The sequence below is a fragment of the Dendrobates tinctorius genome, unplaced genomic scaffold (assembly GCF_039654945.1).
Source record: "Dendrobates tinctorius isolate UK_male_01 unplaced genomic scaffold, ASM3965494v1 ptg000022l, whole genome shotgun sequence".
In the NCBI taxonomy this organism is placed as follows: domain Eukaryota; kingdom Metazoa; phylum Chordata; class Amphibia; order Anura; family Dendrobatidae; genus Dendrobates; species Dendrobates tinctorius.
In genome coordinates this window covers 59,706,148-59,778,236 of record NW_027361690.1, presented here as the reverse complement: position 1 = coordinate 59,778,236, position 72,089 = coordinate 59,706,148, and the positions used below count along the sequence as shown (strand labels likewise).

The window sequence follows — 72,089 nt, the reverse complement described above, 5'->3', positions numbered from 1 at the left end:
ACTGGGCATGCTCACGAAACGATCTCCCAGTGGAGATCGGGAGTCACGTGCTCATGTCCTTCTCCTGATCTGATTGGTCCATCTCAGAGATCTGGAAGATTCCGGAAGCGCACGGCTATAAAAGGCCCGTTCGGCCATGCGCTAGTATGGAATCTACATGTTACCAGTGTGAATGATGACTCATTAAGACTCCCCTCCCTCTTATATTTCGTGTGTGGATAGGGACTTAGTATTAGAGTCAGCGCCAGTCAGTGGCACGCTACAGGCCACAGTGCATATCACTGACTAGCGTCCGACAGTGAGCCTCTTCCGGGCACTGTCATATAGCGGCTGAGTCAGTCGCCACGCTGTAATCAGCAGCATCTGTGGGTGTCCGCGGTAGCGACACCGCACACACGGTAGGTCTAGACGGACCCTGACCCTCTGCTTTGGGTTCAGCTCCTATGACCATATACCGTGCGTGCAGTTCTCTGAGACCTGTGAGTCCAACAGGCTCAGTATTTACGTTTATGTTCTAAGCGCCTATGTGGAGATAACAGAGTACGCTCTGTGCACACTGGGTGACGTTCAACCCGTGTGTAATATACTGCCATATTGTGCGTCTGCCATTATCTAGCAGCAGTGTAACATCTACTGCACGGTGGACCCCGGGTGGCGAACACACTTATTATTATTTATTTATTAGTGCGTTCCGCTGTCCTTAACACCCCCTATGATAAAGGCTGGGGCAGCACAGGTGAACTATGCTAATGAGAACAACCACCCACTCACCTAAATAATGGAGGGGTTGGCTGCCTAGTAGAAAAACATGCACACAGATAAGGATTGCAAAGGATGCTAGTCACGCAGGTAAATGTGATGCAAAGTGTCTGGATAACAGCCTATTGATCACGCCCATAGTAATAGCAGGCGGGCAGTCCAAGACTGTATATGCACCACATAGAAAACCAACATAAAGGGGCCTAGCAGCATCCTGCAAAAAATGCAAGCCTTATCTGTGTGCATTTTTTCTACTAGGCAGCCAACCTTTAACCCAGCTGTTATGCCACTCCCCAGTTGCGAAAATTTGAGCTTCTGAGATTTTTAAATTTTGACGGGCATAAGACAAGGATGTCCATTGTCGTCTTGCCTCTTTGATCTGGTCATTGAACCCTCAGAGAGTCAAGAAGTTTCACTGGGTTTAAATGAGAAGAAATAGAGAGTGAGTAAGTCTCTATACAGATGATAGTCTGCATTTTTCAGCTAATGTCACTTCTTGAATCAGTCCAAGAATGTCAATCATAATAAACTTCGGAAGGTTGTCAGGTTTATCAATTAATTGGAATAAATCTGTCTTGATGCTAGTTGATCCTCTGCACCATTCTCCAATAGTGGAACAATCTCAGTTACAAATTGTAGACAAGTTTAAATACTTGGAAATAACAATCAGTACCAAGCCTCAAGAATATGTAAAGCTAAAAGTAGACCCTTTGTTAGATAAATTTAGAACTAGGGTTAATGCATTGTCTAAACTCCAGCTATGGGTGATAGGTAGAGTAAATCTTATCTAAATGATGCTTATGCCACAATCGTTATATGTTATACATAATGCTCATTGTTGGATTCCTTACCCCATACAGTGTAAAGGGAATTAATATGGCATAAACAGGATGCATGAATAAAACTACAAACTCTCCAACATAATAAGGATGAGGGAGGATTGGCCATTCCTGATCCATGGCTGTATTTTAGTGCATCCCAATTACAACTCCATAGATGGGGAAGTAGGGATGATATGGGCAAGTCAGGTTCTCTTATTTTACAGAGTATAAAATGGGCCTCAACTCTGTCTTCTGGAGTCTGGAATTTCTCCCAGAGGGAATCGTCTTATTCCAATATTGGTGTTAGTGTATAAAGTGTGGCACAGTGGAAAGAAACATATGGGTATTAAGGGAGTCACCCAATACACACGTTTATGACATAATCCCAATTTGGGTGAAGTATCAGAGTTAAATCAAAGTTTCCTGATTTTCCTGATCTACCCTTCAAGGACAGGAAACCTTCAAGATAAAAATGGCGGCGCCTTTCTCCGCATAAGTGGCTTCCTGTCCTTGATGGGGGAACCTACAGTCATCAGCAGCAGGATGCAGGCCGGTCAGTTGTGGCAGGGCACCATCTCTGCTTCGGCCTGCCCCAGAGGTACTGGAAGCGCCATGGGAGGGCCCAATGGTGTCTCACCCATGAGTGGGCGGGTGTCTGCGCACTATCACCGCATGGTCAGCCGGCAGTTCTGCATCCTGACACAGTCACAGACAGTGGCCGGAAACTGGAAGTCGCGCTCTTGTAAAATAGCAACTTAGTAATTAACCCATATCCTATCCTAACATTCCCTAACATGTTGATCCAGAGGAAGGCAAAAAAAACCCCATGTGGCAATCAGTAAGCTTTACATTGGGGAAAAAAATGACTTCCCAACTCCACATATGGCAATCAGACTAGCTCCATGGATCAACGCAATATCAAGGAAACTAGTGTATATAACCTGTAATATTATACTCATCAAGAAAACCATCCAGTCCCCTCTTAAATTTTATTAGGGAATCACTCATTACAACATCATATGGCAGAGAGTTCCATAGTCTCACTGCTCTTACAGTAAAGAATCTGCATCTGTGAGTATGCTTAAATCTTCTTTCCTCCAGAAGTAGAGGATGCCTCCTTGTCCCCGTCACAGGTCTAAAGGCCATGTTACACTAAGCGAGATCGCTAGCGATATCGCTAAAGCGACATCGATTTTATGACGCAGCAGCGACATCGCTGACTATGTCGCTGCGTGTGACATGTAGTGGCGACGTGGCCGCCGCTGTGATGTCGCTGATCGTGCACGAACGTTCATGACCGTATTTTGATCGTTGGCGTCCCGCTGGTGAGCCTGAATCGTAGTGTTTGACCCCTTTTATGAACGACGAGCGATCTCGTTGGCGACTCATATGTCAGCGGCGCAGGCGGGACTAAGTTTCATTTGTAATAACGCCCCTCAGCACCGATTGGTGGCCACAACATCACCCCAGCAATAAATGAAAACGTCACAGTGAGTCCCCATCTATTGTTCCAGCGCGCTTGGATTACACCTACATTCTGGTGCTAGTCCTTTGTGCGTGCTGAGGATAGTATCGTGTGAGGCTGGTTTTGGATTCTGTCGGAGTCACAACTGCGCTTCATCTTTGGCATTTCTACCATCTGGATTTGTGGATTTCCTTAGCAAGGTAGATATTTTTTATTTGTTTTTTTCCCTTTTTTACACTATTTGAATCTTATTACACTTTGTTATATCTACTGTTTTTTCTTTTAGCAGTGCACACCCCATCTATTTTTTGATTTTTGTTGCTTTGTGAGTAAATCAATTTGTAATATTTGATACTCTATAACATTTTTTTAAAAACTTTCTAAATAACTTTTCTCTTCCTTTTACCGGGCAGGTTGCACAAAATGTACATGTCCACCGCGGAGCGTGTGATTGTGGCAGCAGCTTTACTGATGGAGGGAGATCGACAAGAAGAGGCGCGGGCGGAACAGAGGCGCTCCAAACGAAAGCGTTGCATGTGGACCAGAGAATGGCTTGAGCAGCGGTCCAAAATCACCCACATGCATCTAGTGATGGAGTTACAGGAGAAGAATCCGCAGGATTTCCGCAATTATCTACGGATGTCGGTGGATTCATTTAAGGTCCTACTGGAATGTGTGAGGCCACTCATTGAACGGCAGGATACACGGATGCGTGCAGCTGTTTCGGCAGAGGAACGTTTGGCTGTCACGCTGCGATTCCTGGCAACCAGACGTTCAATGAAAGACTTGCAATTTTCAGCAGCTGTTTCCCGATCACTCCTCAGCGTGTTAATCCCAGAGACATGCAACGCCATCGTCCAGAGTATATGGAGCTACATGCCTTTTCCTAAATCCGCGGCGGAATGGAAAAAAATTGCATGTGATTTTGAACGTATTTGGCAGTTCCCTAACTGTGGTGGTGCCTTGGATGGCAAACATGTGCGCATCACGCAACCAGCCAACAGCGGAAGTTATTTCTATAACTACAAGGGCTACTTCAGCGTGATCCTCATGGCCCTTGTGAACGCCAATTATGAATTTTTAAACGTTGATGTTGGCATGAACGGCAGGGTTTCGGACGGAGGCGTTTTGGAGCACACTATTTTTGGTGAGCGCTTGAATAACTCTGAACTGCACTTGCCAACCAACATGGACACCACCGCCAATCTTAACTTTGTGTTTGTGGGCGATGAAGCCTTCCCCCTTCATGCGCATCTTTTGAAGCCGTACCCACAAAAGACTTTGACGGAGGAAAGGCGTATTTTTAATTACAGACTGTCAAGGGCACGCCGCTTGTTGAGAATGCGTTCGGCATCATGGCCAACCGCTTCAGGGTTTTCCACACTGGTTTCCACTGGTGTTGGCCTGTTGCGTGCTGCACAATTTTTTAAGACAACACGATGCTGCAGCATACAGTCCGCCAGGCTTCATGGACTAAGACAGCAATGGTGACGTGGTGCTCGGAGAATGGCATGAGAATGATCCTGCTATTGCAGGACTTCGACCTGTCAATTTTGGCAGGACCAAGGACGATGCAAAGGCCAGCCGAGATAAGTACTGCCAATACTTCAATGGGCCTGGTGCTGTGAGTTGGCAGCATCAGATATAGTTATGTAAAAGATTGCTTGGTTATCCTGTTTAAAAGTTTGTGTTAATAAAAAAAAAAAAACTTTCCAATTTTGTGTTGTGTTTATTCGTAGGTGTGATGGGGAGGGGGTATTAATATCGAGAAGGCAAAAAACAAGAGGGTTGAGATGGGGAGGGGCAGTACTGGGGATAACTCCAAATGAGGAGTGTGATGGTGAGGGGGGAGTTATGGGGGGAGGGCAAGAGAAGTGGTGTGATTGTAGTGGTGTGAGCAAAGGGCAGAAGGAAAAGCGAGGTTAAGCCCACACATATGCATCTCAGGTGCGTTCTCAAAGAGGGACAACAATGATGCATCTGCGTACCCGTGCGCCGTGACGTCATGCCGCACGTGTGGGCGGCGTTAATGCGGCCTAGAGAAAAACATTCAAAACAATATGGCTTCCAGGCATTCTGTACCCTGGGGAGAGCCTGAGGTTCGATTCTTGATACAGGAAGTCGACGCGAGGGACTATAATTGCACCACACACGTCCGGCCCATGCTTCATAAGAAGAGGGTGTTGAAAAAAATTAAAAGAGGCCTCATGCACAGGTTTGGCGTCGAGCGCAGTATGACGCAGATACGGAAAAAACTCGCAGATCTGCACTACCGGTCCAGCCAGCGCATAGCAAACATCCGGTCCGACAACCAAAGTGTAGAGGGTGAGTGTTTTTGACAGGATATGAGAAAAATTTCTTTTAAGTTGTATGTTGTCTATTAACGTGTGCGTTACCGCTTCACATCTCAGATTGCACGTTCAGCATTTGGTAACTGTTCAATTGTTAACAGTTTGCAAAATGCCATGTGGTTATGCTGGGACATAGCAATGTGCTGAAGTGAAAGTGAAAGTTAAATGAAGTTTGAATATTATTTTCCTTTTTTTGTTGTTGTTGTTACTTTAAAATAAACATGAACTTGCACTGTGGAGGATAACATAAATTATTGTTATTATTCAAGTGTTGTTATTCAAATACCGGTGACGATGTAACATCTCGCAGAACAATATTTTTTTTTGGTTTCAATTAAAGACAGCATTTAACATGCAGATATCTATGGATTGTTTTCCCTATCTGTAGAACCACCATTTCCATCAAGCCCGCCATCGCAGTTTGATCAGCATCTACGGTGGATCAAGAAGGGTCACCACCTACCCCTTTGCCCGCTTCAAGCGCATCTCCAGCATCACTCCAGGATATTGATGTGGGATCTCCATCCGGTAAGTAAAGACATTTATTTTTGAAAAGAAAATAACAAAAAAAAGGGGTTCTTAAACTATTGTCTTTGGAAAGGGTGAAGGGTTGCCGTGAAATATTTTCCTTTTTTTTTTCTCATAGCCGTTGGTGCCAGTGCTTCGGGGTGGGCTATTAGCCCCTCACCAGAAAGAACTGTTCTGCCCCAATACCGTAAGGATAAAAACAAAAGCCATGTACCTTTTGTTTCTAGTGTCTCTATAGTTGCCAGGTTAACATTTGCCTTTTCATCTACAGAAATACCCACAGCACAGGCACTGCTGGCATCTCACCGGCGGATGAGAGCAGCTATAGCTGTCACTCTGGCAGCCATGGACGTACACGGAGTGATGCTGGAGAGGTTCTTGGCGGGTGTACAAGAGGGTGGCAGTAGCCAGTAATTTTTTTTTTTTTTTTTTGTTTTATTTATGTTTTTTTGTAAAACCCCCTTGTTTCTGATGTTGTAAAAGATGTAAAAAAACATAGTATCAAAATATATCAGAAATTAAAATTTTTATATTTTCTGATTATATACGTGGCTGTATATTACTTTTAGTAAAAGATGTTCATGTGCACAGCCATCTTTTAAGTGTTGTTAACCACAATGTTCTAATAACAAATAAAGGCAAGAAAACGACACCACAATTCATGTATAATATAACATTTTTATTTAAAAAAAACTTTAACAATTTGAAAAATAAAAAATATATAAATATATATACAAAACAAAATTTATATGAAAAAAAGTGCACAACTACAATTGTAAAAAATATGGATCTTTTTCATTAACACGGTGCCTAGGCGGAGTTAAATAAAAAGGTGCAGGAACATGGCCTTGGTTCGGCGGATGCTCCCTCCACATTGTAGGCTCTGGAGTCTCAGGATTCTGCGGCCAAGCGCTCTGGGGGTACTGACGTCTGTCCATGAAAGCTGTTGTGTCTGTAAGTTTCCCCATTGCGGCTTCACTCAAAACTTGTAGCATAAGCCTTTCTGCATGGAGATGCTGAACTGGGTCTAGTGTGGGCAGTTTTTCATTTGCATAGAACGCAAAGCCGGTCAGGTTCTGAGGTGTAGTTAAAACTTTTTTTGCCAGTTCAATAAATTGTGGTGTCTCCGAGGTGGGGGCCTTCCTTTTGCGCCCGGAAAATGTCAGTTGCCTCAGCACAGAGGCGGATGGTGCAGATGGGGATGGTGTCTCTACTGTTTCCTCCTCTTGCGCCGTAGTTGCGAAGCTGTGTTGCTCTGGCGTGATTATGGGTGTAGAAATGCCAGCCTGTTCTGTGTCCTGTGGGAACAGAAAATACATGTTACATCACAAGCAAAAGAAATATACCTTCACAGTGTAACAGCCAAATACAGCTACAAGTTTGATAAAGGGGGTTATATCAATGGTCATTATATGTCCTTCAACGGTATGTCAAATAGGTAGGCCTCTAACTTAAAGCTAGATCAATTATAATTACGTTACGGGATAGCGTCTGCTATTGTGTCAATGTTTCCTTAATTATTCATAAATTCTAATCCTAATGGCCACGTACATTACTATGAGTTGTACAATTAAGGTACTTACATCACCGACAGGGGAGTCATGCTGGATCACTGGGTCTGGTGCCAAGATACATGCCATTTTTCTCGATACTTCTTGGTCCCTTGTGAAAGAGAGAAGTTCGAAGTACCAAAGTTTCGGCACATAAACATCTTCCGACCCCGCTCCTGACTTGCTTGAATTCTCAACTTTGTTCACTTCTTTTCGGTACACTGTGCGGATGGCCTGAATCCTTTTTTTAACCGATGCTTCATCCGCTGGCTCATTGGGGTAATGTTGTTTTGAAAGGTCGAGGAGTTTTTGGTAGGCCTCCTTCTTTTTAAGTTGGTTACTAGTGTTGAGCATTCCGATACCGCAAGTATCGGGTATCGGCCGATACTTGCTGTATCGGAATTCCGATACCGACTTCCGATATTTTTTCAATATCGGAATTCGGCATCGGAATCGGAAGTTCAGTTGATTGACGGCCTGACGTCATCATGATGCGCGGTGTGTGCGCATCATGATGCGCCGTCATTTCGGGCCTTCCGGGGGTCTCTGCCGGCCTGCCGGGGGGCTGTGCCGGCCTGCCGGGGGGCTGTGCCGGCCTGCTGGGGGGCTGTGTGGACTGCCCGGGGTCTGTACCGGCCTGCCGGGGGGCTGTGCCGGCCTGCCGGTGGTCTGTGCACCCTGTGGGGGTCTGTACCGGCCTGCCGGGGGGCTGTGCCGGCCTGCCGGGGGGCTGTGCTGATGTCCGGGGGTCTGTGCAAGCATCGTCCGATGGGACTACAAGTCCCATCGGGCGATGCCTGCTACCATGACAGTGATTGACACATTAGCCAATGATGGGACAGTAGTAGTCCCATCATCCGGCTAATGTGTTAAATGTTAAAAAAAAAAAAAAAAATACTACATACATACTACATGCTACATACATACTACATATATACTACATACATACTACATACATGCTACATACATACTACATGCATGCTACATACATACTACATATATACTACATACATACTACATACATACCGCATGCTACATACATACTACATACATACTACATACATACTACATGCATGCTACATATATACTACATGCTACATACATACCACATACATACTACATGCATGCTACATATATACTACATGCTACATACATACCACATACATACTACATACATGCTACATATATACTACATACATACCACATACATACTACATACATGCTACATACATACTACATACATACTACATGCATGCTACATACATACTACATACATACTACATGCATGCTACATACATGCTACATACATACTACATGCTACATACATACTACATATATACTACATACATACTACATATATACTACATACATACCACATATATACTACATACATACTACATGCATGCTACATACATACTACATGCTACATACATACCACATACATACTACATACATGCTACATATATACTACATGCATGCTACATACATACTACATATATACTACATGCATGCTACATACATACTGCATGCTACATGCATGCTACATACATACTACATACATACTACATGCATGCTACATACATACTACATGCTACATACATACCACATACATACTACATACATGCTACATATATACTACATGCATGCTACATACATACTACATATATACTACATGCATGCTACATACATACTACATGCATGCTACATACATACTACATACATACTACATGCTACATACATACCACATATATACTACATACATACAATACATTCATACAATACATACATAGACATACAGTACATATAACATAGAGTAACATACTTACCAATACTTGTCACATTGTTCCCCGAAGCCATTGTCTTTCCGGAATAAATATTAACATAACAAACCACAAAAATACTCACCCACGATCCGAAGCAGTCCACGAGTGTGTCCCACGACGATCTTGGGTAGAGAACGGCAGCATCAGATGATGCTGCCGTTCTCTACGGGCTGCAGGAATCCAATGACGGAAGGTAGGTATCCTTCCGCACTGTATTCCTCCGCCACTTAAAAAAAAAAAAAGTCCCTAGTCTCACTTTATGCCATTGCTGTGTGGGAAATTCCCACACAGCAATGGCATAAAGTGAGACTAGGGACTTTTTTTTTTTTTAAGTGGCGGAGGAATACAGTGCGGAAGGATACCTACCTTCCGTCATTGGATTCCTGCAGCCCGTAGAGAACGGCAGCAACAGCTGATGCTGCAGTTCTCTACCCAAGATCGTCGTGGGACACACTCGTGGACTGCTTCGGATCGTGGGTGAGTATTTTTGTGGTTTGTTATGTTAATATTTATTCCGTAGACGACAATGGCTTCGGGGAACAATGTGACAAGTATTGGTAAGTATGTTACTCTATGTTATATGTACTGTATGTCTATGTATGTATTGTATGAATGTATTGTATGTATGTAGTATATATGTGGTATGTATGTAGCATGTAGTATGTATGTAGTATGTATGTAGCATGCATGTAGCATGTAGTATGTATGTAGCATGCATGTAGTATATATGTAGTATGTATGTAGCATGCATGTAGTATATATGTAGCATGTATGTAGTATGTATGTGGTATGTATGTAGCATGTAGTATGTATGTAGCATGCATGTAGTATGTATGTAGCATGCATGTAGCATGCATGTAGTATGTATGTAGTATATATGTAGTATATATGTAGCATGCATGTAGTATATATGTAGCATGTATGTGGTATGTATGTAGCATGTAGTATGTATGTAGCATGCATGTAGTATGTATGTAGCATGTATGTAGTATATATGTAGTATGTATGTAGTATGTATGTAGCATGTAGTATGTATGTAGCATGCATGTAGTATATATGTAGTATGTATGTAGCATGCATGTAGTATATATGTAGTATGTATGTGGTATGTATGTAGCATGTAGTATGTATGTAGCATGCATGTAGTATATATGTAGTATGTATGTAGCATGTAGTATGCAGTATGTATGTAGCATGCATGTAGTATATATGTAGTATGTATGTTGCATGTAGTATGAATGTAGCATGTATGTAGTATGTAGTATGAATGTAGCATGTATGTAGTATGCATGTAGTATGTATGTAGCATGCATGTAGTATATATGTAGTATGTATGTAGCATGTAGTATGTAGTATGTATGTAGCATGCATGTAGTATATATGTAGTATGTATGTTGCATGTAGTATGAATGTAGCATGTATGTAGTATGTAGTATGAATGTAGCATGTATGTAGTATGTAGTATGAATGTAGCATGTATGTAGTATGCATGTTGTATGTATGTAGCATGTAGTATGTATGTAGCATGCATGTAGTATATATGTAGTATGTATGTAGCATGTAGTATGTAGTATGTATGTAGCATGCATGTAGTATATATGTAGTATGTATGTTGCATGTAGTATGAATGTAGCATGTATGTAGTATGTAGTATGAATGTAGCATGTATGTAGTATGTAGTATGAATGTAGCATGTATGTAGTATGCATGTTGTATGTATGTAGCATGTAATTTTTTTTTTTTTTTTTTTTTACATTTAACACATTAGCCGGATGATGGGACTACTACTGTCCCATCATTGGCTAATGTGTCAATCACTGTCATGGTAGCAGGCATCGCCCGATGGGACTTGTAGTCCCATCGGACGATGCCTGCACAGACCCCCGGAGCCTGCACAGACCACCGGCAGGCCGGCACAGCCCCCCGGCAGGCCGGCACAGCCCCCCGGAGCCTGCACAGTCCCCCGGCAGGCCGGCACAGCCCCCCGGAGCCTGCACAGCCCCCCGGCAGGCCGGCACAGCCCCCCGGCAGGCCGGCACAGCCCCCCGGAGCCTGCACAGACCACCGGCAGGCCGGCACAGACCACCGGAGCCTGCACAGACCCCCTGGCAGGCCGGCACAGCCCCCCGAAAGGCCCGTACAGACCCCAGAGAGGCTGTACAAGGGCAGGAAAGGGTTTTTCTTATTCCGATACCGGAAGTCCCATAGACTTGAATGGGACTTCCGGTATCGGAATCGGCGATACCGATACTTTTTTTAAAGATCGGCCGATACCATCCGATACGATACTTTGAAGTATCGGATGGTATCGCTCAACTCTATTGGTTACTATAATCAGCCGACTTTATTCTCCATAAGCATGGCATCGTGCGGTACATCTCTATGAAGTCCCGTAGGAATTCGTGATTATCAGCCATCTGTAATAATGAAAGGATAACGTTAAAATGGCACAATACTACAAGAAACATTTGTTTTCTTAAAAATTATGATAAATTAAAATGCGTACATTACCAACAACTTATAACACAGCTAGGATCATAAAATGGCAGAGGTGGGCACGGCTGAAACTAAAATGGCTGCCTGCCCCACAAAAAAAAAAATTTAGATGGCCAACAACAGTTTGCACAGCTGCATAAAATGGCAGTGGTGGGCGCGGCAGAAACAAAATTTGCTGCACCAAAAAATCACAGAGATAGACGACAAGTGTTAACAAAGTTGGCAAGAAATTGCAATGGTGGGCGCGGCAGAAATAACATGGCTGGCCCAAAAAAAAAATTCCAGAGATGGCCAACAACACAGTAATGGTGGGCGCGGCAGAAAAAAAATGTCCGAGATAGATATGTGATAGCGGAGGGCGGTGGAAGGAAAACTACCAAGGCTGCTGTTTATTAAACAGATATAAATATAAATATTAAATATAATATGTAATTCAAAAATTTTTATGACACAAAAAAATGTTAAAATAATAAAATAATAAAAATAAGTGCCTACCTTACAAGACTGTATGGAGATCCTGATGGAATCAATGAATCGAGGGCAAACGCAGCAGCGCCACACTATGGATCTCAGGTCCTGAATCACTGAAGGCTGGCAGGACGCAATAAAGTAACCACAGCGCTCGAGAACAATGAAAGAGAGCGCTATTGCGTCGTCCTTTATTACTCGGTCGTCCAATCACAAAGCGAGAGCTGTGACATCAACAGTCATGCCATACCGTGCCATATTGTGATGACCAATCTGGGTTGAGGGGAGTGGAAAATGATGCGCTCAATCACGCCTATCTAGATCGGGGTCTTTTAACAATACATGCTGTGTGACAGGTCCCAACGACCGCCGAGGTCGTTATACAGATCGCTGATCGCTGATGTGTCATTTATGAGATCTTCCTGTTTGGAAGCTAACTAACGATCATATATGTTCTAGCGATCTCTCCCAGGTCGTGTCGTTGTCGTGATCGCTGGTGCGATCGTTTAGTGTGACAGTACCTTAAGAGTAAAAAGATCATTAGAAAGGTCTTTGTACTGTCCCCGCATATATTTATACATTGTAATAAGATCACCCCTAAGCCTTCGTTTTTCCAAACTAAATAACCCCAAGTGTAATAACCTTGGTCGCTCTTCTCTGCACCCGCTCCAGTTCAGCTATGTCTTTCTTATACACCAGAAACCAGAACTGTACACAGTATTCTAAGTGTGGTACAAGTGACTTGTACAGAGGTAAAATTATGCTCTCCTCATGAGCATCTATGCCTCTTTTAATGCATCCCATCATTTTTTTTTGCCTTTGCAGCAGCTGCCTGACACTGGCCACTAAATGTGAGTTTGTCGTCCACTCATACACCCAGGTCTTTTTCAGTGACAGTTTTGCCCAGTGTTTTACAATTAAGCACAAAAATTATACATCTTGTTTGTTCTACCCAAGTGCATGACCTTACATTTTTCCCCATTAAAGCTCATTTGCCATTTATCAGCCCAAGCATTTAGTTCACATAAATCCCCCTATAGTATAAAACTGTCCTCCTCTGTATTGATCACCCTGCAGAGTTTAGTGTCATCTGCAAATATTGAAATTCTACTCTCTATGCCCCCTACAAGGTCATTAATAAATATGTTAAAAAGAAGCGGACCCAAAACTGACCCCTGTGGTACCCCACTGCTAACCGTGATCCAGTCTGAGTCTGCTCCATTAATAACTACACTTTGTTTCCTATCCCTGAGCCAGTTCTTAACTCACTTACACCTATTTCCCCTATCCCCATTGTTCTCATTTTATGTATCAACCTTTTGTGTGGCACAATATCAAAAGCTTTTGAAAAGTCCATGTACACCACGTCCACTGCATTCCCTTGGTCCAGTCCGGAACTTACCTCTTCATAAAAGCTTAGAAGATTAGTCTGACAGGAACGGTCCCTCATAAACCCATGTTGATATTGGGTCATGAGGTTATTCTTCATCAGATACTCCATTATAGCATTTCTTAGAAAACCCTCCAGGATTTTACCCACACTTGAGGTTAAACTTACTGGCCTATAATTTCCAAGTTGAGTTTTTGTCCCCTTTTTGAATATTGGCAACACATTTGCTATACGCCAGTCCTGTGGTACAGACCCTGTTATTATGGAATCTCTAAAGATTAAAAATAATGGTCTATCTTTGACTGCACTTAATTCCTGCAGTACACGGGGGTGTATCCCATCCAGGCTGGGGATTTGTCAATTTTAGTGATTTTTAGATGCTGCCGTACTTCCTGCTTGGTTAAGCAGGTGACATTTAATGGAGAATTTTTTATCACTGATCATGTTATCCGTCATGGGATTTTCTTGTGTAAATACTGTTGAAAAAAAGTCATTTACCATATTGACTTTTTCCTCATCCTCATCCACCATTTCACCCAGACTATTTTTAAGGGGACCAACACTAATAGTTTTTTACTATTTATGTAGTTAAAGAATATTTTGGGATTATTTTTACTTTCTCTGGCAATGAGTCTCTCTGTCTCAATCTTTGCTGTCTTGATTTCCTTTTTACAGAATTTATTTAATATTCTTTATTTATTTAATGCCTCATCACTACCTACTTGCTTTAATTCTCTAAATGCTTTATTTTTGTCACTTATTGCGCCCTTTACAGCTCTATTTAGCCATAGTGGTTTCCTCCTATTTCTAGCATGTTTATTCCCATACGGTATATATTGTGCACAGGTCCTATTCAGGATGCTAATAAACGTCTCCCATTTTCTTTGTGTATTTTTATGTCTCAGGATATCGTCCCAGTTAATTGCACCAAGATCATCTCTCATCTGTTGGAAATTTGCTTTCCTGAAGTTTAGTGTCCTAGATACCCCTCTTCTACACATCTTATTAAAGGATACATGAAAACTTATTATTTTGTGATCACTATTACCCAAGTGACCCTCAACACGTATATTCAATATGCGGTCTGGCCTGTTGATTAATATTCGGTCTAGCAGTGCCCCCCCTCTTGTTGGGTCCTGAACCAGTTGTGAAAGGTAATTGTCTCTCATAGTTGTCAAAAACCTATTACCTTTGCTGGAACTGCAGGTTTCGGTTCCCCAATGTATTTCAGGGTAGTTGAAGTCCCCCATAATAATGACTTCTCCTTGAGTGGCAGCTTCATCTATTTGCTTTACGAGTATATTTTCTGTTGCTTCCATTATTTTTGAAGACTTACAACAAACCCCTATCAGTAATTTATTATTTTTTCACTCTCCCCTTATCTCCACCCACAGGGACTCTACATTTTCATTAGATTCACATATATTATCACGCAGGATGGGTTTTAAGGATGATTTTACATATAAACACACCCCCCCACCTCGCTTATTTGTACGGTCATTTCTGAAAAGAATATAGCCCTGTATATTAACTGCCCAGTCATGGCTCTTGTCCAGCCATGTCTCAGATATCCCCACCATCTCATAATTATGTTCCAACAAAATTAGTTCTAATTCCTCCATTTTGTTGGTGCGGCTTCTGGCATTAGTACAGTTTTGGCCAAAAGTATTGACACCCCTGCAATTCTGTCAGATAATACTCAGTTTCTTCCTGAAAATGATTGCAAACACAAATTCTTTGGTATTATTATCTTCATTTAATTTGTCATAAATGAAAAAACACAAAAGAGAATGAAGCAAAAAGCAAAACATTGATCATTTCACACAAAACTCCAAAAATGGGCCAGACAAAAGTATTGGCACCCTCAGCCTAATACTTGGTTGCACAACCTTTAGCCAAAATAACTGCGACCAACCACTTCCGGTAACCATCAATGAGTTTCTTACAATGCTCTGCTGGAATTTTAGACCATTCTTCTTTGGCAAACTGCTCCAGGTCCCTGATATTTGAAGGGTGCCTTCTCCAAACTGCCATTTTTAGATCTCTCCACAGGTGTTCTATGGGATTCATTGCTGGCCACCTAACAAGTCTCCAGTGCTTTCTCTCAAACCATTTTCTAGTGCTTTTTGTAGTGTGTTTTGGGTCATTGTCCTGCTGGAAGACCCATGACCTCTGAGGGAGACCCAGCTTTCTCACACTGGGCCCTACATTATGCTGCAAAATGTGTTGGTAGTCTTCAGACTTCATAATGCCATGCACACGGTCAAGTAGTCCAGTGCCAGAGGCAGCAAAACAACCCCAAAACATCAGGGAACCTCCGCCATGTTTGACTGTAGGGACCGTGTTCTTTTCTTTGAATGCCTCTATTTTTCTCCTGTAAACTCTATGTTGATGTCTTTGCCCAAAAAGCTCTACTTTTGTCTCATCTGACCAGAGAACATTCTTCCCAAATGTTTTAGGCTTTTTCAGGTAAGTTTTGGCAAACTCCAGCCTGGCTTTTTTATGTCTCGGGGTAAGAAGTGGGGTCTTCCTGGGTCTACTACCATACAGTCCCTTTTCATTCAGACGCCGACGGATAGTACGGGTTGACACTGTTGTACCCTTGGACTGCAGGGCAGCTTGAACTTGTTTGGATGTTAGTCGAGGTTCTTTATCCAACATCCGCACAATCTTGCGTTGAAATCTCTTGTCAATTTTTCTTTTCTGTCCACATCTAAGGAGGTTAGCCACAGTGCCATGGGCTTTAAACTTCTTGATGACACTGCGCACGGTAAACACAGGAACATTCTGGTCTTTGGAGATGGACTTGTAGCCTTGAGATTGCTCATGCTTCCTCACAATTTGGTTTCTCAAGTGCTCAGACAGTTCTTTGGTCTTCTTTCTTTTCTCCATGCTCAATGTGGTACACACAAGGACACAGGACAGAGGTTGAGTCAACCTTAATCCATGTCAACTGGCTGCAAGTGTGATTTAGTTATTGCCAACACCTGTTAGGTGCCACAGGTAAGTTACAGGTGCTGTTAATTACACAAATTAGAGAAGCATCACATGATTTTTCGAACAGTGCCAATACTTTTGTCCATCCTCTTTTTTGTGTTTGGTGTGGAATTATATCCAATTTGGCTTTAGGACAATTCTTTTGGTGTTTTTTCTTTTAAGACAAATGAAATGAAGATAATAATACCAAAGAATTTGTGTTTGCAACCATTTTCAGGAAGAAACTGAGTATTATCTGACAGAATTGCAGGGGTGTCAATACTTTTGGCCACAACTGTATACATGCACTTTATATATCTCTCTGTACCTCTATTCTTTCTGAAATCATTAACTGTTCTAACCCCACCCCCCATGCCACCCCCACCCCCAATTTCATTATTTGTGCCCTGGTCTCTTTCTGCACTGTTTTCCCCTCCTATAAAATGAATACCCTCCCCCCAAGTTCCTAGTTTAAACACTCCTTCAACCTTCTAGACATTTTCTCGCCCAGCACAGCTGCACCTTCCCCATTGAGGTGCAGCCCGTCCCTAGCGTAGAACATGTAGCCAACTGAGAAGTCGGTCCAGTTCTCCAGGAACCCAAACTCCTCATTCCTACACCAATTCTTGAGCCACTTATTAACCTCCCTAATCTCCCTTTGCCTCTCTGGCATGGCATGTAGTACAGGCAGTATTTCAGAAAATACCACTTGGAGGTCCTTGCTGTAAGCTTGCAGCCTAATTCCCTGAAATCATCTTTATGGACCTTACACCTACCTCAATCTTTGTCATTTGTGCCAATGTGCAACATGAATGCTGGGTCCTCACTAGCCCCTCCCAGTAATCTGTCAACCCGATCAGCGATGTGTCGGACTCTAGCGCCAGGTAGGCAGCACACCGTTCAACTATCCCTGTCTTTGTGACAGATTGCCCTATCTGTTCCTCTAATAATTGAGTCCCCCACTACCAGAACCTGTCTGGCCTGCCCTGCTCTCCTATTTCCCCTTTTACTGGAGCAGACACTCCTCTGGATTTCAGAGGACATACCTTGCCACAGCAGTGCTACCCCTGTACTGACACTCTGAAGACGCGGCTGGGAACTTTCACCCGGAACACTTCCAGGGGTGGGTACCGGAAGCTGCAGGAGACCCTGGCCAGCAGATCCCCTACAGGCACAGTGCTTAGGGGTGGATCGCTGGCCAGGCAGGGGCACTAATGCAGCTATCGAGGCACAGCAGCCCTCTCCACAGCGCCACCAGGTCCAGAGATTCTTGGACAAGTTGGCGTAGCTCTATCAGGATGGAAGTTTCCGCTGTCTGTAAAGGAGACCTTGCATATGATTTCCTGCCTCCTGTTCTGGTGCCATTTAATTTCCTCTGAGTGGTCAGTGAGCTATGAGAATGCCATTTTAGTAATGCAGATCTCTCTCTCTCCCGCTCTCTCCTTTTCTGTCTGCTAGGAGACTCCTAGAAAGTGTACAGAGAAATTGAAGGTGCTTCGCTTTGGCAGAACATTTATTTAAAATTGGAAGGATGACATGCAAATTCGTGAAGCATTCCACCTATGAATGCGAAATTGCTGAGTCTCATTAGTAAAGAATGGGAGAAGCCGGATAGAAAAGGCCCCCGCTCTCCTCCTCCAAAAGGAAGTACCCTCCCTTTGAGGACTTGGGGTTGTTGAAAGACCCTCTTAATAGGATGGTCGACTCCTTCCTTAAAACAGTATGGGAGTCATCGGCAGGAGCGGTGAGACCAGCCATCATGACAACCTGCACAGCCTGATCTGTTATGAATGAGTCACCGTAGGAGGCAAAAACAGAAATACTAGCTAAGTCCAGAAAACCAGAGAAGTTGGCAGCTATCGGATTGCAGACCCCTGAACCTAACAACAACAACTAGCAGTAGCCATGGGGGGTTCCTACGGTGCCCTAGACCCCTCGATCACAGCCGGAGAACTACATAGCCTAAAGACAGAAAGGGAAATCTAAACTGCCCCAGAGCAGAGCCCAAAGCAATAGGCAGCCCCCAACATATAATGACGGTGAAGCAAGATGAAAAAACACTCACACAGATAGAAAGATAGGCTGAGCAAATTATGGGGCCCAAGCTAACTAAATAGGACAGTATAGAAAAGCTGCTGTCTGCAATCCACCAAAACCCTCTCAAAACAAGAGCCAACAGACTGATAGGGAAAAAAGCCCTGAAGACACTAGGCTTCAAAAAGACTATATCAGTACTCAGGTATTTTCTGAAGACAGAGCAAAAAGGAATTCAGCTCACCCAGCAGGGAAAGGCAGAAATCCAGAAAAACAAGGAAAAACAAAACCAAAACACAAATGCAAAAAGCAGAGCAGAAAACTTAGCTTTTGAGGAGCAGGAATCAGACTGGTCTCCTAGAATCCCTCACAGAAATCACCCGCAAGGCAGAAGGGCGTCGGCTGCCTTATATCCAGTCAGCAATTCCTGTCACCCAGTCATCATCATTCTGCTCAGGTGCTTTGTAATCAGCCTCACTACCTTCCTTCACCAGAAGAGGGAGTTCATCAGACCTCAATGGTGAAGGGGAAAATGAACTCACAACAATGATCTGTCCACGCTCCTAGTAATCAGGGAAGAAGTGGCGTTTTTGGCAGATGCTTTGGCTGACTCATCCAGACTGTCCGTAAGATCTGCAACATTATCTCACACAGGCAGGGGAGCAGTCTGCCTAAAAAAATTGCCCAGGGGTTGTTCAGGCAAAAGGGAAGCTATACTCTCTCCCCTGTGAAGCTCTACTTATACAGCTCAGATTGAATGACATCTTAGAAAAAGCAGCTGATAAGAAGAAAGGGTTCCCGAAACCTCCCTTCTCGTTCTTCAGGCAGTTCTTTTGGGGGTAAATGATGCAACTGAGAGAACATCCACAGAACATAGGACCAAAAAAGAGCAAGGGTTTTTCTTTGGTGCTGCTTTCTGAAGTGATAGGAAGTGCCTCCAAGGAAAAAATGAAAAAAATGCCCAGATGGGAGGAAGGCTCTGTCTCTTCCTTGGAGAAAATTTCATCCAACATGGTTGAAGCTGGAGTTCGGGAGACATTCTCCAAACAGGTTCGTTATGATGGCCCCACAAGGGTCTGACTCGGAGCAAAAAGCATTAGAAGCAGGGGTATTGAGCCTCTTAAAGAAAAATGTTCTGCAGGATTTACCAGCAGGAGAAGAAGGTGTAAGCTTCTATTCTCCCGTTTCTAATAAATAAGCCGTACATCTCATACAGAAAGATTTTTAACCTAAAGGGTCTGAACAAGTTCTTGAAGATTCCAAAAATTCAAGATGGAATCAATAAAGTTGCAATTTAACTGCTCTTTCCGGGTTGCTATATGGCCATCCTAGACTTGAAGGATGCATATTACATGTAGCGTTCCAGAAATGTCTGAGTTGCGGTACCAGTACAAGGCCCTTCTCTTTGGCCTGGCAGTGGCCCTGCGTGTATTCATGAAGTTATTAGCGGAGGTTACGGCACATCTCAGGGAATTACACAGACTGGTCATCCCTTACCTGGATGACTTCCTTATAGCAGGCCATTCTTTTACTCGCTGCCGCAATCAAGTGAGAGACAAAACCACTATCTTAGAAGGCTGAGGGTGATGTTTGAACCTAGAAAAATCAAGGTTGGACCCACAAAGGACAAAAATCTTTCTCGGACTCTTGCTCGACTCTTGCCAGCAAGAGTGTCGCCTACCAGAGCAAAAGAAAGAAAAGTTGCTCAGTCTTCTTTACAAATCAGTACGTGATCCAGTAATATCACTCAGAAGTAGTGCTGAGCATTCTGATACTGCAAATAACGGGTATCGGCCGATATTCGCTGTATCAGAATTCCAATACCGAGTACCGATATTTTTACAATATCGAATACCGGAATCGGAAGTTCCTATAATGCAATGAGCCAGTGTTGTGGCTGTGATTGGCTGCTGAAATGATGTCATCATGATGCGCGGTCTGTGCGGGCCTGCTGGGGGTCTGTGCGGGCTGCCGGGGGTCTGTACAGGCCTGCCAGGGGTCTGTGCGAGCTGCCGGAGGTCTGTGTGGGCCTGCCAGGGGTCTGTGCGGGCCTGCCGGGGGTCTGTGCTGGCTGTCGGGGGTCTGTGTGGGCTGCCGGGGTTCTGTGCGGGCCTGCCGGGGGTTGTGTGTGTGTGTGTGCAGGCATCGTCCGATGGGCTATGCCTGCTACAATGACAGTGATTGACACATTAGCCAATGATGGGATGGTAGTAGTCCCATCATCCGGCTAATGTGTTGAATGTAAAAAAAACAAAAAACATACTACATACATACTACATACATAAAACATATATACAACATTCATACAACATACATACTTCATATATACTACATTCATACAACATACATACATACAACATGTATACTACATTCATACAACATACATACATGCATACTACATACATACTACATATATACTACATTCACACAACATACATACATACATACTACATACATGCTACATATATACTACATTCATACAACATACATACATACATACATACATACTACATACTACATACATACTTCATATATACTACATTCATACAACATACATACATACATACTACATACTACATACATGCTACATATATACTACATTCATACAGCATACATGCATACTACATACATACTACATATATACAACATTCATACAACATACATACATACATACTACATATATACTACATTCATACAACATACATACATACATTCTATATACATACTACATATATACTACATTCATACTACATACATACTACATACATACTACATATATACTACATTCATACATACATACTACATACAACATACATACTACATACTGCATACAATACATTCATACATTAATACTACATACATGCTACATATATACTACATTCATACAGCATACATACATACTGCACACATACTACATATATACTACATTCATACAACATACATACATACTACATATATACTACATTCATACAACATACATACATACATTCTATATACATACTACATATATACTACATTCATACAACATACATACATACAACATGTACTGTATACTACATTCATACAACATACATACATGCATACTACATACATACTACATATATACTACATTCACACAACATACATACATACTACATACATGCTACATATATACTACATTCATAAAACATACATACTCACCATCACTTGTCACTTTGATCCCTGAAGCCAGTGTCATCTCACTGTAAAAAATATTAAAATAACAAACAACCGATATACTCTGTGATCCGCAGAAAACCATGAGTGTCCCACAACGATCTCCTGCAGTGCATCACTGAGAGGTTACTATAGTTCACTGGTCTCACTTTATGGCAAAAGCTGCGTGGGAACTTTCTCACACAGCAATGCCAAAAGTGAGACTAGGGACTATTTTTTTACAGTGGCGGAGGAATACAGTGTGGGAGGATACCTTCTTCCCGTCATTGTATTACTGGGGCCCCTAGAGAGCGGTGGCATCAGCTGATGCTGCTGTTCTCCACGGGAGATCGTCGTGGAACACTCGTGGATTTCTGTGGATCAGGAAGTATATCAGTTGTTTGTTATTTTAATATTTTTTACAGATGACACTGGCTTCGGGGATCAAAGTGGCAAGTGATGGTGAGTATGTACTCTATTCTATATGTACTGTATGTCTGTATGTATGTATTGTATGAGTTTATGAATGTATTGTATGTAGTATGTATGTTATATGTCTGTAGCATGTTTTACGTATGTTGTATGTATGTAGTATGTATGTAGTATGTACTATGTATGTATGCAGGTTGTATGAATGTAGTATATATATAGTATGTATGTAGTATGTATGTTGTATGTCTGTAGCATGTTTTATGCATGTTGTATGTATGTAGTATGTACTATGTATGTATGTATGTTGTATGAATGTAGTATATATGTAGTATGTATGTAGTATGTAGTATGTATGTATGTTGTATGAATGTAGTTTATATGTAGTATGTATGTAGTATGTATGTGGTATGTAGTATGTATGTATGTTGTATGAATGTAGTATGTATGTAGTATGCATGTATGTTGTATGAATGTAGTATATATGAAGTATGTATGCAGTATGTATGTTGTATGAATGTAGTATGTATGTGGTATGTATGTATGTTGTATGAATGTAGTATATATTAAGTATGTATGTAGTAGGTAGTATGTATGTATGTTGTATGAATGTAGTATATATGTAGTATGTTTGTAGTATGTATGTATGTTTTTTTTTCTCTTTTTACATTCAACACTTTAGCCGGATGATGAGACTACTACTGTCCCATCATTGGCTAATTTGTCAATCACTGTCATTGTAGCAGGCATCGCCCGATGGGACTTGTAGTCCCATCGGTCGATGCCTGCACACACACACAACCCCAGGCAGGCCCGCACAGACCCCCAGCAGGCCCGTACAGACCCCCGGCAGGCCCGTACAGACCCCCAGCAAGCGCGCACAGACCCCCGAGAGGCCCATACAGACCCCGCCTGCACACACAGACACACACAGTGTCTGCGCACGCACCGCCCACACTCTTCCCCCCTCCCAAACTGGATGTGCAAGTAAAGAAAGGGTTTTTTTTAATGCCGATTTTTCTGTCCCATTAACTTGCATGGGTTTCCGGTATCAGAATAGGCGATACCCGATACTTTTTGGGTGTCGGTCCGATCCAATCCGATCCGATCTTTCCCAACATCGGAAAGTATCGCTCAACACTACTCAGAAGAGCTATGTCCCTCCTGGCCTCCCTGACCTCATGTATCCCTGCAATAAAGTAGGCTCAAATCCACTCAAGAGTTCATCTTGGAAAGCCAACATTCCTTGCAGGGGTATCTCATAGAAACATAGAATCGTAGAGTTGGAAGGGACCTCCTGGACCATCTAGTCCAACCCCCTTCTCAAAGCAGGATTCGCTAATCATCCCAGACATATGTCTGTCCAGCCTCTGTTTGAAGACTTCCATTGAAGGAGAACTCACCACTTCTTGTGGCAATCTGTTCCACTCATTGATCACTCTAACTGTTAAAAAGTTTTTTGAATATCTAATCTATGTCTCCTCCCATTCAGTTTCATCCCATTGCTTCTAGTCTTTCCTTGTGCAAATTAGAATAAAGATGATCCTTCTACAATGTGACAGCCCTTAAAATATTTGTAGACAGCTATTAAGTCTCCTCTCAGTCTTCTCTATTGCAAGCTAAACATTCCCAAATCATGCAACCTTTCCTCATAAGACAGGGTTTGCAGACCGGTCACCATTCTGGTCGCTCTTTTCTGAACTTGCTCCAGTTTGTTGATGTCTTTTTTAAAATGTGGTGCCCAAAACTGGACACAGTATTCCAGATGAGGTCTGACCAAAGAGGAGTAGAGGGCAATAATGACTTCACGTGATCTAGACAGTATGCTTCTGTTAATACATCCTAGAATTGCATTTGCCTTTTTTGCTGCTGCATCACACTGTTGATTCATATTCAGTCTGTGATCTATTAGTATACCAAAGTCTTTTTCACATGTGCTGTTGCTTAGCCCTATTCCTCCCATTCTGTATATGCTTTCTGGATTTTTATTGCCCAGATGTAGTACTTTGCATTTTCCCTGTTAAAAACCATTCTGTTAGTTGCTGCCCACTACGCCAGTTTATTTATATCTTTTTGAATCCTCTCTCTCTTCTCTAGTATTAGCTATCCCTTCTAGCTTTGTGTCATCAGCAAATGTAATCAGTTTACCCTCAATTCCTTCATCTAAATCATTGATAGAGATGTTGAAAAATACAGGGCTCAGGACAGAGCCCTGTGGTACCCCACTTGAGACATTCTTCCAACTTTATGTGCAGCCATTTACGACCACTCTTTGGGTCTGACCACTAAGCCAGTTATGAATCCACCTAACAGTTGCCTTTTCCATTCCATATCTAGTCATTTTTTCAGTAAGGATTGTGTGAGATACTTTGTCAAATGCTTTGCTGAAGTCAAGATATACTATATCTACAGCATTTCCCTGATCCACCCAATCAGTGATTCCATCATAGAAGGAAATTAAGTTAGTCTGACATGACTTATTAGTTACAAACCCATGCTGACTTTGTTTAATCACTTCATTCTTATCCAGGTACTTACATACATGTTGTTTAATAATTTGTTCAAAGATCTTTCCTGGTATAGAAGTCAGACTCACCGGCCTATAGTTGCCTGGGTTCACCTTCTTCCCCTTTTTGAAGATAGGAACAACATCTACTCTTCTCCTGTCTTCTGGGACTTCTCCTGTTCTCCAAGAATTTTCAAAGATTATCGAGAGGGGTTCAAAAATTTATTCTGCTTTCTCCTTCAGTATCTTCAGCTTGCACAGGCAACCTGTAGTAAATGCCTACAATGGTGTCCTTTCCATTGTTCTGTCCTTGTATTCTTACCCAAACGGTTTCCACATAACTCCCGGTCTCTGAAGCTTCAATCTCTGCGCAGGGTACACTGACTCTACTTCGGGAAGTTATACATTTGCTCTGCTGGTAGTTGCAGATAAAGTTCCTTTGGGAGGGGAGTTTCCTCAAGTCATCAGGGTAATTACCACAGATGCCAGTCCCAGGGGGTCGGGAGCACAGCTGGATGATCATTTGGTTCAGAGAATGTGGTAAGCAGTAGAGAAGGAAGCCTCCTCAAATATGTGGGAACTTCTGGCGGTAGAGGATGTGTTGCAGAGTCTCCTACCATTCCTGAGGCCATCATGTGAAAATATTGTCAGACAACCAAGTTACTGTTCTGTACCTAAATCGTCAGGGGTGTACACAGTCCCAATACCTAATGTATGTTACCAAATGGATTTTCAGCATACAAGGGTGGCAACAATTCAATGTATCAACCACAAGGAAGCGAACCACTTAAATAAATTTAAAAAATCTGGAAGAAGCAGTAGGGCGAAACGGGCGTCGGGGTGCAGGGCTCAGCAATGGGACACTATTTATCGGCACCTTTTCAGGTAAAAACATCATTTATGCCCCTTGTTTCTTGTCTGGGACATTGCTTCTAATATAAAACGCTGTGGCACTATTGGTGACAGTATCGGTTCCGTCCACACAATTTTACATGGACAATGTTTTATAAACGATTTGCTGGCAGAGCGCTCTATTAAGGAGTTGGATTTTTTCTGCCCTGGTAATTTTGTATTAAGCAATTTTTACTATTGTTTTGTTGAGCTATTTGGGCATTAATAGTGGAGTTCTGTTTAGCAGTATTTTTTGTGCAGTGAGGAACAAGATTGTTTCTGTCCCTATAATTATATTCAGACAAATTTATACAAACAATCTGCCTTAAAATGCTGTAGTCTATTATAAAGTATAAGCTTTAGTGCTAGCTTAATTTTACAGTAATTTCTTGGCATTTTTTGAGTAATTGGGCAAGATTATATTAAATATATATTTTCAGTGTGCCGTTTACAGTAATAATGTATGATGCTTTTTTTGCACATAAGAAAGTTACAAATTAATTAGGATTATATCTGTGATTAAATATATAACTATTTTTTGTGTCTTGCTGCTGCCCTGTTTTTGGGTTTATTTTCTATGGATTCATGTATATGTGGTCATTTTAATACTTGTTACATTTTTCAATAAAAAATATTTTTTTTTAAATTTATTTAAGTGGTTCACTTCCTTGTGGTTGATACATTGATTTGTTGACACCCTTGCTTGTTGAAATATTTAGTTTGAAGTGCAATTTGGTAATATTTGGACGCGTTGTGTATATACAAATGGATTTTCAGCCTTGCGCAGTGAAACATCCTTTCACTATCTGCACTTTACATCAGGGGAAAAGACAATATAACAGCAGACTTTTTTGAGCCGCAGACCACTTTTGCAGGGCGAATGGTCCCTCAAACTGGCAATGTTCAGCAGTTTTGTGGACATGTGGAGGTGGCCGGAAATTGATCTTTTCAGCACTCGTCAGTACAGCAAAGTGGATAAGTTCTGCTCCCTGAACCCCAGTGAAAATCCTCAGGCAGTAGACACCTTTCGGATAAAATGGGAAGTCACCCTAGGCCTATGCCTTCCACCCTGTCTAATGCCAGCAGTTCTCCGGAAGATCAGACAGGACGGGGCAAGAGTAGTGCTCATAGCCCCCTTTTAGCCTAAGAGGTCCTGGTTCTTTTGGCTCAGGAACATGTCAGTCATGGAACCGTGAGTCCTTTCAGAGAAGTCGGACCTTCTAGCTCAAGGGCCCATGTTCCATCCTTAGGTGACTGGGCTGTACTTAGCAGCCTGTAACTTGAGAGGTCAGTGATAGAGGACAAGGGGTTTTCTGCCAACCTGTTCTCCACCTTGCTTGCTAGTAGGAAGTCAGGGCGGTTAGTACCTTTAAAGTTCAGGTATTAGCCTTAGGGGCTCTGTATAATTACAACCTTGCTGGTAATCGGTGGGTGGTCATGTTAATTAAGACATGCACTAGAACCAGACCAGATCCTCCATGGGACTTGAACCCGGCCTTAAATGCTTTAACAGAACCCCCCTTTTGAACCTTTTTACTGAAGGATCCATAAAGCTGGTTACATTAAATCTATACTTTTAGTGGCCCTTACATCAGCATGGAGAGTAAGCGATTTACAGGCCCTATTAGCAGATCATTCCTTTGCCATGTTAATGGACGATAGGGCAGTTTAAAACCAAACCCTGCTTATCTGCCTAAAGTAGTATCTAGGTTCTATAGGTCACGAGATATCACATCTGTCCTAACCTAAAGAATGATAGGGAAAGGAAATTCCATACCCTAGATGTCAGGAGATGTCTTCTTAACTGTTTGTTGGCAACAAAACCTTGGAGGAAGGATAGGACTCTTTATCTCTTTCAAGGATTCTAGGAAAGACTGGATCTTTTCTGCCTCTTCTGATCTCACGTTTGGGAACAGGGTTCTACAGGCTGTGGTCCCTCCCTAATATAATAATTCTCTGTAATTCTCTCATTGGTGCTGTCATGGGCGATAGGAAAACACTTATATTACTTACCGGTAATTTTTTTATGAAACACATGACAGCACCCTTATATTCTGTCCCGTTACTAAGCCATCACCTACTGGTCGGTGGATTATTGTATATAGTTTACCACCTAAGGTGGGATTAAGGATAACTGGTATAATTTGTATAAATGTATATACGTGTGTGTACACAACTCAGAGGTCCTCTCATGCTCTATAATCCACTGATGTGGAGAGAGGCGCTGCCTTTTTTATCTTGATGTTTTCTGTCCTTGAAGGGCGGATCCCCTCTCTCATTGGTGCTGTCATGTGTTTCTTAAAAACACATTACCGGTAAGTAATATATGTGTATTGCTTCTACAGGTCATACAAAGTTTCTTCTCTACTATGTATAAGGGCCTATTGTCATGCCAACTGGATGATCACCCTATGACTGTTGAAGTCAAATAGGAGGCGAATGTAGGCCCCATATCAGTGCAGCAATGGAGAGAGATTCTAGACTTGAAACTGTTCCCAAATTATCTCCCTGGGAGACCCAAAGGCTCTCTCAAGAATATTTAATTAACAGAGTATACAAAACTCCAAGCTTTTCATGCAAGATAGGGCATTTTTCATGATCGCGATATCATATCTATGGGGTTGATGAGGCATATTTGATGAATATCATGTAGTTATGTAGACAGATAGGTCCATTTTAGAATGAGGTTATCTCCTTGATATAAAGAGCATATGAAATTAAATTGTTAACAGATCCCTTTATATGTACAGTATATTGAGATTATTAGAAGATGAAGTGGATCCCGACTTTCCGCTATTCATAAGTATCTCTTGTATCTTAGTTCAAGCGTGTAAACTTTTTGCAATTCATTGGTTAGACACACAACTTGCATCTAGGGGACAACAACAATGAAGGATAAATAGAATAATGTGGCTGGAAAGAGGACTATATCATAAACTTAACTCTATTCACAAATGTGAAAAGATATGGAGTCCTTGGTTGGATACTCCAGGGCTGCCAACAAATCTAATTAGAGATAGAATATTTATTATGCTGTCATTTATTTGTTAGTCCTATTTTATCCTTCTTCTCATCCTTCTACCAGTGTTACATAGTAAAATAGTAACATAGTTTGCAAGATCGAAAAAAGACATTTGTTCATCCAGTTCAGCCTATATTCCATTATGATAAATCACCAGATCTACGCCCTTCTAAAACACCCAATAACTGTAAGATACAATATTGTTATGCTCCAGGAAGACATCCAGGCCTCTCTTGAACCACTCAACTGAATTCGCCATCATCACCTCCTCAGGCAAGTAATTCCAGATTCTCACTGCCCTAACAGTAAAGAATCCTCTTCTATGTTGGTGGAAAAACCTTTTCTCCTCCAGACACAGAGAATGCCTCCTTGTGACCGTCACATTCCTTGGTATAAACAGATCCTCTGAGAGATATTTGTATCTCTCACCTAACTAAAATATTTAACCTCTCTCTCTCTCCTGGTATCTTTCCCTCCTTATTTAAGCATGCCATCATACATCCACTACTTAAAAAACCATCCCTCGACCAAAACTGTGCCGCTAACTATTGACCTGTCTCTAATCTTCCCTTCATCTCTAAACTCCTGGAACGCCTGGTCCAGTCCCGTCTGATCCACTATCTCTCAGATAACTCTCTTCTCGACCCTCTCCAATCCGGTTTCCACCCTCTACACTCTACTGAAACTGCCCTCACTAAAGTCTCTAATGATCTACTGACAGCTAAATCTAACGGTCACTATTCCATGCTTATTCTCTTGGATCTCGCTGCAGCGTTTGACACGGTGGATCACCAGCTCATTCTCACTATTCTCTGCTCCATCGGCATGAAGTACACTGTTCTCTCCTGGTTTTCTTTCTATCTCTCTGACCGCTCCTTTACTGTATATTTTGCTGGCTTCTCCTCCTCTCATCTTCCCCTTACTGTTGGGGTTCCTCAAGGATCGATTTTAGGCCCCCTCCTCTTCTCTTTGTACACTACCCCTATTGGTCAAACAATCAGTAGATTTGGTTTCCAATACCATCTCTATGCTGATGACACCCAATTATATGCTTCCTCTCCTGACATCACGCCAGCCTTTTTAGAAAACACCAGTGATTGTCTAAACGCCGTGTCTAACATCATGTCCTCACTATATCTGAAACTGAACCTGTCCAAGACTGAATTCCTTGTGTTTCCTCCCTCTACTAATGTACCTATACCTGACATTGCCATTTCTGTGTGTGGTTCCACTATTACTCCCCAGCATCATACCCGCTGTCTTGGGGTCATACTTGACTCTGAGCTTTCATTCACTCCCCACATCCGATCACTGGCTCGCTCTTGTTATCTGCATCTCAAAAACATTTCTAGCATTCGACTTTTTATAACCTTTGACTCCACAAAAACTCTTACTGTTTCTCTTATTCATTCTCGTCTGAACTATTGGAACTCTCTTCTAATCGGTCTCCCTCTTTCCAATTTTTCCCCCCTCCAATCTGTCTTGAATTCTGCAGCCAGGATCATATTCCTCGCCAGTCGTTACACCGATGCCTCTACCTTGTGCCAGTCATTACACTGGCTACCCATCCAATCCAGAATCCAGTACAAACTTATTACCCTCACCCACAAAGCACTCCATGGCTCAGCACCACCCTACAGCTCCTCCCTCGTTTCAATCTACCACCCTACCCGTGCCCTCCGTTCTGCTGATGACCTGAGGTTAGCATCCTCAATAATCAAAACCTCCCACTCCTGTCTCCAAGACTATACACGTGCTGTGCCAATTTTTTGGAATGCACTTCCCAGATCAATACGAGTAGTCCCCAATCCCTACAATTTTAAGCGTGCCCTGAAAACGCATTTTTTCAGACTGGCCTATCGCCTCAACACATTAACCTAACTATCCCTGTGTGGCACAGTCAAAAGTTTCCCGTAACCAGGTTCCCCATATCATGTTTCCCATATGCTTTATGAGTCTATCAGCATCTATTAGCCCACTGTGTCTGTACTGTTACACACTTAACATTATGGCTGATCCAAACAATCAGGGCAATTGTTACCACCCACCTTTCGTGTCTACCTCATAGATTGTAATCTTGCGAGCAGGACCCTCATTCCTCTTGGTATCTGTTATGATCTATGTGATTATTGTTATGCTGTAATGTCTATCGTCTGCACAAGTCCCCTCTGAAATGTAAACTGCTGCGGAATATGTCAGCGCTATAGAAATAAAATTTATTATTATTATTATATTATTGTATGGTCACCTTATATACTTATTGTGGAGGAAAGACCGGTTCCTCCCACGTCACCAATGTGACGTAACTACACAGGCACAGCTCTCCAGTGCCCCTTTGTCTCTCAGGTCAGTAAGGGAACTGCACCTAGAGCAAATGGCCGCTGGGGAGGATGTCCTGTTACCCGCTGGGTATTCTAAGATTCGTAATCGGCGTAAAAATGTTAGGTGTCGGGTTCCTGTCGCTGCACAGCAGGAATCCTGAGCCTTGCTTCCAGCGGTCTTCCATTCCTCTCCAGCCACAGAGGAGAATGCTCAGCAAACTCGTCGGTCCAGGCGCTCTGCCCAGACCAGCTCCGTGGGTTTGCATGCTGCTGCCACCTCTGGCACAGCTATGGCAATACATGCTGCCCAGCAGCGAAATTCTCCAGGGACTAAGTCCCCATGTCAGGCCACTGAGCATGCCCGTGAAGTGATCTCCCATTGGAGATCGAAGGTTACGTGCTCAGGTCCTGCTCCAGTTCGGATTGGCCCATCCGAGAAGCCAGGAAGGTCCCGGACGCTCGCGGCTACAAAAGGTTTGCATGGCCACTTGGCCATGCGCTAGGATAGACTGTATTTACAGACTATGTGGAGTGAGTGATGTATGCACGTATGAATGTCTCTGGTGAATGACTCATTAAGAAACCCCTACCCTTAGTACGCATGTGTTGTGCAGCCTAGCCTGCTAGCGCCCAGGCTTAGGTGTAGGTAGAAATATGCAGGTGGCTTCCTTCATTGGAGACTGCCCTTCCCATGGCTGTTCCTTCCCAGGGAAAGACCTGGCTAGTCATTGCTTGCATTGAGAAACATGTGATGGTGTCTCCGTGGCTTGTGTTTTGCATATTTTTATATATTTCCCATAAGCAATGGGGGCTTTGCTCTAGAATCACTGTGTTGAGGAACATGTGATGGTGTTTCCGCAGTGTTGGATGTTGATCTCCATGAGTTCATTCATCCTCATTTTTCACAGTCTTCTACTAGGCATTGCTCCTACTGGCCAGTTTCCTACTCCAAACTGATGAGGGGCAATACCCCGAAACAGCTGTCTGTGGATGGATACCATGTTTTGGCATAGGTGGTTTCCTTCATTAGAGATTGCCATTCCCGTGGTTGTTCCTTCCCGGGGAAAGACCTGGCTAGTCATTGCTTGCGTTGAGAAACATGTGATGGTGTCTCCGTGGCTTGTGTTTTGCATATTTTTACATATTTCCCATAAGGGATGGGGGCTTTGCTCTAGAATCACTGAGTTGAGAAACATGTGATGGTGTCTCCGCAGTGTTGGATGTTGATCTCCATGAGTTCATTCATCCTCATTTTAGGTGTAGGTAGGACAGAGGTTGAGTCAGGCATCAGTCCTCACTAGGGACTCGGCATGCCTCAGTGCACGTGCTCCACTTCATAGCCAGCGTCTATAGAGGCGCTCGTGGCAGCGACACCGCGTGCTCAGTGGGCCTAGAAGGACTCTCACCTCGTGTCCTTGGGGTAGAGTTCTGTGGCCGTACACTGTGCGCTCTTTTGGCCGGGCTCTGTGAGCTAAACAGGCTCTGGCATCTATGTTCAGCGGTTGTACGACTCTGTGCATTAACAGAGTTCGCACCTGTTCACATTGGGTGACGTAACTCACATGTGACTGTTTTTACGCCACTCTATTCTTCCGCTATTACCTAGCAGCAGTGTACCACCTCTGCACGGTGGACCCTGGGCTGCGAACGCATCTACTATTGTTTTATAATTTGGTGCGTTCCGCCAGCCCTAACAAAAAGCATCAGCCCAAGATTAATTTTATGGTTTAATTGCCTTAAGGGAGCACTAGATAATTACAGAAATGTACAGTAAGCTATACACTGAAATTACAGTGGATTTGCAGAGTAAAATATAACAATAATGGTACAAGACTTAGAAATATTAAGCTGGAGGTCAATTTACCAGGTTGTAGGTTGCATGTGGATGCCGGGAGCTCTGCAGTCCACAGGTATAAGAATCTTAGTTGCCGGACAGACCCCAAAGCGCAGGCAACTGCTCCCTTGGCAGATCTGTCCCCAGGTCCTTCTTAGATCATCATCATCTGGTTCTTCTGTGAGAATGTGTCTGTCTGCCCTGTGTCCCCAGTTTTTAAGTATGCTGGGTTCCTCCCCCCTGTGTCAGAGGGTGGGCTAATAATTTCCACCCTTTAGCTCTCTGCAGAACTTATTCCCAATATCTAAGAAAGGGGGTAACTTTCTACAGGATGATTGGATCCGGACACGAGAGGTACCAGTGAATGCGGTTTGTTTTGACTGTCGTGTGGAGAGCAAACATGGCCCCATTGGGTCACTGTGGAGGGCCAATCTCTACATCTCAGGTCCCAGAGCCCTCACCGACTCAGGAGTCCCACTGCCAGATGCGTGATTTCCTCAGGGTCACGCGGATATTTTTTATGAGTCTTTAACTCAAAAGGTGTGCTAATAATCCATGATCCTAGGATGACTCAGAGTGGCTGGGAGAGACAATGGATGTGTATTTCTGTGTCCAGCTGACAGGTATATTGTAATTGAAGCCCCCAGGCACCTTCCTGCCCCATGATGGCGTAGCTCCTACTCCAGCTTTGAAGTTCTATTTTGGCCTTATCTCATTATCATACGAAAAGGCCTTGCTATTCAACATTGGAGCACTAAATCCTGCTTTCTTCATCACACTTATACATGGCTATTAGATCGTCCCTCAGTCATCTTTTTTCTAGACTAAATAATCCTAATTTTGCTAATCTCTCTGAGTATTGTAGTTCATAGAATCATAGAATGGTAGAGTTGAAAAGGACCTCCTGAGTCATCTGGTCCAACCTCCTGCTCAAAGCAGCATTCACTAAATCATCTCACACAGATTTCTGTCCAGCCTCTGATTGAAGAGTTCCCTGGAAGGAGAACTCACCACCATTCATGGCAGCCTGTTCCACTCATTGATCACCCTAACTGTCAAAAGGTTTTTTCCAATATCTAATCTTGTCTCTTCCCATTCAGTTTCATCCCATTGCTTCTAGTCTTTCCTTGTGCAAATGAGAATAAAGATGATCATTCTACAATGTAGCAGCCCTTGAGATATTTGTAGACAGCTATTAAGTTTCCTCTCAGTCTTCTTTTTTGCAAGCTAAACATTCCCAAATCCTGTAACCGTTCCTCATAGGACATGGTTTGCAGACCGGTCACCATTCTGGTCACTTTTCTCTGAACTTGCTCCAGTTTGTTGATGTATTTTTTAAAATATGGTGCCCAAAACTGGACATTCCAGATGAGGCCTGACCAAAGAGGAGTAGAGAGCAATAATGACTTCACGTGATCTAGACTGTCTACTTCTGTAAAGACATATCAGAATTGCATTTGCCTTTTTTGCTGCTGCATCACACTGTTGACTCGTGTTCAGTTTATGATCTATTAGTATACCAAGTCTTTTTCATATGTGATGTTATTTAGCCTTATTCCTCTGATTCTTCAAATGCTTTTTTCATTTGTATTGCCCAGATGTAGTACTTTGCATTTTTCCTTGTTAAAAACCATTCTGTTAGCTGCTGTCCACTGCTCCTGTTTATTTATATCTTTTGAATCCTCTCTCTCTTCTCTAGCATTAGCTAGCCCTCCTAGCATTGTGTCATCAGCAAATTTAATCAGTGTGCCCTCAATTCCTTCATCTAAATCATTGATAAAGATGTTGAACAATACAGGGCCCTGGACAGAACCCTGTGGTGCCCCGCTATAGACATTCTTCCATCTGGATGTGCAGCCATTTACGACCACTCTTTGGGTCAGATCACTAAGCCAGTTATGAATCGACCTAACAGTTGCCTTGTCCATTCCATACATAGTCAATTATTTCAATAAGGATGGTGTGAGATACCTTGTCAAATGTTTTGCTGGAGTCAAGATATACTATATCTACAGCAATTCCCTGATCCACCCAATCAGTGATTCCGTCATAGAAGGAAATTAAGTTAGTCTTACAAACCCATGCTGACTTTGTTTAATCACTTCATTCTTATCCAGGTACTTACATACATGTTGTTTAATAATTTGTTCAAAGATCTTTCCTTGTATAGAAGTCAGACTCACCAGCCTATAGTTCTCGGTGTCCTCCTTCCTCCCCTTTTTGAAGATAGGAACAACATTTGCTCTTCTCCAGTCTTCTGAGATTTCACCTGTTCTCCAAGAATTTTCAAAGATTTTGGAGAGTGGTTCAAAAATTTCTTCTGCTATCTCCTTCAGTACTCTGGGGTGTAATTCATCTGGACCTGGAGACTTGAATTCATTTATGTTAGCTAAGTGTTTTTTCACTATCTTTGTTTATAGATATCCTGGATTCTTCTATTCCTTTAATATCACAGTGAAGATCAGTTGATGTTACATTTCCTTTCTGAGATAAAACAGATGGAAAATCTGAATTTAATAGTTCGGCCTTCTCAACATCCCTTCTTACCATTTCATCATTTTCATCCTGTAAAAATCCCATAGCATCTTTGACTTTTCTTTTACTTTTTACATATCCCCCAAATCCTTTTTTATTGTTTTTGACATCTTTTGCAAGCCTTAATTCATTGTCAACTTTATTAATCTGATTCGTGCCCTGCAGGTCCTGCAGACAGCATAATATTCTTCTTTAGATATGCCTCCCTCTTTACATTTGATAACCATTATTTCTTCATTTTTAGCATGTGTTTAAGTAATGTGTTCATCCATCCTGGTTTCCTTAAATGCTTTGTATTCTTCCTTCTTTTTGGAATTAACAATTGTGCTTTGAGAATCTTATTTTTCAAGATTACCCATCCATCCTGGACATTTTTGTCCTTAAGGATATCCAGCCATTGGGTACCTCCGATTCTGTTTCTGAGTCCCTTAAAATCTGTCTTTCTGAAATCTAATCTTGAAGTCTGAGTCTTCACAGGTCTTCCTCCTCTAGTTATCCAAAATTCTAAAATAGCATGGTCGCTACCTCCTAGGGTCCCAGCCACTCTTAGCGCCTCAACCATTTCCTCCCTGTTTATAAGGATTAGATCCAAGGTAGCAGGTCCCCTTGTTTTCTCCCCTACCTTTGGAAAGATAAAGTTGTCAGCAAGAGAGGATAAGAATTTGCTTGACCTGTTAGTTTTGCCTGTGAGAGACTCCCAACAAATGTCTGGATACTTGAAATCTCCCATGACCAGTATGTCATATTTTTTGGAGAACTTGGCGATTTAATGTATAAAGAGTTCATCTGTATCCAGCTTGCACAGCTGGCCTGTAGTAAATACCTATAATGGTGTCCTTTCTGTTGTTCTCTCCTTGTATTCTTACCCAAACAGTTTCCACAGAACTCCCAGTCTCTGAAACTTCAATCTCTGTGAAGATATAAACGTTTCTAATATACAATGCAATACCTCCTCCTCGTCTATCAAGTCTGCTTCTTGCAAATAATTTGTATCCTTCCAGCCTTGTATTCCAATCATGTGTATCGTCCCACCAAGTTTCAGTGACTCCAGAGACATCATATTTCTTCTCCTGGGTTAGTAGTTCCAAATCTCCATTTTTGTTGTCCATGCTTTGAGCATTTGCATAAAAACATTTTAGTTTGTGATTGGTTTTCTTCCTCCAATATTTTTATTACTTTAATTTTTTTGTCTTTGTTTTTCCTTTCCACTTCTAATATCAGAGTTTTCAATAGTATATGGCAATTGTATTACTTTTTCTGGCCTTTTCCTTCCCTTCCCACACTGTTCTAGTTTAAAGGTCTCCTGATGAGTGTAGCCAGGCGACTTCCAAATACATGTTTTCCAGTCTTCGTAAGGTGAACCCCATCTCTAGCAAGTAGTCCATTGTATAGGCAATTCACTCAGCGATCCAGAAATCCAAATCCATGCTGACAGCACTAAAAAATAGACCAAAATGCTGACCTTTTTCTTTTGGTGAGAAAGACTGAGCCTGCGAAGGAGCCTTCTAGCCTTCTAGATATTTTTTATCTATTTATTTTACTCATTTATATAGCGCCATTAATTCCACAGTGCTGTACAGACTTTATTGACACTGTCCCCGACGGGGCTCACAATCTAAGTTCCCTAACAATATGTCTTTGGAATGTGAAAGGAAACTGGAGTAACCGGAGGAAACCCATGCAAACACAGGGAGAACATACAAATTGATTGCAGATGTTGTCCTTGGTGGGATTTGAAAGTCTGCAGTGCTAACCACTGAGCCACCTTGCCACCCCATCCCCTTTATTAATTTGGTTGCCCTCCTTTGTACTCACTCTAGTTCCATTATATCCTTCCTGAGCTTCGGTATCCAAAACTGTAAACAGTAGTCCATGTGCAGTCTAACCAGGGATTTGTACAGAGACAGTATAATGAATGCTCTCATCATGTGTATCCAGACCTCTTTTAATGCACCCCATGATCCTGTTTGCCTTGGCAGCCGCTGCCTGGCACTGGCTGCTCCAGGTACGTTTATCATTAACTTGGTTTCCCAAGTCCTTCTCCATGACAGATTAACTCAGTGGTTTCCCGTTAAGTGTGTAATGGTGATATTGATTCGTTCTTCCCATGTGTATAATCTTACATTTATCATAGTTAAACCGCATCTGCCACCTTCTGGCCCAAGTTTCCAACTTATCCAGATCCATCTATAGCAGAATACTATCTTCTCTTGTATTGACTGCTTTACATAGTTTTGTATCATCTGCAAATATCGATATTTTACTGTGTAAACCTTCTACCAGATCGTTAATAAATATGTTGAACAGAATAGGTCCCAACACCGACCCCTGTGGTACCCCATTGGTCACAGCGACCCAGTTAGAGAATATACGATTTATAACCACCCTCTGTTTTGTATCACTAAGGCTGGTTTCACATTTGCGTTTTTTAGCGCTGGAAAAAAACGCATATGTGCGCATGCGTTTTTCCCCTATATTTAACATGGGTGCGCATACCTGCGCGCTTGTAAGCGCATGTATGCGATTTTCATGCGCTGCGTTTTTTTGGGGTGTGCGTTTGTATTTTCCAGACGCAGCATGTTGCATTTTTTGGCCCTGCAAAAAAGCGCATGCCCACATATGCGCACGTTTTGCGCTAAAAATGGCCATTATAGCCTATGGATGCGCATATGTGCGCACTGGCATGCTCATGTATGCGTTTTTTTGCATATGCGGTTTTTTTTTTAACCATGGAATTTAGGGGTTTGGGTTAGAGTTAGGGTTAGTTAAGGGGGTTTAGGGTTAGGGTTAGGGTCAGGGTCAGGGTTAGGGTTGGGGTTTGGGTCAGGGTTAGGGTTAAGTATGGTTTGGTTAATGGTTAGGGTCAGGGTTAGGGTCAGGATTAGGGTTAAGTATGGTTTTGTTAAGGGTTAGGGTCAGGGTTAGGGTTAAGTATGGTTTTGTTAAGGGTTAGGGTCAGGGTTAGGGTTAGGGTCAGGGTTAGGGTTAGGGTTAGGGTCAGGGTTAGGGTTAGGGTTAGGGTCAGGGTTAGGGTTAGGGTTAGTTAGGGTTTAGGGTTTGGGTTAGGGTTAAGTATGATTTGGTTAAGGGTTAGGGTCAGGGTTAGGGTTAGGGTTAGGGTCAGGGTTAGGGTTAGGGTCAGGGTTAGGGTTAGTAAAGTCATGGTTTGGGTAGTGTGAGGGGCCACCTAAAAATGTTGGAAAAAAACGCAAACGCGGTAAAAACGCACTAAAAACGCATACAAACGCATAAAAACGCTGCGTTTTTTTCATGCATGCTCATAAAAATGCTTGAAAAAAACGCAGCAGTTGTATGCTTTTGTATGCGTTTTTTCAATGCGTTTTTTTGCGGGAAAAACGCGCTGCAAAAAAAAGCAAGTGTGAAACTAGCCTAAGCCAGTTACTTAAAAACTTACACACATTTTCCCCCAGACACAGCATTCTCATTTTGTGTGCCAACCTCTTGAATGGCATGTTATCAAACGCTTTGGAAAAATCAAGATTTACCACCTCCAATGACTCATCTTCATTAGTCTATAGTTTACCTCTTCATAAAAACAGATTAGATTGGTTTGACAGGAGCGATTCCTCATAAACCCATGCTGATATGGCGTTAAACAGTTATTCTCATTGAGATAATCCAGAATAACATCCCTCAGAAACCCTTCAAATATTTTACCAACAATAGATGTTAGACTTAATGGCCTATAATTTCCAGGTTCACTTTTAGAGCCCTTTTTGATTATTGGTGCCATATTTGCTATGCACCAGTCCTGGCAACAGAACCTGTCTCTATAGAGTCCCTAAATAAAAGAAATAATGGATTGTCTATTACATTACTTAGTTCTCTTGACACTCGTTAATGTATGCCATCAGGAACAGATTTATTTTAATCTTATTTAGCCAGTTTTGCACCTCTTCTTGGGTTAGATTGGTGACCCTTAATATAGGGTTTTTGTTGTTTCTCGGCATTTCACCTAGCATTTAATTTTCCACCATGAATACCGTTGAGAAGAACGTGTTTAATATATTAGCTTTTTCCTCATCATCTACAACCATTCTTTCCTCACAATTTTTTAAGGGGCCTACACTTTCACTTATGATTCTTTTACTATTGATGTAGTTGAAGAACAGTTTGGGATTAGTTTTACTCTCCTTAGCAATGTGCTTCTCTGTTTCCATTTTGGAAGCTTTCATTAGGTTTTTAGATAAAATATTTTTCTCTCTATAGGTTTTTAGAGCATCAGAGATGCCATCCTACTTTAGTAGTTTAAACCAGTGTTCCCCAACTCCAGTCCTCAAGGCCCACCAAGAGGTCATGTTTTCAGGATTTCCCTTGTATTGTACAGGTGATGCAATTATCACCTGGGCAATACTAAGGAAAAAACATGACGTGCTGGTGGGCCTTGAGGACTGGAGTTGGGGAACACTGGTTTAAATGAATTCTTTTTACTGTTAATTGCCCCTCTTTGTTTAACCACATTGGGTTTTTCCTATTTCTTGTCATTTCATTCTCTCTCTCTCTATTTAATTATTTTGTCATTTATGTTATTTAAAAGATGGAAAATTTATATGTGGAGTTTAATAAAAATGATTTGATTAAAAAAGAAAAGAAGATTGGACTAGAACTGGGAGCTCCAGGTGAGTAGTCTGTGAGTATGATTATTTTTCTTTTCTTTTAACCCCTTCCTTTTTCACTTCAAGGAAAATGTTTGTCAACAGGCCTGAAAATTTGTTGGATTCCTAGAAAGCAAATTTTCCCCCAAAAATCAGGTTTTTTTTACACCTTGATTCAATTTGCTCATCTCTGAGACTGTATTATCAGACAACTTCATCTCTTTTAGTATTGTGTTAAATATACTATCTGCCGATTATTTTATTTAAAAATGATGTTGTCTTACCCCGAAAAATTACTTCAAAATGATGAAAGCAGGTGTCTTTTTTTAGTCAAACCTTCTATCCACAGAGCATTATCAACTATAATCCATCTCTAGCTGCAATGGCTTCATAACAGATTACAGTAAGCTTGGAAAGGTCTTTGCCTCATTACTCTTGTTCATGAGAACATGGCCTAAAAAGTCCATAGTTTAGAACAAATGAAAACATTAAAATAGTTTAGTAATTGGAGCACACGGCTAAGTGTGTTATCTGATTTCAAGTAGAGAACAAAACCCTAATTTGTAATCTTTATGGAGTTTGGTGGCAATTATAAAATGTTCTTCTCTAGCTGACTATTCAAGGTTTAATCCAGCAATTATTTAGCAATGACCTTGTCTCTCTGAATTGAAAGATCAAAGATTCCAAGCTGCAGTTACTGCCAAAAGTTCTACTTGCTAATGACAGCTAATGCCTTTTACTCCTGAGAAAACAAGTCTATAAACTACACTGTACCTGTACCTATTTTTTGTCTCTTATAGTTCCATCAAGATTGTAGATTGCACAGATCAGTATGAAATATATACTTAAGATAATCTTAAATGTATGAAAACAAATGTACTAATTATGATTTAAGCGCCGTATAACCAACTAAGGACAAATTTTTCTCATTGAGCTATGAACATTTCAATAAACAGAACCTCCTACTCCCGTCTCCAAGACATTACATGTGCTGGGCCAGTTCTTTGGAATGCACTTCCCAGGTCAATACGATTAGTCCCCAATCCCTACAATTTTAAGCGTGCCCTGAAAACGCTTTTATTTAGATTGGCCTACCACCTCAACACATTAACCTAAAGGCCCTTTTACATTTAGCGATGCACCAGCGATCCAACCAGCGATCCGACCCGGTCAGGATCGCTGGTGCATCGCTAAATGATCGCTAGTGAGCTTTCATACAGAAAGATCTCACAGCGATGCAGCAGCGACGCAGCGCACGATACTTACCATTCACACACAGCGATCCTGCGTCCTCCCGCCCGCCTCCACGCGTCGCTGGACGTCACAGCAGGAAGTCTCAGCAGGAAGCGCCCGACGAGAAATGGAGCCGGACATTCTCGCGCGATCAGCGATGAGCAGCGGGGGAGCCGGTCGCTGGTAAGTATCACACATAGCGATATCGCTAGTAATATCGCTATAACGTCACAAAACCAGTGACGTTTTAGCGATATTGCTAGCGATATTGCTTAGTGTAAAACCCCCTTAACTATCCCTGTGTGGCACAGTCAAAAGTTTTACCATAACCAGGTTCCCCGTATCATGTTCCCACATGCTTTATGCATCTATTAGCCCACTGTGTCTGTACTGTTACACACTTAACATTATGGCTGGTCCAAACAATCATGGCAATTGTTACCACCCACCTTTCGTGTCTACTTTTTTCCTCATAGATTGTAAGTTGCGAGCAGGGCCCTCATTCCTCTTGTTATCTGTTATGATCTATGTGATTATTGTTATGCTGTAATAATGTCTATCATCTGTACAAGTCCCCTCTAAAATGTAAAGTGCTGCAGAATATTTTGGCGCTATAGTAATACAATTTATTATTATTATTATTATTATTATTATATTTCACAATGGCAAACAAAATAATTATTTTTGGAATTAATTCTTTGTGCTATATTATATAATATAAAGGGTGGACTTTTCATTTAAGTGCCAACAACTATAACTAATTATTGCTCATAAGCGTAGGGAAACATGATGATTAGTGTTGAGCATTCCGATACCGCAAATATCGGGTATCGGCCGATATTCGCGGTATCGGAATTCCGATACTGAGTTCTGATACTTTTTGCATATCGAATACCGGAATCGGAAGTTCCCATAATGCTATGAGCCAGTTTGATTTAATTCAGCCAATGAGGAATCCTCAGAAGTGTGGGCACATCCTGTTAGGCATGTTAACTAATGGCATGGCTGTGATTGGCTGCTGAAATGATGTCATGATGCACTATAAAAGCCGCTGCCACCATTTAGGGTTCACTCTGCTGTGAATTCAGTTAGGGACAGGCTGCTGTTCAAGACTCTGAGGGACAGTTAGAGATAGCGATTTGCTATATAATATTGTGCTTTACCCAGGCTTCATTATCAATTACTGTAGCTTTCTTTTGCCTTGCAGCACTGTTCACAGCTGTCTGCAAGGTCTGTGTGAGTGCAGCTCATGCTGTAGTGTGTCCTGCAGCCACCTTTGGTTGTAGGCCGCTCAGCGTGCGTCACTGCCTCATACATATTTATTTTTGTTTTAATGCTGCTCATTTTTCATTAATTCTCCTATTAGTGTGCATCCATCCGTATCCATCTACATTGGTTGCAAACACTATAGGAGTAGACAGTGGAACCTTTCTGCAGCCTTTCAGCGCTAGTGCCCAGTTCTCTGCACTGTTCATGGCTGTCTGTGAGGTCTCTGTGTGTGATTGCAGCTCACGTTGTAGTGTGTTCTGCAGCCACCTCTGGCTGCAGTCCACTCAGCGTGCGTCACTGCCTCATACATAGTCCTTTTTTTGTTTTATTGCAGCTCATTTTTCCTGATTTTTTTCTCCTATTAGTGTGCTTCCATCCGTATCCATCTACATTGGTTGGTTGCAAACACTATATAGGAGTAGATAGAGGAGCCTTTTTTCTGGCTTGTGCCCTGCAGCCGCAGCCAGATTAGTACTACCCTATTTTTTGGAGCCTCATCTATTGCATTGTAGGTTACCTTCCTGCGTTGTAATAGCTCCAAAACGTTTGTGATACTATCGCTTTCACATCTTTGGTCACATCCTTTTTGTTTTTTTGAAAAAAAACACGTAAATAAAGTTCACCAAACACTCCACTTGACAGTTGTGTAGGCCACATTAGCTCATATTAAAGTGTAGTCCACACACTTTATAAAATTAGTGTTTCTTATACCTGTTAGCAGCTGTTCAGGAATAAGCACACTAAACCCCCCCTTTTTACTTTTCTGCCTATCTTTATCAGTCTACCAAGATGAAGAAGGCAGGGAGTAAGGCACGTGGGTGTGGGCGTGGAGTTTCAGCAGGGAGAGGACGTGGGGATTCTGTGCCTGCTGCGGGCACCAGTGACTCAGCATCCCCCAGTTTTACCAGGCAACAGTCCTTTATGCGCAGCTTTGTAGGACCTCGCCGTACCCCACTGCTGCGGGACGAACAAATTGAAGCCGTTGTTGGATGGATGGCAGCTAGCACATTGACTTCAATTACTTCCACATCCTCTCAGGGTCAAAGCACTGAAGAGCAACCATCTGTCTCTTCACCACCTGCCAAATTGCCCAGGCAGTCAGAGAGCCCTGGACAGGAGCCATCTCTACTTCAGTTCTCTGAATCTCTTGGCTTGGAAACAGGGGGCCAGCCTAGCAGCATTCTAGAATGTGAAGAAGAGGAAGTATGCAGTGATGCGCAACTGCTTTGTCCCTCTGAATCTGAAGAGGCGGGTGGGCCAGTGCCTATGGTCAGCACACCTCACTACGCATCAGATGATGAGACTCAGGTGCCACTTTCTGGTGTGTACTGTGCTGTCGAGACTACCCAGGAGAAGCAGTCGTTTGAAGAGGGTAGTGTAGATGATGAGGTCCTTGATCCATCATGGCGAGAGGTACAGGAAGGTGGTGGGAGCTGCTCTGAGGAAGAGATTCCCCGAAAGGCCAAAAAAGGAGGGAGAGGGAGGGGGCAGACTCGGTTGCCTGTAGCCTCCACTTCGGCACCCATTAGAAGCACGCCTCTTCCAAAACCCAAAACAGGCGCTCCCAAGACTTGCAGTGCCTGGTCCTTTTTTGACACAGTAGCAGATGACATTTGCTTTGTCAAATGCAAGCTGTGTAATCAGAAAGTGAAAAGAGGGAAAAGTGTCAGCAACCTCAATACCACAAATATGTGGAAACATGTGCGGACCAAGCACGTGGTGGAGTTACAAAGACACACTGAAGACCTAGGCCAACCTACAGCGCCACCTACCACCTCTTCAGCTTGTGTGGTAGCCTCTTCCTCCAGCTCACACACAGCTGGTTCGGCTTCCTCACAGGATCGCCATGGAAGAGCCTCTGGCACTGTTGTACAGAGACACAGTGTCATTCCACCCACAGCACCACGTTCCCTGTCACCCTCACAATCCCAGGCAAGTCTACAGCCATCGGTAGCACAGGCATGGGATAAAAGGCGACCATACTCGGCAAACCACCCCTGAGCACAGGCTCTGAATGCTGGCATTGCAAAACTTCTGTCCCTTGAAATGCTCTCATTCAGGCTGGTAGAGACTGACACCTTCCATTACTTCATGGCATTGGCAGTCCCACAATACAACATGCCCAGCCACTTTTATTTCAGCAGCAAAGCTGTCCCAGCCCTGCAAAAGCATGTGGAGGGAAAAATTAAACATGCGCTACTAAACGCCATTAGTAGCAAGGTCCACCTGACCACCGATGCGTGGACCAGTAACCATGGACAGGGACGATATCTTTCCTTCACTGCCCATTGGGTAAATGTTGTGGAGCCGGCTACAGATCTTGAGAGTGGCACTGTATGTGTTCTGCCAACTCCAAGGATTGCAGGAATCCAGTCTGTACACATTGACTCCTCCTCATACTCCAGTTCCTCCGAATCAGGGCTGCAGGAGCCATCACGTTCTACCTCCACATGGAACCGTGAACGCTTACCTGTTACGACCGATATGAGCACAGCTGTGGCCAAACGTCAACAGGCCATATTGAAATTAATTTCTTTGGGGAATCGAAGCCACACAGCGCAGGAGCTCTGGAATGCCATCAAGCAGGAGAGCGACGTGTGGTTTGTGCCAGCGAATCTCCATCCAGGCATGGTAGTGTGTGACAGTGGCCGAAATCTTGGTGGCAGCTCTGGGCCTTGGCAACCTCACTCACATCCCATGTCTGGCACATGTGCTCAACTTGGTCGTGCAGAGTTTTTTGAGGGACTATCCGGATCTTGATGCACTGCTGCACCAGGTCCGCATAGAGTGGGCTCACTTGCAGCGTTCCAGCATGGCAAGATCGCGCATTGCAGCTCTGCAGCGCCGATTCTGCCTTCCGGAACATCGCATCATATGTGACCTACCCACCAGGTGGAATTCAACGTTACATATGTTGGAGCGGTTATGTGAGCAGCAGGCAGCAGTAATGGAGTACCAGCTGCATCAGGCACAAACAAGTCGCACTGCGCGCCATTCACACTTCACCACCACTGAGGGGGCCTCTATGAAGGACATCTGCCACGTTTTGCGTGCCTTCGATGATTCCACGCGGATGGCGAGTGCAGATGATGCACTAGTCAGCATGACGATCCCCTTTATCTGCCTGCTTGAAAAAACACTGCAAGCACTAAGGGAGGAGGTTGTGGAAGAGGTGGAGGATGAGGAGTCACAAATGCCATCTGCTTCTGGACAGTCTGCGCAACGTGGTTCCTCAAAAAAGGCCTAGGCAGGGGACACTATTTGAGGAGGATGAGGAGGAGTCAATGGAGGAGGAAGACATCTGTCCAGAGGAGTGAGGTACACAATGCTCTAGTAGTCAGTATGTAGAGCGAGGGTGGGGTGATGCAGAGCAGGCAGAGATTACACCTCAAGCAGTGGACAGCGTTTCTTGGCCAGGTGGTAGTCTGCAGCACATGGTTGATTTCATGCTGCAGGGCCTGAGAAATGACCGCCGCATCGCCCACATTCTCAACACGGCTGATTATTGGGTGTACACCCTCCTAGATCCTCGCTACGGAACAACTTACAAAGCCTCATAACACCGTTGAACCGGGAGCGTAATATGCGGGAGTACCAAGACACACTGGTGCATTCCATCATGTTCTCCATTCCACCCGAGAGCAGTGCTGCTAGTGCTTTACAAAGCAGCTCAGTGCGTCGAGACAGTGGAGGATGCTCTGCAAAAAGAGGGAGCAGAAGCAGCGCCTCAGCACAAGGCAAGACCAGTATGGCCCAAATGTGGCAAAGTTTTGTGTCCCCACCCCAAATGTCTACACCATCACACATGGCTCCAATCAGCAGGAGGCAACGTTTCCGTCAGATGGTGACAGACTACATGTCTTGCCCTGTCAGTGTACTCCTAGATGGCTCTTCCCCCTTCAAGTTTTGGGTCTCAAAGCTGGATACATGGCCAGAGCTTAGCCAGTATGCATTGGAGGTGCTGGCTTGCCCTGCTGCTAGTGTATTATCGGAACGCGTCTTTAGTGCCGCAGGTGGTGTACTAACAGACCGTCGCATGCGACTATCTTCCGATAACATTGACCGGCTTACTTTTCTGAAAATGAACAAGGCCTGGATATCACAGGAATTTGCCAGTCCTCTTCCAGATTAAATAATTGGTTGGCAACAGAATCCAGGTCTCCTGTTGTGTTCATGTTTCTACCACCTGAACTGTAATCCCTGGGCTCCAACACCGCCAGTTGCTGTTCATAAGTGCCATCTGCACAGTCAACACATGCTCCAGTGTCATTGGGGTTCAGTAACGTCAGCTGATACCCTGTTGTGTGTCCGGCAATTTCTCCTGCTCTGTCCACATTCACACTACTACAGATATTAAACTTGCTCCAATTAGGCCTCTGGCTACACTCTGTTTCTACTGTAATCCCTGGGCTCCAACACCGCCAGTTGCTGCTCAGAAGTGTCTTTGGCATGGGTACTCCCTCCTTCCCAGCCTGGTTCCAGCACGCCAGCTGTTTCCAGGTAGTGTCAAAGTCACTTTGCCTCCAATACTATCGTGTTGCGGTCGGGTTAGCTGACTCTATGGTGCCTGCAGTTTAGGTGCTTCCTATGTTGGCTGCGGGATCTGGCAATGAAGGCTGGTTCCGTAGTGCCAATAGGACAAGATCCCCCTGTAGGACTGTGGGTTTTGGTAACTCCGGACGGCTCGCGGCCTTGCAACTTTTTTTTTCATGTGAACCTTCTGCTGCCTATCTGAGTTCCAGTACCATTAGCTGGTTCTTTTGAAGTCAATCTTGAATATGTCCCCCTGGGTTCCAGTAACGTCAGCTGGTTCCAGGCAGAGCTTTTGGCTTAGGTGCCTCCTTCTCGGTTTCCGAGTTCCACCAATGTCTGCTGGTCCTTGGTAGTGCTTTCTGGCACAGGCACCTCCTGCTTAGTAACCGGGTTCCAGTACCATCAGCTGGTCCTCGGTAGTTCCATTGGCTCTTGTACCTTTGGCTACCCATCCAGGTTCCAGTACCATCAGTTGGTTCTCAGCAGTTCCTCAGCCTTCTTGTTCCTTCTGCTACATTTCCAAGTTCAAGCTTTTTGAAATGGTTTTTGGTAATCACTCTGGATCTCCCTGATGACGACCCTAAAGATGACGACCCTGAAGACCACCCCGAAGAAGACAACAACCCCGAAAACGATGACCCTGGAGACGATGACCCTGAAGACCACCCGAAAAAGACGACGACCCCAAAAGCGATGACCCTGGAGACGACGACCCTGAAGACCACCCCGAAGAAGACCAAGAAGATGACCCTGAAGAGGATGATGAAGGAGAAAGTGTGGGAGAAGTAAAATAGAAGGTGAAGAGCATGGAAGTAGTGATACATAAATATCTGACAAAATATAAAAAAGCTTAACATAGTCAATATCTTTGTAACTCCGAACGTCTTAAAAAATAATAATAATTCCTGCTATTCCATTTGATTGGGCTAAACCTCTATGCCTTTAATGTCTCCTCCACCTCCCCCAATACATTCTACATTATTATTAGTTGTTTTCCTTCATGTAGAATTAACCTACAAGGAAAGTAAGGATTTATTTTCATTCCGATATTTGTGTCCCATTGACTCGCATTGATTTCCGGTATCGGAATCGGCGATATCCGATATTTTTGGGGTATCGGTCCGATCCAATCCGATCCAATATTTCCCGATATCGGAAGGTATCGCTCAACACTAGCGGTGATGGAATGGCAGGAACCTTATTTTCTCAAAGCGGTGCAGCGCTTTATGGGGTTCATAAATTACTATCGCCAATTCATCCCCCACTTCTCGACTTTGGTAGCACCCTGGGTAGCCCTCACCAAGTAGGGTGCAAACCCCAAGTTGTGGTCGGAACCGGTCTCCAAGGCCTTCTCCTCCATTAAGTCCCATTTCGCTAGCGCTCCCATTCTACATCGCCCCGATGTAGATAAGCCCTTCATTCTGGAAGTGGATGTCCCTTCCGTCGGTGCTGGAGCGGTCCTGTTTCAGAAGGACATGCAAGGTCGGAAGCACCCATCCTTCTTTTTCTCCAAGAACTTCACACCGACGGAGAGGAATTATACCATCGGGGACAGGGAGTTGCTAGTGATGAAGTTGTCCTTCTTGGAGTGGCGACACCTCCTGGAGGGGTCTCACCATCCTTTCCAGGTGTTAACCGACCACAAAAACTTGGTGTATTTGCAAACAGCCCAGTGGCTAAATTCTCGCCAGGCCAGATGGTCTTTGTTCTTTTCCCGGTTCCACTTCACCCTCCATTTTCTCTCCGGGGAGAAGAACGTCCGGGCCGATGCTCTCTCCTGCTCCGTGGTGTCATTGGAGGAAGAGGAGGAGGAGCCTCGGCTGATCATCCCATCCGAGAGCCTGAGGACCTTGGCTCTGGTTGCCCTTGAGTCAGTACCTCAGGACAAGACATTTGTCCCTGCCCGTCTGCGACCGGAGGTTCTCTCTTGGGCTCATTCGTCCAGGGTGGGTGGACATTTCGGGATAAAATGGACCTCTGAGCTTCTGGCGAGGACGTACTGGTGGCCGCATATGGCCAGTGACATCAGGGACTATATTCAGGCATGCGTCTCTTGTGCCCAGAAAAGGTCCTATCCGCAGCAGCCCGCTGGGCTTCTTTTTCCTCTGCCAGTAGCGGACAGGCCCTGGGAGATGGTCAGTATGGACTTTGTGGTGGGGCTACCCAAGTCCAGTGGCAGCACGGTCATTTGGGTTGTCACCGACCATTTCTCTAAGATGGTGCACCTGGTACCTCTCTTCCGGTTACCTTTTGTGTGGGGCCTGGCAGTGTTGTTCATTAAGCACGTTTTCCGCCTGCATGGCATGCCGGACAAGATTGTCAGTGACCGGAGTCCTCAGTTTGCGTCCCGGTTTTGCAGAGAGCTTTGTTCCCTGCTCAGCATTGAGCTGAATCTCTCCTTGGCCTATCATCCCGAGATGAACAGGTTGGTAGAGAGAGCCAACCAGACCCTGATCACATATCTTCGACAATTTGTCTCGACCAGGCAGGACGACTGGGCATCCTTGCTGCTGTGGGCAGAGTTCGCTTTGAACAATGCTGTGGCCGACTCCACCGGTCAGATCCCATTTCTCCTAAATTACGGCCAGCATCCGCGCGTCCCTGTGCCCATGCTCATGTCATCCACCGACTCCAGGGTGGCAGACTGGGCGGTGGAGGCACGCAACATTTTGGGATCGCACCCAGGATGCTATCCGGGCTTCCAAGAAGAGAATGAGGACCTCCGCTGATGCACACCGGCGCCCTGCTCCAACTTTTGCCCCTGGCGACTTGGTGTGGCTCTCCGCCCGAAACATCAGGCTGTGGGTAGAGTCCGCTAAGTTCGCACCGCGCTACATTGGCCCCTTCAAGGTCCTCGAGCAGATCAGCTCTGTGGTCTACCATCTGGCCCTTCCACCACACTTGGCTATCTCTGAGACATTCCACGTGACCCTCCTTAAGCCTGTTCACTTGTCCCGGTTCTCCGAGTTATCTGCCGGGACATCAGACTTGTCTTCGGACGAGTTTGAGGTCAATGCCATCGTGGAATGCAAGGTGATGCGGGGCAAAAAGTTTTATTTGGTGGATTGGAAGGGTCATGGTCCAGAGGCTCGGACCTGGGAGCCAGTGGAGAACATCCACGCTCCGCTCCTCATTGCGGTATTTGAGCGTAGCGAGGCTCAGAGAGAAGGTATTGTTAGGCGTCGGGCTCCTGCCACTGCACAGCAGGAATCCAGAGCCTTGCACCCAGCGGTCTCCCATTCTTCTTCAGCCACAGTGGAGCCTGCTCAGCAGATTCGTCGGTCCCGGAGCTCTGCCCAGGCCAACTCCGTGGGTTTGCTTGCTGCTGCCTCTGGCACAGCTATGACAATGCATGCTGCTCAGCAGCGAGATTCACCAGGGACTAAGTCCTCATGTCGGGCCACTGAGCATGCCCGTGGAGTTATCTCCCATTGGAGATCGAGGGTCACGTGCTCAGGTCCTGCTCGTGTTCGGATTGGCCCATCCGAGAAGCTAGGAAAGTCCCGGACGCCCGTGGCTATAAAAGGTTCGCATGGCCGCTCGCCCATGCGCTAGTATAGTATAGTTTGGAGTGTATAATGATGGATGCATGTATCTGGTGACTGACTCATTATGAAACCCCTTCCCTCTGATAATACGAATGTGGTTAGAGTTTAGAGTCCGAGTCAGCACCTGTCAGTGGCTAGTCTATAGGCCACAGTGCATACTAGCCATCTGCACACTAGCGTCCGATGGTGTCGCCCACTGCTGGGCACTATCGAACTGCGGCAAGTGACAGCCACGCTGGTGCAATGCTTTGCACAACCTGTGCGCTTACCTGGCCCAACCCAGGGTGATTAGTGGCATCAACCTGAGTGGCACTGTGCACAATTTCACACGTGAGTTAACGCTTGCTGGCATCGCAGTTGCGGTGCCGAGTGCTAGCAGTCTAGAGGGACTTCAGTCCTGCGGTCTAAGGGCTGAGTTCTGTGAATATACGCTAGAGCTCACACTGCTGAGCTCTGTGAGCAATAACAGGCTACGGCATTTATTATTTGGTGGTTGTGCGGCTCTGAGAGATAAGAGTCCGCCTCTGTTCACATTGGGTGAGGTTAACCCCATGTGTCCCGTTATTATAACGCCATATAGCGTCCGCCATTACCGAGCAGCAGTTAATACCTCTGCACGGTGGACCCTGGGCTGCGAACGCACCTAAATACCATCTTTATTATCTGGTGTGTTCCGCCAGCCCATAACACAGGGCCCCTCATAGTACGTCAGTGGGCCCTCCCCCTCCCACCGGCAGAGACACTTTTGCGTACTATGAGGGTCCCTGTGCCAGTGCCATCGCCCATGAGTATGCCCCCTACCTGCTTAAGGAACCTGCACTTTCATCTGCACCTTCCTCTTTGTCACCATGTAAGGTTGTATAGTATGCGGGAAGGGGAACCTGAGTTTCATCAGGGTCAGATTCTGGCTGTGTAGAGTGCGAGGGGAATGGTAGTGGTCTGGGTCAATGTACCAGCAGAATCATCTAGCAGTGGCTGGGCATCAGTGCACTTGTGGCACCCCAGGAGTACGGTCACTACAGTGGCATTACCTTCCTCCTAGGGAGTGTGATGTCATGTTTGGGAGCAACGAAGGATCTCTCTAGCAGTTAAACCAACACACAACACAGTTCCCACTCCAGGCTAGCAGGGAGACCTCTGAACCTGACTGCTGAGGAGCTGCTCTCTGTGGTTGGGAGGAGGTAAGTTAGGGCAGTCTGTGAAGGGAAGGGGAAGTGTGTGGACGTGAGAAGGGGAGCTGGAGGATGAGCAGAGTTAAGGCTCACTCCTAGCTGGAGCACATGGTCGGGATTCCGGTCTCCGAGTTTGTAGGGACACTGACAGTCCTGCAGCAGAAACCGGAGGAAGTAGCAGCTGTAAATGCTCTGTTCCCAACTAAGGCTCGGAGGCCCCAGCAGTGACATGTGTGAGCCAGAAGGAAAAGGCTATGGCTGCCTGTCATACGAGAAAGTTACAAAAGAGAGTTAACAGGGGGAACTTCAATGAACTCAGTACTGCGAGTACCTCAGATAAGCGCTACAACGGAGGCCACACTACGTATCTGCAGAGAGAGAATTCCAAATTTGCTTCCAGGCTGACCAACTCCTTCTCCATCTGTACTCTTGGTCCTGGATGGCACTTACCAAGTAGAGGTAAAGGAACTGCACGACTGTGTCTGTCATCTTTCTCCTGCGCCTGGCGCACAGCTCTGTGTTGTGAGTTCATTTTCCCCTCCGTCACTGAGGCCTGGTGAACTCCCTATTCTGGTGAGGGAAGGTAGTGAGCCTGATTATCAGACACCTGGGACTGATGAGGACGATTGGCTGAGTGGAGTCACTGACTGGATTTAAGGCAGCCTACGCCCTTTCTGCCCTGCGGGTGATTTCTCTGTGGACTCTTGGACTCCAGTCTGATTCCTGCTCTCCTAAAGCTAAGTTTTCTGTTTTGCCCTTTTGCATCTAAGATTTGTTTTTGTTTTTCTTGCTTTTTGGATTCTGCCACTCCCTGCTGGAGTGTGCAGTGTTCCGTGAGCTCTGTCTTCTGAATGTACCTGAGTGCTGATTTAGTTTTTGAAGCTTAGTTGCTTCAGGGCCATTTTTATGTCAGCTTGTTGGCTTTTGTCTCTGATAGGGTTTTGGCAGATTGCAGACAGCAGCCTTCCTATCCGTTCCTATCTAGCTAGTTTTTGGGCCCCTTCTTTGCTCAGCCTGTCTTTCTGTCTGTGTAAGTGTTTTCATCTTGCTTCACCGTCATTATATGTGGGGGGCTGCCTATTGCTTTGGGGTCTGCTCTGGGGCAGTTAGATTTCCCCTTTCCTTCTTTAGGCCTATGTATCTCTCCGGCTGTGATCGAGGGGTCTAGGTCATCGTAGGAACCCCCCACGGCTACTGCTAGTTGTGTTGATAGGTTCAGGGGTCTGCAATCTGATAGTTGTCAACTTCTCTGGTTTTCAGGACTTAGCTAGCATTTCTGTTTTTGCCTCCTACGGTGACTCGATCATAACAGCTCTGCTACATCGTGCACTGCACACCATCTACCAACTCTTTCATCTGCCCTGCGACTACGGCCCTACCTGTGAAGGGCTTCTACATCTTAGCTGCACCACAACATCTGTCCCAGAGAAGCGGCACTGCAGCGTGGGTCAATGTGATCAGAAACCACAGGTGGTGTCACGTATCATTCACCTATAAACGTTATTCACCCCTTCGCATGGACGCCCAGGTCCACGGAATGGGTCATCACCACCAACGTGACACATCCCTACGAGACACCGGCCCGGCACCGATTAACCCCACTGCCCTGGCTGGCCACCCACACTCCATGTCAGATTAATCTTGGACTGGGGAATCCACGATTTGACTTGATAACCCAGGCATGGAATGATAGAAAGAGTTACATGGACTAATGTGAAGTGTGGCCTGCTGCATCATTCAATTTAGGTGGGGGTGAAGGAAACAAGGAAAGGGATTCTTCCTGACCAGGAGCCAGCACTTGACGACTCAGTACTTGCATTTTTTGAAACTTCAGAAGAGGAGGGCATATTTGCTGGAGTCTGTTTTGGCAATGTAAGCCAAAACCAGTTCCTGATGCTCCGGCTTTAAAAGCGGTTAACCTACTCCCAGAAAAGGTAGCCTTCCAGGTGTTCCAGAGCCAGACCATGACGCAGGCTCAGCACCTCCTGCCTTAGCTGCTATTGTGCTTTTGCCACTACTAGCAGATGCACCACCACCATCAGCACCAGCTGGCCCCCCCACATCCACGTCCGCGGCCTCTTCCACCAAACTTGAAAATGTTGCAGAACATGAACCCAAAATAACATCAGATATATGGTACTGTATCAGAAGCATACAGCTCTATACAGCCAAAAGATGATTGTCAATCTCCCTAGATATACCATCAGTCACACAGAGACGCTCACAGGCTCAGTATGGATTAGACAAGAATATAAAAAGTAGAAAAAGTGTACAGTATCATCAGATAGCAGGTACAGTGGGGCAAAAAAGTATTTAGTCAGTCAGCAATAGTGCAAGTTCCACCACTTAAAAAGATGAGAGGCGTCTGTAATTTACATCATAGGTAGACCTCAACTATGGGAGACAAACTGAGAAAAAAAAATCCAGAAAATCACATTGTCTGTTTTTTTTTTCATTTTATTTGCATATTATGGTGGAAAATAAGTATTTGGTCAGAAACAAAATTTCATCTCAATACTTTGTGATATATCCTTTGTTGGCAATGACAGAGGTCAAACGTTTTCTGTAAGTCTTCACAAGGTTGCCACACACTGTTGTTGGTATGTTGGCCCATTCCTCCATGCAGATCTCCTCTAGAGCAGTGATGTTTTTGGCTTTTCGCTTGGCAACACGGACTTTCAACTCCCTCCAAAGGTTTTCTATAGGGTTGAGATCTGGAGACTGGCTAGGCCACTCCAGGACCTTGAAATGCTTCTTACGAAGCCACTCCTTCGTTGCCCTGGCGGTGTGCTTTGGATCATTGTCATGTTGAAAGACCCAGCCACGTTTCATATTCAATGCCCTTGCTGATGGAAGGAGGTTTGCACTCAAAATCTCACGATACATGGCCCCATTCATTCTTTCATGTACCCGGATCAGTCGTCCTGGCCCCTTTGTAGAGAAACAGCCCCAAAGCATGATGTTTCCACCACCATGCTTTACAGTAGGTATGGTGTTTGATGGATGCAACTCAGTATTCTTTTTCCTCCAAACACGGCAAGTTGTGTTTCTACCAAACAGTTCCACTTTGGTTTCATCAGACCATAGGACATTCTCCCAAAACTCCTCTGGATCATCCAAATGCTCTCTAGCAAACTTCAGACGGGCCCGGACATGTACAGGCTTAAGCAGTGGGACACGTCTGGCACTGCAGGATCTGAGTCCATGGTGGCGTAGTGTGTTACTTATGGTAGGCCTTGTTACATTGGTCCCAGCTCTCTGCAGTTCATTCACTAGGTCCCCCCCGCGTGGTTCTGGGATTTTTGCTCACCGTTCTTGTGATCATTCTGACCCCACGGGGTGGGATGTTGCGTGGAGCACCATATCGAGGGAGATTATTAGTGGTCTTGTATGTCTTCCATTTTCTAATTATTGCTCCCACAGTTGATTTCTTCACTCCAAGCTGGTTGGCTATTGCAGATTCAGTCTTCCCAGCCTGGTGCAGGGCTACAATTTTGTTTCTGGTGTCCTTTGACAGCTCTTTGGTCTTCACCATAGTGGAGTTTGGAGTCAGACTGTTTGAGGGTGTGCACAGGTGTCTTTTTATACTGATAACAAGTTTAAACAGGTGCCATTACTACAGGTAATGAGTGGAGGAAAGAGGAGACTCTTAAAGAAGAAGTTACAGGTCTGTGAGAGCCAGAAATCTTGATTGCTTGTTTCTGACCAAATACTTATTTTCCACCATAATATGCAAATAAAAGGAAAAAAAAACAGACAATGTGATTTTCTGGATTTTTTTTTCTCAGTTTGTCTCCCATAGTTGAGGTCTACCTATGATGTAAATTACAGACGCCTCTCATCTTTTAAGTGGTGGAACTTGCACTATTGCTGACTGACTAAATACTTTTTTGCCCCACTGTATATATAGTATAGTTTAAACATTCTAAATCTCCGTAGATATTTCAGGAGGCAGACACAGATGTTCCCAGGCTCAGTATGGATTACAACTCAATATAAAAAGTCGTAAAATGGTAATGAATCTGAAGAGTACAGCTGTACACAGTGTAGGAGTCATTGATGTCAATCTCTGTATTTATTTTCACAGTCAGAAAATAACTCTTACTTGGTCAGTTTGGATTAGACCAGAATATAAAAAGGAGTAAATGGGTAATGTATCAGAAGCGTAGAGCTGTATACACTAGTGTTGGGGTAATTTTTAAATGCACATCTAAATTGCAGGAGTAACCCACAGACTGTCACAAGCTCAGGATGGATCACACCACAATATAACAAGAAGATCCGCAATAAATAATCACACATGTGGGACAATGTTCCAGTTGTCAATGATTCACTTAGAGTGGTGGGTGGAGGAGGACTTCCTGGCAGAAAGGGTACAGTATCACCAGATACCAGGTATATATAGCATAGTTTAAACATTAAAAATGTATGTCTATATATTTAGAAGTAGTTTTGAGCCACCCCGCTAGTGTTCCAGTTCATTTTGGTTCGTCGAACACGAGGCAAGTTCGTCGAATGTTTGTCGAACGTTCGACGAACAACGTCGAACACCATTGAAAACAATGGCAGGCAAACACAAACACATACAAACACATAGAAAACAATTACAAAACACCTTAAAGGTGTCCCAAAGCAGACAAAATGCTCAGAATACAAAAATAATATGGAAAACGGCAACTACATATAGAAAAGAGGTGGAGGAGTAAAAGGAGGAGGAGGAGACACATATATAGGCATGTCATGCCCTTATGAAGTCAAGAAAGGCTGGAATAAAAATGTAAAATACCAAGAAAACAGTAAAAATCTGAAATTGAAGATGATCATATACCGTCGGACTTCCCACCATAAATTAGTCCAACTGCTGATCGGGAGGCGTTATTATCGCGAACCTCAGAACAGCGTCCATGAAGGCAAAGTGTTTGGTTTCCGGGGGCAGTATGGTTGCAAAGCTGAACCTTAAAGGAATGTCCAGAAGGGCACTACCAGGAGTAGAGCCTGCGGCGTAATTCGACTCCACCCGGGAAATCTCAACCATGCCAGCTACAGAAAAGATTGACAGATTGCAAGCTTTGTTGATTCTGTGGGTGGTGGTGGATCTCCGTTTTTAGTTGTGCTAGCGATTTGTCAGCTTAATTCCATTAACGAACGAGACTCCGGCATGCCCCCGCGGTATGCGTCAAGCTTACTAGAGGGACACGCGAGGCTCTGGCACACGAGATCGATCAATAACAGGTCTGTTATGCCCTTACATGTCCGGGTCTGCTTGCGTGCTACACTGAAAGGTCCAGCGTGTCGCTTACAGGTGCAGATAACCCGCTGAACCCCGTTAGTGATGGGGATTACAATTCTTCCCCGTGAACGAGGATTTCCCAGTAAGTGCAGGTCAACCGGAATTCCGGAATTAGGCCTAACCGGCATTCCAGAAAAAATGAAAAAATTAAGTGTCCAAACCACAGGTGCTGTAGCTTGCTTAACAGTTGGACTCCTGTGCTGAGTAGCACGCAGTTCTTACATAAACAGGCGGCATAGCTTGGTTCACTGATGGGCTCCTCTGCTGAGTAGCAGACAGAGTGCTACAAGGCCCCAAAGGATTTTCTGGACAAGATGCAGTAAAAAATTATTAGAAACACACACGGTGTATCTCCTTGACAGGTGTACTACACCGCTGGCTACCACACACCGCTACTATGCCATGAAACAGTCTATTAACATTGAAAACCACTATTAATGTGAAAATGAAGTTACGCTTTTGTTGAACGAACCGTTCTCGAACAGAACCTCGAACAGCCGAATTTTAAGCAAAGTGTTCGAGTTCAACGAACGGCTCGAACACCGCCCAAAACAGTTGGAATTTTAACTTGGCGAACAGGTTGACTCGAACACCACTCATCTCTAATCAGGAGGCAGACTCAGACGTTCTCAGGCCCAGTATGGATTCGACAAGATTGTAGAAAGTTGAGAAAGGGTACAGTATCTCCCGATAACAGGTATATATGTAGCATAGTTTACACATGAAAAACCTATGTCTATATATCAGGAGGCAGACTCAGAGGGTCTGAGGCCCAGTATGGATTTGACGTGATAGTACAAAGTTGAGAAAGGGTACACTATCACCGGATAACAGGTATATATAGCATAGTTTAAACATTAAAAACCTATGTCTATATATCAGGAGGCAGACTCAGAGGGTCTCAGGCCCAGTATGGATTTGACGTGATTGTACAAAGTTGAGATAGGTTACACTATCACCGGATAACAGGTATATATGCAGCATAGTGTACACCTTATAAACCTATGTCTATATATCAGGAGGCAGACTCAGAGGGTCTCAGGCCCAGTATGGATTTGACGTGATTGTACAAAGTTGAGAAAGGGTACAGTATCACCGGATAACAGGTATATATGTAGCATAGTGTCCACCTGAAAAACCTATGTCTATATATCAGGAGGCAGACTCAGAGGGTCTCAGACCCAGTATGGATTTGACGTGATTGTACAAAGTTGAGAAAGGGTACACTATCACCGGATAACAGGTATATATAGCATAGTTTAAACATTAAAAACCTATGTCTATATATCAGGAGGCAGACTCAGAGGGTCTCAGGCCCAGTATGGATTTGACGTGATTGTACAAAGTTGAGAAAGGGTATAGCATCACCGGATAACAGGTATATATGTAGCATAGTGTACACCTGATAAACCTATGTCTTTATATCAGGAGGCAGACTCAGGGGGTCTCAGGCCCAGTATGGATTTGACGTGATTGTACAAAGTTGAGAAAGGGTACAGTATCACCGGATAACAGGTATATATAGCATAGTTTAAACATTAAAAACCTATGTCTATATATCAGGAGGCAGACTCAGATGGTCTCAGGCCCAGTATGGATTCAACAAGATTGTAGAAAGTTGAGAAAGGGTACGGTATCACTGGATAGCAGGTATATATAGCATGGTTTAAACATTAAAAATCTGCGTGTATATTTCCGGAGTCTGACAAAGACACTCACAGCCTCAGTATGGATTAGACAAGAATATAAAAAGTAGAAAAAGGGTTATGCATTCTAAGCGTACACCAGTATACACTCTTGGGGTACTTTTCAATCTTCATATATATTTCAGTCTCAGTAAGACAGTCCAGACTCACCGCAAGAGGAAACGAGATGGATACAAGTACAGACGGAAAGTCGACTGATTGCAGAAATTTTAGAATTACTAATCACGTAAAAACTCCTGGGAGAATTCTCAGAGGCGATGCTGACCCTCAATTACTTTGTCTGTGGAGACAGTGAAAATAGTTCTTGTGAAGAAAGGTTTGCTGTATCGCAGTACCGTGGAACCCATCACCATTACTCATCTCCATCAAATTGTGATCACAGGGACAGATGTAGACAATGTCCTCACTGCCTATCATGATCTGTCAGGTAACTTTGGAGTGCAAAAGACACAAGTCACAGGCCGTAGGCGATTTTATTGGATTGGCATGAGAGGACACATTTAAAAATGTGGGCAGGAATGTCACACGTCTGTGAGTCGGAAAACCGTGAAAGCTGATGATAAACCACCACTGCATCTCATTGTGAGTCGACGTCCATAACAAATGGAAGCCATTGATCATCTGAAGATAGAGTCCAGCAGGACAGGGCATAGGTACGTCTTAACCATCATTTATCATTTCACCAAATTTGTATTGGCAGTCCTAGTGAAGTATTTAACAGGCCAGACTACACAGTGGTGGAGCAGGGAGAGGTAAGTATTGCAAGTGCTGGTGCCCTGAGCAAGCAGGGGGGGCCCACTCGTGGGCGGCGGTACTGGCACAGGGCCCCTTATAGTACGCCGGTGTGTCTGACGGCGGGTGTGCACCCCCACTGTCAGAGACACTTGATTCTACTATGAGGGACCTTGTGCCAGTGCCGTTGCCAAAGAATGTGCCCACCCACCTGTCCAGGGCAACGCCACTCGCATGGGTGCGTGCGCCAGGTGGTGACCCCGACCCTGTGGGGGGAGGCAGCCCAGTTAGGGAGGTGGAAAAAATGGCATATGTTGATGTTGGACATTCAGCAGCTGCAAATGGAGTAATTGGAGAAGTCCGTGGAAGAGGAGGACAAAAGCAAGCCATTTTTCTGGCAACCTACGTGTCAGCAGGGGAGGGTGGGAGAAAATCCCTTGAAACCCATGCATGGTTCATTTTAATGAGATTATCAACATTTTGGGTCGACAGACGGGTCCTTTTTTCTGTCAGTATTGATCCAGCAGCACTGAAGACTCGTTCAGATAACACACTACCAGCAGGGCAAGCGAGCTCCTGTATGGCATATTGTGCCAATGCAGGCCAGGTGTCAAGTTTTCTGGCCCAATAGTCAAAGGGGAATGACCGATGAGGGAGAACATCAATATGGGATGAGAAGTAGTTTGTTACCATAGCTGACAACTGCTGTCTCCTGTCACTTTTGATCGATGCAGTATTACCAGTCGTGTGAGTGGTACTTGAAAAATCAGTCCAAAACATGGTCATGAAACCTCTGTGTACAACGCCACTTCGGCTGTGTGCACCACAACACAAACACCTCTTCCATGTTGCCCCCTATGGCTCATTGGAAAAACATCACCGCCGCTGTGTGCTTTGAATGCCTCAAACAAACGGTTTACCAGAGTTGCTTGTTTGTTAGCTAATATTAGCTCTAGGTTCTCCTGTGGCATGATGGTTTGGAATTTGCCTTTATAACGTGGATCCAGGATGCTGGCCAACCAGTAGTCGTCATCGTTCATCATCTTGGCAATGCGGGGGTCCCTCCTCCTCTTCCTCCTCGGCTGCAGACGCCTGCTCCTTAATGTGCGTCAAAGTTTGCATGAGCAGATGCGTAAGTGGGATGCTCATGCTTATGATGGCGTCGCCTGCGCTTACCAGCCGTGTGCATTCCTCAAAACACTGAAGGACTTTACAGAGGTCTTTCAGCTTTGACCACTGCACACCAGACAACTCCATGTCTGCCTGCAAACTGCCTGCCCATGTATCCTCCCACAAATGAATTACAGCTTGCCTCTGTTCGCACAGCCACTGAACCATGTGCAGGGTGGAGTTCCACCTTGTTGCAACGTCAATAATTAGACGTGCTTGGGAAGGTGGAGCAATCACTGCAGCTTCTGCATACGACTGGAGTGTATGGGCCACCGGCGGATGTGCGAGCACAGTCTTCACACCTTAAGGAGCAGGGGTGTTAACTCCGGATAATTATTGAGGAAGCACTGCACCACCAGGTTCAAGATGTGAGCCAGGCAAGGTATGTGTCTGAGTTTTGAAAGGGCTATGGCTGCCAGCCACAAAATTCCAGCCGTTATCACTAACTAGCTTGCCTGCCTCAAGATGTAGACTGCCCAGCCATGACTCAGTTTGTCGCTGCAAGTAGTCGGCCTGTACCTCCGCGGTGTGTCTGTTGTCGCCCAAACACATCATCTTCAACACAGCCTGCTGACGCTTACCACTAGTTGCTCGATAGTGGGACAACTCGTGTGCAACACTGGCAGCTGCGGATGGAGTGCTCGTGTGACTGTGCTCTGTGGACAAGCTTTCGCTTCTGGAGGAGGAAGGTCGAACGACTACAGCCAACTGTTTCCTATACCATGGGCTAGGCAGCACTGTCCCACCGCCGCTGTCCCCTGTGGACCCTGCATCCACCAAATTGACCCAGTGCGCAGTGATGGACATGTAACGGCCCTGGCCATGCCTACTGGACAATGCATATGTTGTGAGGTGCACCTTTCCACTCACTGATTGCTTGAGTGCATGGACAATACGGTCTTTCACATGCACGTAGAGGGCTGGGATGGCTTTTCGCGAAAAGAAGTGCCGACTGGGTAGGTCATAGTGTGGTACTGCGCAGGCCATGAGCTCTCGGAAAGTTTTGCTTTCAACCAACCGGTAGGGCATCATCTCTAACGAGATTAGTTTGGCAATGTGGGCGTTCAAAGCCAGTGTACGCGGATGAGAGGATGAGTACTTTCTTGTCCTACTCAGAGTGTCTGGTAGGGTGAGCTGGACTTGAGAGCTGCATATGGTGGAACTAGCGGTGGACATGGTGGACTGAGAAAGGGTTGGTGATGGTGATGGTGTTGGTGGTGTTGCTGGTGGCCTATATTCAGTCTTTCCTAGCAACAACATTGTGATTCCATGACTGCTTTGCCCTTGCGACAACACCTCAACATTTGCTGCTGGTGGTGTGCTAATCGGTGGGCTTACAGTGGGGGAAGCGATGTAGCGTTGCTGACTACCTTCATTCAGAGCAGGTGCACATGTGGTACATGAGGTTTGGTAGTCCGTCCACGCTTGCAAGCGCATGGTGGTTAAATGTCTAAGCATGCAACTGGTATTCAAATTTCTCAGATTTTTCCCTCGGCAAAAGGTCTCTGCACACTTCTTACAGATAACTTTTTCCTGATCATTAGGATTTTGTTCAAAAAAGTGCCACACTGCACTCTTCCTACTATGGAAGACATTTTGAGATCTTGCACCCTGTGCTAATTTGACGGTCTGGCCAAGCTGTCCTGCAACTGTTTTGGTTTTTGTAACACGTTTTTGGACTGCTACGGACATGCCAGATAACAGCTGTTGCGATGTTGTTGCCTGCTGCGGATCCTCCTCCTCTTCTGAGCTATTGGCAGCGGCACCCTCTTCCCCCAATGGATGCCAATGTGGGTCAACAACTGGGTCATCCGCCACCTCCTCTTCAATTTCATGTGCATCTTCCTCTGTGTCACCGTGTAAGGTGGTATAGTTTGCAGGAAGGGGCACCTGAGTTTCATCAGGGTCTGATTCTGCCTCACTACACTGCGAGGACAATGTAGTGCTCTAAGTGAATTTACCAGGAGAAAAATCTAGCAGTGGCTGTGCATCAGTTTACTCGATGTCAGATTCATCTTTGACTGGGGAATTCACGATTTGACTTGCTAACCCAGGCATGGTATGTGAAAAGAGCTCCATGGAGTAATCGGTAGTGTGGCCTGCCACATCCTTCACTTTTGGTAGGGGTGAAGGACACAAGGAAAGGTGTTGTTCCTGACCAGGAGCCTCCACTGACGACTCAGCGCTTTTATTTTTTGAAACTTCAGAAGAGGAGGCGAGAGAGCTGGAGGCTGTGTCAGCAATGTAAGCCAAAACTTGTTCCTGAAGCTCTGGCTTTAAAAGTGGTTTACCTACTCCCAGAAAAGAGAGCCTTCGAGGCCTTGTGGAGCCAGACGATGACGCAGGCTCAACACCTCCTGCCTTAGGTGCTATTGTGCTTTTGCCACTACCAACAGATGCAACACCACCACCTCCATCGGGACCAGCTAGCAATCTCCGCCCACTTCCATGGCATCTTCCACCATACTTTCTCATTTTTGTGAAAATGTACCCAAAATAACACCAGCTGTATGGTACTGTAAAACAAGGTACAAGGTGTATCTACTATTGTTGAGAATTTGAATCTCACTATAGATTTGAGGATGCAGAACTATTGTCTCAGGCCCAGGAGAGATTACACCTCAATGTAACAGGCTGAAATTGGATGGTGCATGACAAGGTGGAGGGTGTCTATAGGATTGGAGAGAATTTGAATCTCACTATAGATTTGAGGACGCTGAACTATTGTCCCAGGCCCAGTATAGATTATACCTCAATGTAACAGGCTGAAATTGGATGGTGTATGACAAGGTGGAGGGTGTCTATAGGATTGGTGAGAATTTGAATCTCACTATAGATTTGAGGACGCTGAACTATTGTCTCAGGCCCAGTAAAGATTACACCTCAATGTAACAGGCTGAAATTGGATGGTGTATGACAAGGTGGAGGGTGTCTATAGGATTGGTGAGAATTTGAATCTCACTATAGATTTGAGGACGCTGAACTATTGTCTCAGGCCCAGGAGAGATTACAGCTCAATGTAACAGGCTGAAATTGGATGGTGTATGACAAGGTGGAGGGTGTCTATAGGATTGGTGAGAATTTGTATCTCACTATAGATTTGAGGATGCTGAACTATTGTCTCAGGCCCAGGAGAAATTACACCTCAATGTAATAGGTTGAAATTGGATGGTGTTTGACAAGGTGGAGGGTGTCTATAGGATTGGTGAGAATTTGGATCTCACTAGAGATTTGAAGATGCTGAACTATTGTCTCAGGCCCAGTAGAGATTACACCTCAATGTTTCAGGCTTAAATTGGATGGTGTATGACATGATGGAGGGTGTCTATAGGATTGGTGAGAATTTGGATCTCACTTGAGGATGCTGACAATGATGCTTTCAGTCAAAGTATGGACACAGGCAGCCTAATAAGCAGGACTGCTGCACACACAAAAGGTTGGAAAAATGAACACTTGGTAACTGTGCCGAAAAGAGAAAGAAACTTATTCTTGCTTTTAAAAAAGCAGTTTGCATAGCAGTATGCAAACAGCAATGCAACTATCAGGGAGCCTTATAAGGCAGCCTAATAACCAACAGGGCTGATGCACAAAAATAGAGCCACCCCTGTCACTACACACAAGCTGTTGTGTTGTAAGTGGAAATCGCTAACAGCAGAAGCATTTTTTTTGTTCTTCTTCCCTGCCTAACGCTCTCCCTACAGAATCAGCAGCAGCTCTCCCTATGCTAAGATCGGCATAAGTAAGATGGCAGTCGGCGTTCACGCCCTTTTATAGCCCCTGTGATGCCACACAAAGCCAGCCAATCACTTGCATGCCCTTCTCAAAGATGGTGGTGACCAATGCCTATGTCTTCGCATTGCCCACAGTGTGCGTCCTCCATCATTGGCTGAAAAAGGGCGCTGGAAGCATGTTTTGAAACGCGACTTTGGCTTTCTGGTCGCCGACCTCGTGGCCGACCTCACGCTATGGTCGCGTTTCGTTTCATGAAACCCGACTTCAGCGAAAGTCGCCGAATTTTGAATATGACCGACCCGTTTCGCTCAACTCTAATGAAGACTCCATGACTGCTAAAAAAAAGAAAACTGCATTTAAAAGAAAATATAATGAGTCCTACTTAAATTATGGGTTCATCGCAACAGGCGATTCAAACGCCCCAAGCCCACTCTGTGTGATATGTGGAGACCGGCTATCCAATGAGGTCATGAAGCCTTCAAAACTGGTTCGCCACTTAAAGACCAAGCACCCTGCATCAAAAGACAAGCCTTTTGAGTTTTTTTGAATGAAAAAAGCATGAACATGAAGGACAGAAGAAATAATTGAAGGCTACCGCATCAACAAATTGTGTCTGCACTGAGAGCATCATTTTTGGTGGCTAACCGCATTGCTAATGCTAAGAAGCCCTTCACTATTGGTGAAGAATTGATCCGGCCTGCTGCTAAGGACATTTGCCATGAACTTTTTGGAGAGACTGCAGTTAAAAATGTGGCACAGGTTCCTCCTTCAGCGAGCACTATCACTAGACGAAATAATGAAATAGCAGAAGACGTCGAGATACAATTGTTAGAGAGGAATAATACGTCACCATGGTATGCAATCCAGGTTGATGAGTCTACTATTGTTGACAACAAAGCAATAATGCTTGTTTATGTGCAATATATTTTTCAGGAGGATGTGCATGAAGATATGTTATGTGCATTATTGTTGGCAGCCAACACCACAGGTGCAGACCTATTCAAGTCTTTGGATGATTACATATCAGGAAAATTAAACTGGTCATTTTGTGTAGGTATATGCACGGACGGAGCAGCTGCCATGACTGGACGGTTTTCTGGTTTAACTACTTATGTCAAACAGGTTGCATCTGAATGCGAGTCTACGCACTATGTCATCCATAGAGAAATGCTGTCAAGCCGAAAAATGTCACCTGAACTTTACACCGTTTTGCAAGATGTGATTAAAGTTATTAATCACATCAAAGCATATGCCCATAACTCACGTCTGTTTGAGCAGCTCTGTGAGGAGATGGATGCAGAGCACAAGCGTCTTCTCTTACACACTGAAGTCAGATGGCTATCTAAAGGTAGGCACTGACCAGAGTTTTAGAATTATGAGAACCGCTTCATAGATTTCTTTTAGAAAAAGAATCATCACTTGCAGCACATTTCAGTAGTAAGGAATGGGTCACAAAACTTGCTTACTTATGTGACATATTCAACTTGCTGAACGTACTTAATCTGTCACATCAGAGGAGAATGACAACTGCCTTCAAGTTGGCAGATAAAGTTGCTGCATTTAAAGCCAAACTAGAAGTGTGGGGATGGCGAATGAGAACAGGGATATTTGATATGTTTCAAATATTAGCAGGAATTTTGGAAGAGACCGAGCCTGAACCTTCATTCTCCCATCTGGTGCATGATCATCTATGTCAGCTATCAGTACAGTTTGAGCATTCCTTTCCAACCACAAAAGACCCACGAACTAGGAAGGAATGGATTCGCCACCCATTTGTGAATAAGCCAGGTGAATCGACCTTGTCAGTGCTTGAAGAAGACCAACTGCTTGAGATTGCAAATGATGGTAGCCTTAAAAGTATGTTTGAGATGTCAAATCTCCCAACGTTCTGGATTAAAGTCAAGGCAGAATATCCTGAGATTGCCACAAAAGCACTAAAAACTCTGCTTCCATTTCCAACATTCTTTCTGTGTGAAACTGGATTTTCTGCAATGACAGCAGCAAAAACGAGATTACAGAGTAGACTGGACATAAGGAACACACTTCGAGCGTCGCTGTCTCCCATCACCCCTAGATGGGACCGTCTTGTTGGAGGAAAACCAGCTAAGTGCTCCCACTGATACAGGGAAACAAGCCTGGTGCTCCCACTCATTCAAAACCTATGGTGAGTTGAGTCACATTCACATTATAAATGTTATATTAAATGATAAGTATGCACTGACTACTAAACTTCAACCCTGTCATAGCCCCGCCCCCTTATGACCAAAGCCCCGCCCTGCCACACCTCGATCCCCGCCCTGCCGGACCATGGAAGAATGTGCTTGCTTGAAGCCGGTCCCTGGTGCAAAAAAGGTTGGGGACCACTGGTTTAGAGAATTTAACTCCATCAGCATAATTTCTGTTATAGATCATCATCTTCTTCATTCCACATCCACATTACTGAAGCTTAAGGGTAATCCCACCAATAAACAGTTTAAGTAATAAATATCAATGGTTATCCCAATAGAAGTTTTCACACCATTAATGGATATGTAGGTCCCGTGCCTCTGTTGTATTGAAGATGCATTGTGCATTCTTGACCACCACTCCATAAGCTGTCTATAGCAATTGTTTACATGGAACATCTTTTAATTGCTCTTAAACTTATCCCTTGAACAGGTTTCATGTAATTCAATCATGATTTACTCTGCTTCTCTATTTTTTTTAAACATTTTATTCATGCCTTTTTTTGGTTTATGTTTTTTGTTGTTGCCTTTTTCAGTAATAAAGTTATTTTTGTTCAATATTTAATATCTACTTTGCTTTTATTTGAAACACAGTGAAAAATTAGGATTGAAATTAGTGATGATGGAGCACTAAAATGCTCAAGTGCTTGGTACTCAAATCGACCAGGTCGGACACTTGGAAGGGTTCTACTTAAGTAATAAGAAAAATCAAAGTTTATAGAAAACTCAAGCATTTTTCCTGAAGACCCTAACAGGATGGCTGGTGGTAGGAAAATCAATGAAAAGCGTGGAAATCGAATCAAGCAGGTTGGGCGCTCAGATGGGTTCTACTTGAGTAATGAGTAAAATGGAAGTCAATGGGAAACTCAAGCATTTTTCTGGAAGACTCTAACAGGAGGGCTGAGGGGCAGGAAAATCATTGAAATGGATGGTAAACAGCATGCAAATGGAATGGAAACAGCATGGGAAAGGTTTCTGGATACATCTCTGACACCCAGGTCGCTGATAGGAACAATGTTGTCAGAGTATTACTCCACTTTTACGGACTGACAATAAAACATACAAAACTGGAGATAAAATGGGTTTTATTGGAAAACATTTTTTAGGAAACATTGTTTCATGTATAATGACTTGCACTGAAGGCAAAAATAAAAAGAGAAAAAAAAATACTTCTCCACCCCTTAATGGCCGGGCCATACCTTCACAAATATCTCAGGCAAATCTGGGAAGGTTTTTAGAAACCGCTGAAAAAAAAGTGGAGCATGTGGGCCAGATATGTCTGGTCTATTAGACCTTTCAAAAAATCTGGGGCGGTATGCTGTCATCATGTAAGCAAATTAGTTTCAGCAGAGCCTGTTGCTGCTTCACCAAATCAGTGTTGCAGTGCTTCCAGTTTATGAATAGTACGGACGACATGCTCCAAGATGACAATTCGGAAAGAGAAGATGAAAAAGAGGAGGGAGTGCAGGAAATGGAGTAGGAGGTGGAAGATACCATGATGGAACTAGGGTCCGCAATCCTTGGCATTGGTAGTATGTGTGCCATGCCAGGGTGCGACTAGGTCCCGACCTCTACAAGGTTCACACATTTTGTTGTCAGGGACATGTAGCATCCCTGGCCACATGCACTTGTCCACGTGCTGGTTGTTAAGTAAACCTTCCCAGTAATAATATTGGTCAGAGTACGGGTTATGTTATGGGACATGGGCTGGTGTAAAGCAGGGATTGCATACTGTAAAAATTAGTGGTTGCTGGGGACTGAGTACCGAGGGATGAATGCTGCCATTAGGTTGCGGAAAGCCACAGTGTCTACAAGCCTAAACGGCAACATTTTCAGGATAAACTGTCTTAAAATGTTGCCGTTTAGTGTTTGGTCCTGTAGGTGGGTGGCTGGTTATTTTCGCTTGCGCTCCAAAGGCCTGGGTTAGGGATAGCTGAACACTGCACTGGTACAAGGAAGCGGACATGATATCTTATAGTGCTTGTGAATGTGCAATGACAGGTGCAAGGCAGGAGGCATCCGTGGGAAGAGGTAGGGTTATCACCCGCAGACACTGATTGTGGACTCAAAAATTCGGTCCACCTAGTCTAGTGCTTTAATGTAATGTGACTGAGCATGGTGGTGAGGCTGTATTAGTCAGGCCCCTGCTGCTCTTGATATGCCACAGGTTCCAAATGACTATTCTTTTATTATCCACAATTTTTTTTAAAAAAGTGCCAGACTGGGGAACACCTAACGCTTGGCATGGGAACTTGCCGCATGTGGGTACTTCTGGAAACAGATGCCAGCCTTCTCTCTCTGGTCACCCCACTGCCTCTTCCTGCCTGTTTTGGTGCTGTTTATCCCTCCTCCTCTACTGGCCTTGCTTTGCATGACACCATCCCAAGTTGGGTCAGTACCTTCGTCATCCACCACCTCTTTCACTTCTGCACTCTGGTCCTCCTGACTTGTACATTTAAGAACAACACTTGTTGACAACTGTATCTCATCTTCATCTACCTCCTGAGACAATAACTATCATTCCCCACCATCCTCTTCTTCTGACCATGGCTGCTCAAATATTTTGATTAAACACGAGTTCCTCTTGTCCCTATTGAAACGTACAGGTTGAGAGGACAGAATCAATACATGGAAATGTAGAGAGCTCCTCCGAGTGTCCAAATGTGGGATCACTTGCCTCCTGGGAGTCACTATAGTGGGAGAAATGAGAATCAGGATGAGGATTATGTGGTCTATATTCTTGGCTAGTGAGACTGGATCGTGTAGAACAGGATGGTGCTGGGAAACATACTGGAAATAGTATCTGAAATCCAACCAATCACCTGTTTGCACTGATCTGGTTTCAAGAGTAGTGTCCCTTATCCTTCTGCAAAGTGGGACTCGAAGCAAGGTCTCAGGATGAGCATGTTTGTGTAAAGATCAGTCAGGGTCGTAGTCATGACCGAGGACACCAGGGCACCTAAGCCCTGGCTTCCCTTAACAGACACACTACATTAATCTTGTAGTACACTTGTCTCCACATTCCTGGTGCTCCTGAGGTCCACCCTTCTTTTCGTGGGGTTGCGTTTGGCTTCATGTGAATGAAAAGAGGCACAGTCCAGGTAAAGCTCAAAATGCAAAACTTTACTTTCAGTTCTGCTCAGCACATCCAAAAACATTCCATCATCTACATCAGTTTCCATGTTACATGGTACTGCATCTTTCCCTTCTCCTCTCTCCCTGTCACACGACTCGAGATCGGGTCATCCCGCATTGTACGTTTTCCCGGCATCCTCGTTGTGTAAGCTCCCTGTATACAAGAGGTCCCTCATCTGTTTTGCCCCGGCACCAAGGGACTCCACCCATGCTAGCAATCTCCTCATACTGAGAGATCCGTCCGTCTGTCCTGCCGTGTCCTGTACTGCAATCTTCTTACTGGGAAACTCTCTCTCCTGCTTCTTAGGCACTCAATCTCCTCTCACCTCAGCTGTCACTTCACTAGCTGGCATGCTGTCTCTGGATGGCTGGGCGTGTACTTCAAACATTGCGGGGCCACTGCGTTGTCCCCAGGGCATTAGCCCCTATGGATGGTGGGGGGGCTCCCGGGCCCCAAGTGAGCACCTTCAGCTCCCTAGTCCGACTAACTATAAGGCTGTGTGCCCACGTAGCGATTTTTAAGCATTTTTGCAGCGATTTTCAGCGCGAAAACGCTGTGAAAACATTTAAAAATCGTGTACAGAATGCCCCCCATGCATTCCTATGGCATTCCGCACATGCAGTGCTAATGCTGCGCTTTTTTCCGCGGCGGAATCGCATCGCGGAAAAAATCGCAGCATGCTCATTCTTTTGTGCGGAATTGCAAAGAATTGCCGCGATTCCGCACCCATAGGAATGCATGAGAATCACTGACTTCCCGCATGTGGCTATGCCCACCATTCAGGAAGTTAAGCGTCTCATGTGCGGTTGGTACCCACGGTGTGGAGGAGAGGAGACTGTCCTCCAGGCCCTGGGTACCATACCCCTGTAAAAAAAAATAAAAAATAAAAAATCGGGGTATATGTACCTTCTGGCATCCCGCGCTGCATTCCCGGCCTAAGCGTTCCCAGTAATGCCTTGCGGCAAGGTCCTGTGATGACGTAGTCTCGCATTACTCTGGCGGTCTCGCGAGATCGCTATAGCAACGCGAGACTACGTCATCACAGAAAGTTGTGGGAAGCAGGGTGTGTTGCAGTCTGCGCTGCCGAGATTAACAAATCACCTGGGATGCAAGATGTAGTAGCAGTGTACTCCTTTATTTCCTCCTACGCGTTTCGGCGCCCTTCCTGGCACCTTCCTCAGGGATATAGTATATCCCTGGTGAAGGTGCCAGGAAGGGCGCCGAAACGCGTAGGAGGAAATAAAGGAGTACACTGCTACTACATCTTGCATCCCAGGTGATTTGTTAATCTCGGCAGCACGGACTGCAACACACCCTGCTTCCCACAACTTTCTGAAGGTTTTTCCACGTGCAAGTGGTTGGTGGAGGTCCTGCAGCAGTTGATTCTGTGATATGCTCTCAAGCCAGTTGTGGGTTACACAACTGGAATAGGTGAGTGGAACTGTATTATACCACTCATACTTCAAGTGTCACTAGTGATAGGGCACTATTGCGCCTCTTGTTCCCCCCACCATTTTTTGTATTGATACGTCATCACAGGTCTCGCAAGGCATTACTGGGAACGCTGTGGCCCGGGATGGCAGCGCGGGACGCCGAAAGATAAATATACCCCGATTTTTTTTAGCATTTTAGCATTCTATCTTTTACTATTGATGCCGCATAGGCGGCCTCAATAGTAAAAACATGGTCACACTTGTCAAACACTATGTTTGACGAGTGTGACCAACCTGTCAATCACTTTCCAAGCGATGCTTCAAATCGCTTGGAAAGTGCTTGAATATCGCACGCGAAAATCGCGGCAAAATTGCGATCATAATCGCGGTAAAATAACTCGTGATTTCTGGGAAGGAGTCCGGTTTTTAGTGTCCGGAATAAAACGCTACGTGGGCACATAGCCTAAACCAGGAAATTCCCTATCTTACCCACAGCAGTCCCCTCCTATGTGGTTAACTATTTGCTAACTATACTACTATGTACACTGTTGTGAACTCTACACTGCCATCTTGTGGCCAAACTAAATGCTGCACTGTCCCTATTATATACATGGTGCAGTAAAGACAGCACAAATTACACATATCATAGGCATCTGGAACAACAATAAATAAATACATATTAAAGTACATTAACATGATAGGGGGATTAAAGGGGCAGGCTCTACATCCCCTTACATTTGTCGTGTTCTCGCAGCAGGTACAGCTTCATCTGGCTCATGGTCTCAGCCTCTCCTTGCTCCTTTAGCAGTAGTCCATTTCTCCATCCCTTACACACCCTATGCATTTTAAATTAGGCAGATATTTATATGCCTGAAAACTATCCAGTATTATAAGGAAAAGAAAAATATGTAGCCCTGAAAA

At 44.3% G+C, this 72,089-nt stretch overlaps 1 protein-coding gene across 1 annotated transcript; it reads left to right on the top strand.

Moving 5' to 3' along the window:
- The first annotated feature begins 20,029 nt into the window (after positions 1-20,029).
- Positions 20,030-67,043, top strand: LOC141084417 (SCAN domain-containing protein 3-like). The gene is made up of 5 exons (XM_073569143.1): positions 20,030-20,209; positions 39,932-40,013; positions 65,000-65,722; positions 65,779-66,393; positions 67,033-67,043. The coding sequence occupies exons 1-5, from the start codon at positions 20,030-20,032 to the stop codon at positions 67,041-67,043; spliced, it is 1,611 nt and encodes a 536-aa protein (XP_073425244.1).
- The last annotated feature ends 5,046 nt before the right edge of the window (positions 67,044-72,089 follow it).

What these genes read in the sequence shown, in the direction of transcription:
- LOC141084417 (XM_073569143.1), top strand. Translation starts at nt 20,030, where the DNA reads ATGTCTGAGTTGCGGTACCAGTACAAGGCCCTTCTCTTTGGCCTGGCA. An exon ending in TTACTCGCTGCCGCAATCAA is followed by an intron (nt 20,210 to 39,931) that starts GTGAGAGACAAA and finishes GTTATTTAAAAG; the next exon opens with ATGGAAAATTTATATGTGGA. An exon ending in ACTAGAACTGGGAGCTCCAG is followed by an intron (nt 40,014 to 64,999) that starts GTGAGTAGTCTG and finishes CTGCACTGAGAG; the next exon opens with CATCATTTTTGGTGGCTAAC.